We start from the raw sequence: 67,393 nt of genomic DNA, 5'->3' as shown, positions 1-67,393 counted from the left end.
CTGGTGTGCTCTACCCAGGCAGCAGGAATCAGGTGGCTAGCTGCTTGCTGACATTGGTGTGCTGGTCTAGTTTGTTCCATGGAAGTATGGGGATAGCAAGTCCCTGGTTGTGTGACCCCCCAAAGTAGGGACCTTTAAGTCAACTAAGAGCAGTGGAGCTGGTGGGCTCATTTGGGTTTTCCTGGGTGGCATTTAGGATGGGCATAGCCCAGTATGACTGGAGTCAGCACAAAAAGAGAAGGTTAGCATACAGGTACGTGCAGATGGGTGAGTCTGTTTGGACCCAGGGAGAAAATGAGGTTATAAATCAAGGAGAGTGGCCCCAGGGGTATGAATACACTCCTTCCATAACCACCCCAGACTGCTGAGCCATCTCTGATCTTGACCACGTGTTGGGTTGGTCCTACCAGGGAACTGGCCCGCTGGCATGTGGCAGTCACATGTGCTTCTGTTGTCTTACTGTTTTTGATGTATGTATGTGTTCATGTGTAATCTGCCCATCACTTCCCTATGTCCTTTAAGTGACTGTGCTATAGACTCCATTGATAAGCTCTAGAGGATTCCTTTTTTCTTCAAAATTCTCTGAGATTCTAGACATGATTGGGATTCTCTGCTCTCGGGAAGCAGGTAGAATCTATGATCTTACTTGGCCTGGATTTTTCTTTAGGGTGGTTTCTCCTGAGTCATGGTTTTTAATAGTTATAGTTTTAGATGCTATTTCTTCTGAAGCATGTGTCCTCCAAAATTTGGACTTTAAGTTGAGTGTCTCATTTTCTTTTAGCTGGGACAATGTGTCTGGCGTGCCTGGTAGAGTCAAGTTAAGGGAAGACAGAAAGATGTACTGTGGCTCATGGTGGGAAGGTGTGGTAGTGGGAGCTGAGGCAGCTGTTTGCACTGTGTCCACAATCAGGAAGCAGAGAGGGTGATGGTACCCAGCCTGTTTTCTTCTTTTGGGTACTTATTTTATTATCATTTTTATGTGTATGTTTTTTTCTGCATATATGTCTTTGTGCCACGTACATACCTGATGCCCAGAGAGGCCAGAAGATGGCATTGGATCCCTTGGATTGGAGTTCAGGATGGTTTCTGGCCACTATGTGGATGCTGGAGTTAAATCTGGATCTGCTGGTGGAGTGGCCTGCACTCTTAACTGCTGAGCCATCTTTCCAGCCCCTCCTTTCCTTTTTGTATTCAGTCTAGAGCCGCAGCCCACAGACTGGGGCAGTCCACACATGACTGTGTTGGTCAGGGATCTCAAGAGTAACAGAACTTACAGAATGAATCTCATCTAGAGAAACGACTTAGAGCCTGTGGTCCAGCTAATCCAACAGTGGACAGCGGTGAATGGAAAGTCCAAGAACCCAGGAGTTGCTCAGTCCACAAGGCTGGATGTCTCAGCTGGTCTTCAATAGATGCTAGAATCTGGAAGAAGTAGGCTCTAATGCCAGTGAAGGAATGGACGTGCCAGCAAGGTGAGGGCAAACAGGCAGAGAGCAAAAGCTTCTGTCTCCCATGCCTTTACGTAGGCTTCCAGCAAAAGGTGTGGCCCAGATTAAAGGTGTCTCTTCCTGCCTCAAGATCCAGACTAGAAATGGACTCACCCACTTCAAACCAAGCAGAAATCCCTCACAGATGTACCCTCCATTTTTTTTTATTCCAGCTAATTCCAAATGTAGTCAAGTTAATGACCAAGAATAGTCACAACAGTGGTCTCCCTTCCTAAGTTAAATTTCTCTGGAAATGGCCAGAGGTACAGCTCCTAGGTGATTCCAAATCCAGGTAACTGTGAAGATGAACCCTGCATCAAGTAAGAGCTGAAGAGATCTCACTTTTATTATCAGAGTTGTACATGGCTATTTCAGTTCATTTTCTGTAGCTGTAACTGAGCGTTGAGACACGAAATGACCCATTCCCTCATTGCTTTCTGGTGCTGTGATAAAACACTGACCAGAACCAACTTGGGAGAGAACGGATTTATATTTCACAAGTTGCTGTCCATTGTTGAGATGACTCAGTGTAGGCTGTCAAGGCAGGAGAGGTAGCAGAAACTGTGGAGGTACTGGCCTGCCTCCCTTGCTTGCTCACCTGAGCTTTCTCATGCAGCTCAGGCCCATCTTTCTAGGGTTGATGCTGCCCACTGTGGGCGGGGCCCTCCTATGTCAATTAGGAATTATGAAAATGCCTCACAGACACAGTCACAAGCCAGCCAGATTCTTCAGTCGAGGTTCCTTGAGGTTTCCTCTTCCCAAGCTGACTCTAGGGTTGTGTCAAGTTGGCACTAGCTAAATTCTAAAGAATAGAGGCTGGAAGTTCAAGACTATGATGCAGGCATCGGCTGAGGCCTTGTGCAGCATGGTAGCATGGGACAGGACATCACGTGGTGAGACAGAGCAAGCTGCTGGCTTCGGTCTCCCCTCTTGTAGGCCACCAGGACCATTAAAGGGCCCTGTCCTTGTGACTTCACTATTTACCCATTAGCCCTAATTACCTTCTCCTACCTCTAGATACCACAAACGTGGGAATTTGAGGAGTAGGTTCTAATGCATGGACACTGAGGTACCCATTTGACCATGACAATGGGATTCTTTTACGGCCAAATTGCAGTTGTTACTCTGAATCTGAAGTTACTCTCTGTCACCATTTGGGATCTATACCACTGGCTCCTGCCTTCCATTGCTCCCACTGGGAACTGTGCTATCACCATTACTGTTTTGTAGGCTATCCCCTACCTCAATGGTTTCTGAGCCGTATGAAGCTCAAGGCATAGGATGCATGTGGGATCCTGTTTCTGTGTGCTAGGTTCCCCCAGGGTTCCCATGATGATCCAGGGATTTGTTTCCTTTCCCCAGTGATCACAGAGACCCACAGGTCTTGATGTTTACCCAGCCCCATACTGGTTATTTCAAGAAGTCTTTCCTGTGTCACAGGTGAACTTAGAGCTCAGGGACACAAAACAACTGCCATTTATCGAGTTCACACTTTTTAGGAATGGGCTAAACTCTGCAGGGTGGTTTTTTTTGTTTTTTGTTTTTTTTCTGTGTCGAGCTAGAATCTCCATAGTGTAGGCTTTTACACCTCAGGAATGGATGGCTGTTGACCGAAGCCCAGGTGGGAGGACCACATGAACCTCATCACCTAGCGGGTTCACCCGAGCTTGTTCCCATGACAGGCAACACTAAAGAAAAGTGGGGGTGAGCTTTCCTTGTCCTTTCTTTAGTCAAAGTAAGCCAGGTTTAGAGGGCGGAGACTTCCATCTCTTAGTGTGACGGGGAGGGGGGTGCACGACCACATTTTAAGGAGGGTAGGAGTGGGGAAGGAAATTTTTGCAGGTGTCTTAGGTCGTTTTGTGTTGCTATAACTGAACACCGGAGACTGGATAATTTATGAAGAAGTTCCTTTGGCTTGCAGTTCTGGGGGTTGGCGTTCTAAGATTGTGGCTCTGGCATCTGCTGGTGTCTGCTGAGGCCTTATGCTGTGGTGTAATGTGTTGTAAGATGTCACAGCTTGAGACAGAGCTCCTCCTCTTCTTGTAAAGCCATTAATTCCATCAAGGGGTCCCACTCCCATGATCACACTAACCCCTACCCCTAAATACTATTAATTTGGGAATTCAAGTATTAAGTTTCCAAAGGGCGATCACAGGGGGCACATTTGAACCCCAGCACGGCATCCACTTTCTTCCTCTGCTGCCTGTGGCATTCGTTGCCATTGTGGTTACTCAAGGGCAGCCATTGGCCATCTGAACTAATTAGCTTATAGAGAGAGGCTCTCAGGCTCATGGCTTCAGGGCTTTTAGCTACGATTGCCCTCATTTGCTTTGAGCCTGCAGCAAAGCTGTGCAGCAAAGCAATGCTGTCACTTGAAGGCTAAGACACAAAAGAGAAAGAGGGAGAACTGGGGTGACTTCATGGTGTGCCTGGCCACGCCCTGAAGACCCTTCACAGGCCCCTCCTCGTAAAGGTCCCACTACTTCCAATAGCAAGAGGGGCTGGGACAAAGGTTTGGCAGTGTGGGATGTGGGAGACACTCCAGGTCTAAAGGACAGCAGTTGCCTGGGCAGAACAACCCAGAAAAGAGCAGGCATGTAAGCAGGCTGCTCTTCCGTTACTGCCATGTCTGGTTTCTTTGCAGCACACTAAATAAACCTATTTCCTTAAAATAAAAATTAGTATTTGGCAATTTAAGAGGCCGGAGGTTCATAATCAAGGCTGTCAAATTCAGCCCCCAGGTCCTCCCAGCATGCAGACAGCTGCCTTTTTGATGCACCCTTCTGTGGCTTTTCCTGTGTGCAGAAGAGCACTCTTAGGGATCGCTTTGTCATTTTATAAGGACACCTGTCCTAACAGATTAGGGCCCTCAAGTATGACCTCATTTACCGTAAATACTCTCTTAGAGGCTCCATGTCTTCATGGTCATGTGGGGCTCGTGATGACATCAGCAAATGGCTAGGGAGCTGGGGGGTGGGGGTGGGGCAGAGGATCCAGTCCATAATACCCTTCCTTTCATCATGTGACTAGTGACCCATGTTTGCATGACAGTATAGTTTGCGTAATGGCTGGGCTCCGAAGTGGTCATCAGCTCTATCCACTGGGCACTACTTTCAGTCATCTGTACTGGTTCCCTCAGTGGAGGGGATAATGGGGATGTGAATCAGTAGACATGGGCATGGTGCCTGCCATAGCCCGCTGAGGTGTGAATGTCCAGCATTTCCAGTTACCTAGAGATGCCCTCTAGTCCCACTCTTCTCTGTGTGTGCAAACAGATCCTTGGAAAGTCTTTTGCAGATGCAATCACCCGGCCAATGTTAACAAAGCCAGGCTGCAGCAGGAAGGTGAGGCCACATGATGGTGTGGCTGCTCTTGCCTGGTAGGTGGCAAGTACAGCATCTCACAGAGATCTGTGGCTGCAGAGCCACGGATGGGACAGCAGCATCCTGAGGTCATGGGTGTGGTGTTGGCAGTCTGGCTGACCACAGTGTCTAGAGCAACATTGTGGCAGTGAGCTCAGACAGCAGTGCAGCTGTAACCACAGCTGGAAGCCTCTTGTGGTGTCCAGTGTCTAGTGGTGCCAGGCAGGGGTGTAGAACTGAGTGTCATCCTGTCTCACATGTGACTGGGCCTTCCTGCTATCCCACTCCTTCCAGCTGTCTCCTTGATTCTTCAAGAGGCTTAACATCCTTCTGGTCAGCTGCTTCCGTGGTCATGTAGAGAGCCCCAGTGACTCTGGTTGTAACATCTGGGGAAACTGAGGCACAAAGATAGCCAAGGCCACAAGAATTCTCCTCCTCCATTGGCAGGCTTTTGACACACTCGGTGACCACAGTGCTGTCCTCTAGGTCATGTGGAATGGGAGAAGAAAGCTGTCTATCCCCGTGGCGCCCGCATTTCCGGGGCCAGTGCGGGAGCAGGTGCAGCTGCCAGGCGTGGCAGGAGTTTGGGTCAAGGCCAGCGCTTGGAATGCAGCAGGACGTGGCCCCTCCCTGAAGGGAAGAGCAAGTGCCAGGCGCCTGGGCTGGAGGATGTGGTCATGGCTACAACCCCCAACTGACTCCACACCGGCTGTCCTGAGCCAGTCCCCAGGGGCCTTCAATGTGTGGGTAGCATGAATGGAGCTCTATGGCCAGCAACTGTTCAGTGCCACACAGGTGATGCAGGGTAGAGGGTGAGGAACACGCAGAGCTCCTTCCTAGACCTTGTACCCTTCTCCCCAGCGAGAGACTGGAAAAACATTAAAATCAGCCCTATGAACCCTATCCATTGAAGGTTTGCCCTCCAGATTCCCTAGAGAGGCTGTGGCAAGAGCTCTCAAGTTGAACACCTCTCTGGAGTCCGTGCATGTGGGTCAGTCCTGGCCATGAGTCTTAGCTTCTCGGTATGGGGTAGACAGGAAGCGGCCTGAAGAGACTGTGCAGGATAGAGTGCAGGCCAGCACACACTGCGTGGACAGAATACAATTTGACACGTAGCCCCTTTCAACCTGGATCAGAGCTCCTTGGGGTTGCGGATCAGGATGGGCAAATGCGTAGGACTCCGTTGCTTGTCTGAGTTTATTTCGCTGGATACAGTGAGTTGCCAACTGTGGGTGTTCTCTGTTTCCTGGGATGCTAAGCCATGTGTCCGGAGAGCCTATGACATAGGCCTAACCAAACACTTCAGCTCCACAGTAACCTGGGTGCTCATAGAAAACTCAGCACAGGCCTGAAGCAACCTCAACCTGAGCAAGAGGCTGAGGTAGAGAAGTCCAGAGGCTCAGAGGGCATTTGGCTGGTCAGGGAGATACTAGGCAAGGCAGTTACCAGGCCCTCCGTGCTCTAAGGCTGGGGCAAGTTGGCCTTCAGAAGTGGGAGACCTGGGGCAGTGAGTTGGCATAGTGGGCCCTGGTCCTAGCAGCCAAGTCTGCTGTGCCAGGTAGTTGAATGAGAGGGACCACGACCTGGAGAATAGATATGCCCATTTCCTCTACCTGCCTGGGGAGTGGCCACCTCTGGCCATGGGGAAGGCCTAGGGACTGGGGAAGGTACTGGGCCTGGGCTGTTCTAGTTGGCCTGCTGTCAGGAGTACGTCGTGGCTCTAAGAGATGGGGGAAGGGCAGGTGCAAAAGATGAAGCCGTTGAAGTCAAACTAAAACTGGGACTGAGCAGACACGGGGCCACAAAGCCTTCTATGGGGTTGTCTTGGGACAATTTCCTTCCCTTTGGAAAACTGCCCCGTCTCAGTCTCTCCCCTCAGACTGAGTTTCATTCTCCAGAGTCTGCTTCAGGTGGTCTTAAGCAGTGGTCCCATGACCTGGCAGGAACAGTGCAGTCTGGCAGCCTGCTGAGGATAGAGGCTGCCCAAGGCCACTGCCACCTACTGGCTTGCACTTTGCTAGGGTCTTAAAGACCGAGGCCCCGGGGTGCCCCGCCCAGTCTCCCCCGCATCCAGGTCCCCGTGTCGCTGCGCCCCGCCCGCCGCGCCGGGCCCGCCCTCCTGGCGTAGACCAAGGCCCTCCCGGAGCTATTTTGAAAGTGACCCTGGGCTCGGGCGCCCAGGACGCGTGGAGAGGGCGCAGCGGGCGGCGGGAACCATGACAGAAGATGACCGAGGCAGCGCTGGTGGAGGGCCAGGTCAAGCTGCGGGACGGCAAGAAGGTTGGGGCGCCGCGGGGGCGCGGGGCGGGGGCGCGCTCGGTTTGGGGCAGGGGCGCGGGGCGGGCGCGCGCGGGCGGCTTCTCACGCTGTCCTGTCTCCGCAGTGGAAGAGTAGGTGGCTGGTGCTGCGCAAGCCATCGCCGGTGGCAGGTGAGCGGCCGGGCCGCGGGCGGGGCGGAGGGTGGCCGGTCTCGACGAGCCATCGGGACCCTGCCGGTCCTGCAACGCGTGGCTGAGGTGCCAGCTCGCCCGAAATAGCCCCGGGGGAGCCACTGAAACCCGGCCCCCCGGCGGTAATCGGAGAGTCGCAGCCGCTCCGGCGCCCGGACCCTGGGTCCTCGCCACCCGCAACACAGCCCTAACCTGTCCCTGAGTGTGGTGCTGGGGGGGGGGGGGCTTGTCCCAGCTATTGTGTGGGCCAACCCCTTTCCTGGACCAGCAGAAACCCAGAGGGGCTGCAGCCTTCCCAAGAAGGAGCAGGCAGAATGTGCCTCAGCGACATTGGTGTCCTGGTGAAAATGCTTCAGGAATTCCCAAGCCGCATCCCAGGCAGTGCCACCACCCATCCCCAACCCCACACTCTCAGGTAGGGAATAGGCGGGCTGCCAGGTAGGAAGAGTCCTACTTCTGTGTCCCGGGACTTTGTTTGGGGGAGACACACTTCTGGGAAAGGAAAGTGGTACCAGGGGCTGCTTCCCTCAGTATGGGGAGAGCCAGCAAGGAGTCAGGGCAGCTCTGCAGCTCCAGCCTGGGACTGCAGCTGTTTCAGGAGACAGGTGCCTTGGAGCTGGCCCAGGCACCCAGGGGTCTGTAGAGGAAGTTGGGTGGGGGCGTGTGTGGCAGCCTCACAAATGTGCAGGCAGCCACAGTGACTTCCAGGATGCCGGTGCCTGTCAGGAGGGGTGTCACAATTCACTAGCTGCTTTAGTGAACAGTTTCCTTTTGTTTAGGTCTCAGCTCACTCCCCAAGGGCCGCTGTGGCTCAAAGCCTGGGGGTCCTTGTGCTTGGCATTTCAGGATATCTGGAAGAGGATGATTGGAGACTGGGGAGGGAAAGGGACCTTGGACACTACCAGGCTTGGGGGCCGGATGGAGCAGTAGAGAAGTAAAGTCCACAGTGGATTTAAGTGGCTTTGATCAGCTGTGGTCCATGTGCACCAGTCTGGCTGGGGAAGACTACTGGGTTAAGTCTATCCCAGAGAGCATCCTGAAGTGTACTCACTGACTCTGCTGGGGTCTGAGAGCTTCCTGTATGCTGGATAGTGAGCAGGCCAGAGGTCCCAAGGGATGGGACTGGTAAAGGAACCTGGATTACAAGCTGTCCCCAGATGGGGCTCTGAAGTTGAGCTGGAATGTGTTAGGGGTAGGAGATGACTGAGTCAAGAGTAGAGGGTACGTCCCTGCCTCTCTGGGTCTGTCCATCCTGAACTGTTCACCATCCCAAGGCCTCTTCCTGATCTACACAGCCCATAGCCCCCACCCCCACTGTGGCTTTCTCCTCCCACCTGCCCATCTTAAACCATAGGAGACCAGTTCTTTCTACCCCACCCTCTCCCTCCCTCTAGACAGTAGTTGACATCTGTGTCCTTGAGGACCTGTGGTCTGGACTCTGTGGATCTGGTATGGAATCGAGAGCACAGCTCTGTTTTCTTGTCCTGAGAAACCAATGAGTCCTTGGCTTTAAAACTGTGACTTCCTTCGTGGAGGCTCATGGGAAACAGTTGAGAGGGAGCAGGAGCACAGAGCTCTCTGTCAGCATGCCTTCTCTCATGTGTGTGCCGCCAACATGGCAGCTGTCCTATAGGAAGGATTTAGCTGGCAGAAAAGGGGAAACACTTGGATCGGAGGTGTGTTCCACAGTGCTAGATTTCTGGTAGGCAGTACGAGCTCGTGGAAGGAAGAGGTTATTCAAAAAGTAAAGCGTCTCCCGCCCCAGCACAGCTGCTGAGCCATCGTGCCCCGAAGGGCCCGCTGGTGGGAAGTTCTTCCCGCCAGGCCTGTCTCAGCGTGGGATCTTAGAGTGGGACTGTGTCCTGGAGAAGGATGTATCTCTGGGTCCCCTCTCTGGGCAGACCTTCAGGAGACCGGTGCTCTGGTTCTGTCCTGGCCAGTGGCTCACTGAGAACTTTGGGTCTCAGTCTATCTTCTTTGTGGTGTGGTCTCTTGATGAGCGCTCCAGACAGCTCATGGAGGGTCCCCGGCAGTCGTTATGGACAGCTGGACTGTTTTTCAGCAGGCGCTAATCTGCTGCTTCCCATGTGGGCTTCATCTAGCTTGGGAAATCCACAAGGAGGGACCCACATTCTGAACCTGGCAGAGGAGCCTAGGTCTGGACACAGGGGTAAGGGAGGTATACCGTGTCTCTCTCCAGGGCCTCGCCCTTCATTCCTGAGGGCCAGGGATCCTTACCTCAGCACCATCTTTAGGCAGCCATGGTATGACTGTCCCAGAGAGGTGCAATGGCCCTACCTGCAGGAGAACACCCCACCCGATGCTCACGAGGACAGCAGAGGTCTCAAGCCCACACGTGGGGACAGGAGCCTTGAAGCTGGAGTCCCATTGCAGCCAGTGCTCAGTCCAAGTTAGGGTTCTGATAATGACAGGTGTATTTCACTAAGACTGAGACCCCATGGTCAGTGACCCAATACTTCGAGAGTTGGCACCTCTGGCTTTGGGTTATCTAGATCTCTGCCTCCTCAGCGACACCTCAGCCCAAGGCCGAGGACAGGTCAGGATGGCAACTAGACCTCTCTCTTCGTGGGAGTATCACAAGGAACAGGAATACCTGGTTCAAGGCTCGACTCAGCTTCTGTGCTGTGTGACCCGGGCAGCCACATCTTCCCTGAGTAACTGTACTTAGTCAGATGCTGTAGGTCGGTCCTTGCTTGTCTATTCCCACATCTGCCAGGAAGGTGACTGAAGAAGAAGACACAGGTCAACCCTGTCCTGCCTGAGTCTTAGCGCTGAGACCCGGCCACACACTCTTGGGCAAACCCATGTCTGTGACTCCCTCACTCGTAGGGAACAGTATACATGGTGTCTTTCCTAGATAAACTTTGGGGCTAAGGTCTCACACTCCATCTTGTCCCCGTGGGTCCCCAGGCTAAGGGTGATCTCAGGCTGCTGCCTGCTTTATCCACCGAACTTCTGAGGGTAGTTAGTGCCTCAAGGTCACTGTGACCTCCAGGGCTAAACCTGCCACACATCTGCTAAGGTTCTCTTCTACCTCCTTCCAACTCTACCCTCCCTGTCCCCCTCCAGGCCCCAATCACTCTGTCTTCCCTGTGGTGTGTCCCTCCACCCAGAGGCTTCAGCTCTGCCTGTCCCTCCTGCCCTCTGTGTGGCCCTGGGCCGTAGCTAAAAGGCCTCAGTGAGCTCATGACAACTCCATGGTTATTTTTACATCCTCAGATGCCTTCCAGCTGCCTGCCCACATGGCCATTCAGTGTCCAATGGGCTTCATAGCTCCGTCCATCTAGGAAAGACCCCAGTCTCAGCTGCATCCCTGACAGTCCTCCCCAGACATCCTCTTCCTGCCCCCATCCCAGAGCCACCCTTTGCTTTCACTGGCCCCTGCTAACCTATAGACACTCTAGTGGCTCCTTCCCAGACTGGGGCAGGGTCAGATAGTGGTGCCGAGGCTGTTCCTTCCCATGCTCCCCATCCAGCCCAGGCCCACAGTATCCCTTAATGGGACAGAACAGGACAGGAGTGTCTGAAGCCATCCTGTTCCTGGGATTCTGTTCTCTATCCAGTAGCCAAGGCCGGGCCAGCCTTCCGTACTCAATACTCTTAGAGCGAACTTCTCGGCACCAAGACTTCCTGGCTCACTTACCTGTGACTTGGTTCTCCTGTCCTCCTGGTCCCTAAGTCTGAAAATGGCCACCTTTCATCTCCTGTAGATGCAAGAAGGGATCACTGACTCTCACTGTCCCGAGGCACAGTTTTGTGTCCCTAGAGATAAGATAGATTGAGGGGTAGTGTCAGACCTTATCAGGGTTCAGGGTCAAATATGGGGTCCTTCCTGTGACTCTTTAAACCAGTCAAACATCAGGCTTAGCACGAGAAGTGAGCAAATTCTACCCTAGGGAAGACATGGACCAAACCGAGTCCACTGCCTGCTTCTGAGGTGTCACCGGAAGCCCCAACAGCCTCCCCATGCTGCACCGTGAGCTTCTGGGTTGAGTGGTTGTGGTAGAAGCTGCCACAAAGCTAAGGTTTTTACTGTTTGGTGTTCTAAGGAAAAGTTTAATGTCACCGTTCTTGATCCTATCATTGGGAATATTAACTTTCTGAATGAAGGGGTGACAATCTGCTGTCCCTGAAGCAGCAGGCTGATCCTGGATGAGTATCGGACTCTGCCATGCAAGCACACGTTGAGGTTGGGCCACCATTAGAGCTGAAGGAACTAGACAAGTGTGTAGATGCTGGCCTTGATAGCCATGCTGAAGGATGCTGGACTTGCAGAGGTGGAATTGGGATGTGAGGGGATGGTGGGGGACCCTAGCCTGAGGGCGGCCTGCTGGTGAGCATGGGGAGAGGTTGGGCAGTTCTCCAGGATGGTGATGCTGAGGACTGAAGGACAGGCAGGTTTATGGACCAGGCTGGGGTGGCCGTTGTGTCTGTTGGGTGGGTAGCCATGTCAGCCTCAACAGGCAGCAGCAGAAGCAGGACATTGGCTCAGATCCTATCGCTGTCGTGGTGGGTTCTCAGGGGAGGAAGGGCCTGGGACTTTTGAGTCCTGCCTGCTGGGGACTTGAGAGGTGAAAGGAGACAGGGCTATTTGGCCCCAGCGGGCCCAGTCATTGGTACTTCCCAACCACGCCTCACAAAGATCGGCAGACAGCCAGGTAGGCTGCAGCTGGAAGTGGTGTGAGAATGTGTGAGCACATGGTAGGCACACACATGTGGGGTCTTACACCTTCCCACATTCAGTTCTCAGGGCCCGGGGGTGCCTGTGTGACAGAGGAGGACACTGGAGCTGACCACCGGAGGGAGGGGTGTCCTCTGCCCCTGGCATCCTGATGCAGGGGACCTGACATTAGGGCCTTGACTATGCTCACCCCCTTGGTTCCCGTGATTTCCTTTGTGGGTCCCCCAAGTGTGTCTGTGGGGTTCTTATTTATCAGTTGACATCTTTGGGGATGCTTCTGAGGGACATTTTGGTTTTGTTACCTCACTGGATGCTTTTGTTGCCAGCTTCTTGCTTTGTGCCAGTGGGTCTGTCATTCAGGCCCTTCTCGCCATGTCTGAGAGAAACTGAGCCAGAATCCCCGTTTCCCCCCACCCCTGACTGAGAATGATTTCCCATTTTTTAAAAATGGTTATAAACAATGAGCAGGCTCCCAAACTGGGATTGAAGTCTCCCCCTACCCCCGTTTTTTATTTGTTTGTTGTTTTTGTACAAGGAAGTGTCTCTTTTGGGTTCACTGTTCCAGCCTGTCACCATCATGTGGGGAAGATGGCAGGCAGGCAGGCACGGTACCGGAGCAGAAGCTGAGAGCTCACAACTGCATCCACAGCAGAGGGCTAACTCAAAATGGCTGCAGGTGTCTTTTGAAACCGCAAAGCCCGCCCCCAGTGACGTATACTTTCTCCAGCAAGACCACGCCTCCTAACCAGAATGCAAATAGCTCCAGCAACTGGAGACCAAGTATGACATCATCTAGGCCATAGGGGAGGGGGGAGACGTTCTCACTCAAGCCACCATACCCCGCTCTCCGACCCCCACAGACTCGTGGCCATACTGTGATACAAAATGCATTTGGTCTGATCCAGGAGTCTCCACAGTCAGTCCCAACTGTTCAAAACTCCAAAGTCCAGCATCTCACTTGAGACTCAGCACAGTCTATCAACTGTACCCCCACTTTCAGAGGGATAAGAGTCCATCAATGTCATGGGGGGAGCATGGCAGGCAGGCAGGCATGGTGCTGGGAGCAGTGACTGAGGACTCGAGTTTGGTTCACAAACAGGAAACAGAGCCTAGCTTCTTTGGAAGATAAGGTCTCATGTAGTCTGTAGCTACTTGCAAGGTAGCCAAGGCTGGACTCCAGCTCCTGGCCCTCCTGCCTTCACCTCCCCTTGGTTTTGTACATGACACACAGATGGGCTTATTGGTGAACGTGCTACCTGGCTGCTTACCCACCCAGTTTGGCCCCAGAGGAAGAGTTTGTGGCCCCCAAACCTCTGACCTTCATGGAAAGCTTGCTGGCATCCACCTCCATGATCCTGGCTCTCAGGCTTTGGTTAGGGAAGGAAGGAAAACCACAGAGGCTTTGGGAGTCATGGCTGGGATTTGGGTCCTTGTGTAGGTTTGCTGATGCTGTTTGCAGGACGGTCTGGCTTTGCGCTGAGGTCCTTGTGGGGCTTTCTCCAGTCTTCCCTTGGTTTAGCACCACCCGCTATTTGGGGTTGCCCTGAATGAAAAGTGTTTAGGTGTTTGATTGGGTGCATGAGTCCTACCTCCTCCCCAACAGGTAGGCCCTGAGGTCCAAGTGCTGCAGGTGTGAAGGCCTGACTCTCAGGGTCCTTCTGACTAAGGCTGACGGTGTCTGGAGGGCCAGGAGGTTTGAGCATAGCTTGTCCTAGCCTACCTAGCTTCCCTAGCGGCACCCCTGGGGTGTAGTGCTGTGGCAGTGTTTACAACTCCAAGGCAGATGAGAAATGTGCTTTGGGTGAAATTCCCAGATACCTTTTCTCTGGAGGGCCTGGGAGTGAGTGAAGACTCAGTCCTCTCTGCTATAGCCAGATTAGACTCGAACATCACACTACACAGGCTGGGCAAAAGGCCAGAAGCATGGGGCTATGTGTGGGCCCAGTGACCTGATGGAATGGGCACCCGGTAAGCTCCACACGCCCAAGGCTCGTTCTTGTCCTGTGGGGTGGGTAAGTCATTTGTTCAGCCCTAGAAGGCAGTGATGAGGCCTTTTAGGAACAGTGATAAGGGCAGTGAGCAGGATGGGCAGCGTCCTGATGACCTCTTGCCTGTCTGAACAGACTGCCTGCTGATGCTGGTCTACAAGGACAGGTGTGAACGTTCAAAGGGCCTGCGGGAGCGCAGCAGCCTCACCCTGGAGGACATCTGTGGCCTGGAGCCTGCCCTGCCCTATGAGGGCCTGGCCCACACCCTGGCTATCATCTGCCTGTCTCAGGCCATCATGCTGGGCTTTGACAGCCACGAGGCCATGTGTGCCTGGGACACTCGTATCCGCTATGCATTGGGCGAGGGTGAGTGCCGCAAGGGTGGGGTTTGAGGTGAGGCCCCAGGGTCCGTCACCACTGTGAGCTGCAGAGATGAGTAAGGACCCAGGGAATCTTGTAGAAATGATGCACACGGGTAGATGTCTCAGAGTAAAAGCCAGGCAGGCCCTCATGGGTACTCAGGCCAGGGGTAGGCATGAACTCGGTGCAGAGGCTCTTTGAAGTCCCTAAAAGACCCTGTCAAAACTGGATCCCTTAGCTAACCAAGCTGGCCCAAGCCATTTAAGGAAGGGCACTCCCTAACCCCACCCTTTGGGTGGCACCTGTTCTGTACTATCCCAGAGCCCATGCTGAGGGACCCATGGGAGCCATGGGATTGACCTGCAGGGCCTCAGGGTAAAAGGAGAGAACCAACTTCAGAAAATTGTCCCCTGATCTCTACAGGCACACAGTGGCATGTGTGCATCTGCATTCCCACATGTCTCCCCCCTTCCCCCTCCCCTCCCCCTCCCCCTCACAGTGATGATACAATGATGTGTCAACAGTAGTGATAATTATGGTGATGGTGGTGATGGTGATGGTGATAAATGAACACATTGCCCGCTGCCTACCCATGCTGAGATTTAGGCAGCGGAGGAGGAAGCTTTGCTTTCATCCATACAAGAACAGCAGAGCCTGGTGGACCTTTATTTAGCCTAGAGTCGTGGTGTGGACAGTGCAGTGAAGGTACAGGGCAGGCAATATTTGCTAGAAGCTCTCATCTTTCTAGAGAGTTCTCTGGCGCTGGTTCATAGCGTGGTTGCACCCCCCACCCCCATTCAGGCAGGACAGGGGTCCTCCCAACAATGTGGTGGGCTTCCCAGGTCCCTCTGTAGATGTTAAGAGAAAGCTGATGTGGTTGGACAGACCCCTGTAGAAGGGTGGGCTTGCAGGACAAACCCAAGGCCACAGCTGAAAGAGGACAAGGTGACGTCATTGCTAGGGTCCTCTGGCTCTGGGGTCTGGATATGAAGTGGGCAGGAGGCTGGCACGTGGGTACTACAGGGAGAGGCTGCTGTGGTTCACAGGGAGAGACCTATGAAAGTGGGGTGCTCTAAGAGATGGGGGGAAAGGGAGGCTGGAATTCTGGCTGTGCTCCCTAAGGGCTTTCAGGCAAAGGGCTGCACTGACTGTAGACATAACTATGGCATCTAGCTGCCTCTGAGCCATGCTAGTCCCAGACAGACCTGCCAATCATTGCCTCCTAGTCTATACACAGGATGAAACATACTCCACTCCTGAACTTTGCTTTCCCATCTCTGAAATGGGAGCACATTGGCTGCCTTGATGGAAAGGGGCCACAAGGAGTGTCCTCAGAGCTGGGCAGTCTCCTCAGAGAACTTGCTTGTTTCTGGCTAGGGAAGATCCTGGAATATGGGTGGGATATAAGTGGGGCCCTCTGACAGCTTAGTACTTCCCGGCATATGTCCTTCATTCTTGGTTGAGTGGCCGTGAGAGCATGGCCCCTGCCTGATCATCTCCTCCCAGCTCATTCACCCCGGTAATGCCCTTTTCTCCGCTGTCTGGTCCTCAGTGCATCGGTTCCATGTGACGGTAGCTCCTGGCACCAAACTGGAGAGTGGTCCAGCCACTCTTCATCTCTGCAATGACATCCTGGTCCTGGCCAGAGACATCCCTCCAACTGTCACGGGGCAGTGGAAGTTGTCTGATCTCCGGCGTTATGGGGCTGTGCCAAATGGATTCATCTTTGAAGGCGGGACCAGGTGTGGGTACTGTAAGTATGCTGTGTGGGGGACACTGGGGACACTGGGGACACTTGAGCTGATTGGCCTACGCATGTTGGCTTGGGCACCTGACGGGAGGCTGTAGTCTGTTTCTCCAAGCAACAGGGCTGCAGTTGCTTAAGCCAGGCATTGACTTGCCCATTGGCTGTTTCTGGGGATGGGAGGGAGCTTGAGGGATCCTGGGAAACCCCAGAGAGCAGCTTCATGTCACTCTATGGCTTGTGTATGAGGTCAGTGTGGGGCATGACTGGGGTCCTGTGGATGCCACAGTTAGAGAAGTACATTCACTGACCCAAAAGTCCAACAGCCCAGTGGTTCCCAACCTTCCTAACGCTGAGACCCCTTAGTACAGTTCCTCCTGTGGTGGCGACTTCCTATCATAAAATTAATTTTGTTACTTCTTCATAGCTGTGATTTTGCTACTGTTATGGACCATAATGTAAATATCTGATATATAGGATATCTGATGTGCGACTCCTGTGAAAGGGTCATTCAATCCCCAACCAGGTCAAAATACTCAGATTGAGAAGCAGTGCCCTAGACAGACCAACTGCCATGACTGCTGTGCTGCCCAGAGCTGCCTGCATGTCAACAGCGAGGCAGGGTGGGAAGGGTGGATCTGACCTGGGAGGTGGAAAGGTCCTACCCCGAGTCCCCAGGGCCACACCATGCTTGTCTCCACTCACAGTGACCAGGGTGAGGTGAGTGCAGAGGTCGCCATGCAACAGCCACGATGGGCTGGCCTCTGGTAGCCAGGATGGGAGCTCGGCAGGTGGTTGGTGTTTGGAGGACAGGGAGGCCTTTCATACCAGAAGTGAGGTGCTCCAGTGACCTCCCCCTATGCTGCTCTCTATGGGGGCTGCGTACAATGTTGTGGAGTTCAGACTTGCAGTCACCGAAGGGTCAGAACCCTTTTCCTCTCCTGAGAGGCCAGCCGCACTACACAGTGTGCTGCTGTCTGAGGTGCCCATTCTCCTGGCAACCTGGCCAGGCCTGAGGTGCCTATGGGGAGTCGCTGTATCAAGGCCAGGGAGCCCCTGTTGGCTCAAGGCCCAGACCTTGCATAGTAAAATTCCTAGATCAGGCAGTGGAGACTCATGCAACCTGCCCATCCGTCCTCCCCTTGCCAGGGATACGCCCCTGACCTCTGCTGAGGTGCAAGAGGTAAGAGGTTGAGCTTAGCCCCTACATAGCATAGCCAGGCTCAGCATGGCCTGGTTGGATGTGTAGCACAGGCTCCTGGAGTGACATCCCCCTCTCCTTGGGATGGCATAGATATGGGTTGTGCTGGTCACTGGCTGCCTGGACCTCATGTTCTGCAAAGGGCTGTATGGGGGTGGATACCGTGCCTCAGTCTCTGCTGGATGCTGGGAGCCCACAGTGGGGCTCTGAGTGGGAGCTCCTTTGAGGAGACAAGGTGTGGTTTATAAAGATGCTTAGTGAGGGGATACATGGGGAGATGAGGCAGGACAACATTCCTCCCCAGACAGAGGCAGCGTGACGTCATGGCGCTGGGGCAAGCACAGCCATTTCCCACGGTGCTGAGCCTTCTTCCTTGGCGGGTCTCAAGAGCAGAGGATTCCAGCATGGCCTGCGGCTGTGGTGGTGGGATAGCCAGTTGGTCCCCTCTGTCATTTGATATTTGGGAACCTCAGACCAGTCAATCGTACAGTGGCTTCTCCTTCCTGGGAGCCTCTCGATTTGGGAGTTCCTAGAATCGCTCTGATGGAGCAGGGCAGAATCCTTGCTTCAAGATCTGTGGGATTCCTGGGCACAGGTTAGGGGTGGTGCTGGCCCACATGCTTTCCAGCCCCCAGGTGGGCCGGGCCGGGGGACCCATTTCCAAGGAGGCCTGTTCTCTGTGTCTAGGCACCAGGGTATTAGGGCCTGACACACATTTCTCTCCTGGGGCCTCTGAGTTCACAGCGCGGCCTCTTGGTATCAGTGGGCTCTGTTCTGCACATCACCATCCTGGGCCTTGCAGCATGTTAGCTCTGCTGAGAAGCGAGCACCTGACCTAGGCTGTGGTGTTTTCCTTGAGGCTTCTGAGCAAGGTCCTGAATTAGCTCGTCAACTGCAGGAGGCTGCCTGGAACCACTGTGCTTGGAGCCGGCTAGTCTGGGTCCTGCTTCACAGCCCTGGCACTAACACTGCTGGCAATCCTCTCTCTCCAGCTCAAATCCTACTTGGCCCAAATCCTACAGTGGCCTACAGGTCACTGGTTGCTGGAAAAGGCTGTGTGGTGACCATGGTTAGGTGCTGCATTTGGGGACAGGGAGCCCCAGTTGTCTAGAGGCCTGGACCTTGAGCAGTGGAATTCCTAGGACAGGCGGCCGAGACTCCTACAACCTGCCCCCCCCCTGCCTCCTTCCCTTCTCAGGAGTGTACCCCTGACCTGTGCTGGGGTGTGAGAAGGATGTAAGATATAAGAGGGTGAGGCTTAGCCCCTGCAGAATGTAGTCAGGCTCAGAGTGACCTGATTGGAGGTGTAGCTGCAGGATTTCGGGAGGGAGGCCTCCCTCTCTCTGGGAAGGCATATGGAGAGACTGACTAGGCAAGCCTACCTCTGTCCCTGACAGTACCCCAAGGCGCTGTTTTCTGATAGGGGTGGATACACTTGGCTCTGCTCCAGCTGGTCTGAGAACTGCTGCAACTCCGAGCACAAGGCAGGTGGGCAGAAGGGGTGATGGAGCCCATGCATCTGCAGGCATGGAAAGGAGCTGCAGCCTTCTGAGGCTCAGGGAGCCACAGGCATCTGGAGTCACCACAACCGAACAGGGTTGTTAAGGCAACAGAAATGGGGTCCTTCAGTTTGGGGCCAACAGTCCCCAACGAGAGGGTCAGTATGGCCTTCCTCTAGGGCCCTTGGGATTATGTCTGATTTCCTCATTAACTGAACTCCTGGTCTTCCAGTGGGTGTCTCCTCTGGGTCTGATGAGGACTGTCACCAGCTGTAGGGCCACCTGGGTTAGCCAGGAGAGTGTTGTGTTTACAATCTAACCCAACCCATCTTCAAAGACCCTTCTACATACACACGAGGTCAGGTCTTTTGGGAGTCAACGTTTAACCATGATGGTTATAAAATTTGAGTCATGGTGCTTGGAGGTCTATCTTGGAGGACAGATGGCTGGTGGGACGTACCAGAAGGCCTTAGAAGATCTCAAGTATATAGAATTAACATCTTCCTTCCCCAAGGACAGACCCCGGCCTGCCCCTATCCCCCTCCAGAGCCACACCCCATGGCTCTGCCCTAGCCTGCTCCCCAGACAGTATGGAGATGACTCCTTCCCAAGATTGCTTTTCATCTACTAGAATTTGTTGGTTTAGTTGGATGTCAGGGGCCTTGTGGGGAAGAGAAGTGCTGGGCCCATTTGCTTTGAGACAGGTTCAGTGGCAACCCAGAAAGGCAACCCAGGAGATGGTAGACCAAGAGAGGAAGGCCTCGAGGAGCCTAGAACCTAGCAGGTTCTGGTTTTTCTCCAGACAAGGACAGGAAGCCTTAGCTATGCCGCAGCTGTGGCAGCATGGTCAGTGGTTTCCGGGAGTGCCCTCTGGATGGAGATTGACTGTGGGAGAGGCGGGGCCCCATGCTGAGGTGGGGCAGCGGGATCAGGGCAGGGGCAGAACGAGTGCTCCGAGTGCTCCCGGGCTCTATGGAGCTAGCTCCGTGCCTTTCTCATGCCTTGTTCATGGGCCTCAGGGACAGTGATGCAGACGTCCCAGACATGTAGTACAAAGCCCTTTGACTCAGTGGAGTCATGGAGTGACATTCAAGAGATGTGGCCATTTGTGGGAACTTCTCTGTGGCCTCCAGAGGAGATCCTGCAGTCAGCAGCAGGTAATGAGTCAGGCCCCTGGCTGTCACCGTTCTCCAGGCCTGTGGTCTCAGCTCTGTTGGCTTTGCGGGTTCTGCCAGTCTGGATTGGAGAGGACTCCTCCCCCTTATGTAGTCATCTAGTGACATCTGCATTCGGTGTGGGTCCAGGCCCCATCAGTGTGGAACCTGTTGTCACACAAGGCCCAGGTTGGCCACAGTAAGCTTCTTGAGAGCTACCCTACTGGACACAGAGAGGGATGCGTCTAAGTGCTCGAGTGCCCTAGCTCTTGAGATCTCACCGCCTGGGGCTGTCACCCTAGCTCTATTTTGAAGAAGAGACTGAGGCACGAGCTGCCATGGCTGCCGGTGGCCAGGTGGGGACAGTGGCAGGAATGGCCCAGTTCATGTACTGCAGTTTGTCTAGGCACCTGTTCCTGAGGCAGGGTGGGGCTGGCTGCTTACCCCAGGCCTCCATCCGGCACGTGCCAGCCCTTCTTCCTCTTGAGGAACAAAAGGCTTTCTTGGGCAGAGTGGGCACCAAGCAGGGAGCCAGGGCGCAGGACCAGCTGCTAGGTGACTCAGACCCTGCCAGCTGTCAACACCTACCATCTGTGTCCTCCGGGGCTGATTTGCTGCAAGCCGTTAGTTCGAGACAGAAGAGGGAGAGGAAAGGCATAGTGTCCTCTGACCTCTGAGACAGGGTCACGTGACCTCCTGGGGTACATGGCGTCTTTGTGCCTCAGCTCGGGCCGCTACATAAGAGAAAGCAGGTTCCCAGACTGAAACCTCACTGGGAATGTCAGTGCTACTGTGTGATTGACTGCAGTTCTTCAGAATGATTGTGATGGAGCCCAACGCCTTGGCTTCCTCGTTGGTACAGGAGAGCGTCACCTCTCACCATGCCACTCCCTCCTGAGGTGACCTGTGCACCTGCAGTGTGCCTGAGGTTGGGCTTGGGGGTTCCCTTCTCTGGGGCTTGGCTGCTCACTCTCTTCCTGAGGACCAGGACCTCAGCTTGGTCTTCAAGAAACTAGAGTCAGGACCTAGGAGGAGGCCGGTACTGGTGTAGGCTGTGTGGATGAGCAGGAACCCCGAGAGCAGAGGCAGGCAGGGGAACGAAGGAGTGGTTTCATCTGGGTCTGTGAAAAGGGTTCTATGGGTCTATAAAGGTGCTCTCGAGGGTGCCCAGGAACAAGCTGACAGGGTCTTTGGCTAATGTCTCAGTACTCCACTCAAGAAGTGCTGGTCCTTGCTGGGCCAAGCCTGAGACATTTGGAAGAGTGCATATATCTAGAGATCATTGTAATAGCAATTTCAAGGACACGTTCTGGTAGAAAAAAAAACTCGGTAGATCCTCGGAGTTTCCAGCACCCCACCTTTGGGTCCTTGTAGTAAACACCCCAATTCCAGCATCTGTTCTGCTGCTTATAGTTCTGGATCAGAGTTCTGAGGTGGTCCATCTCTGTCCCACGAGGCACAGACTAGGTCACTCAAACAGTGGAAGCCAGACTGATGGCGGAGGCTGTGGTTGGTGTGGAGGTCACAATCATCGCTCTTCTAGCAGCACAGTCGGGCTGTTCTGCATGGTGGGCAGTCCCAAGGGGACATGAGTGGGTGGCTCCAGGCTCCTTCAGTGACCAAATCCCAGAGTTGGAGAAGCAGATTGTCATCTCAGCCACTTTATCCTATTCCAAGGAGGCTCAGGCTGGCCAGAGGTAAGGAAATAGGACCTAGCCTCATGGGTGGGCAGGGGACCTGGGCTCCACCCTTTCTTGGAACATACAAGCTAGCAAGCAGCAAAGAACCTTGTAGGTGTCTTTTTATTCTTATCTAAGGGACCTGGCATCAGGCCCCGGGAGGTCACTGGGGTCATATGGTGTTTGGTCTGGGGTCTAGTGCGGCAGACAGCTAATGGGATGTAAGGCAGAGTAAGCATCACAAGGACTGTGGCAGAGGTGAAAACAACTCAGTGGGCATCTGGCTTCCTGGAATGGGGGTAAAGATCAGAGTTTGGAACTAATAAAAGGTGATATCACAGTGTTTCTCAATCTGTGGGTCACGACCCTTTTGGGAGTGTTACCTAAGACCATTATAAAACACAGACATTTACATTACAATTAATAACAGTAGCAAAGTTACAGCTATGAAGTAGTAACAAAATAATTTTATGGTTGGGGGTTACCAGAACATGAGGAACTGTATTAAAGGGTCACAGCGTTAAGAAAGTTGAGAAGCACTGTGATGCTGTTTTAAAGGTCATTGCTACATGCCGAGGAGTGTGGATGGGCATCTCCCATGTAGAGGCATGCCAGGTGGGGCAGCCATGTTTAGGGAGCCCTGGGTGATTCTAAGAACTTTGGGCAGGTAGGGGGGACAGAGGGGACAGGATAGGAGATAGAAATGTATCGTGGGGAGGCCTTATCCCTGGATTCTGAGGGTCCAGGTTGATGGGACCTGGAAGAGGTATATCCTTCGGTCGGTGGGGATGCCACATGGGCATTTGGGGCCCAGGTTGGTAGCTGCTAGGTTCCTGGGCCTTGTCTGGCTGGTTGCATTTCCGGGGGAGCCTGATACTCTGTAGATGCAGCCGTGGTGGAATGCAGGGCCCGCTCCACTCCCTTCGGTAATGTGGTTTTTTATAGTCGGGGGACTGATTGTCCTGCGGTTTCTGCCAGCTGCCTGTAAGCTCAGGATTAGAGGATTGGCCTTCCATGAGAGCTGGGGCCAGACTGACTGAGCCCTGCAGTGGGTGGGGTGGTGGATGGGGACAGAAGCAAGCACGGGATGCTTTGTGTGAGCTGTCCAGCAGATGTTGGCCAGCATACTTCACTTAGCCAAGGCCCAGCACGGTCTTGGCTTGCAGAGCCCACCCACCAGATCCACCAAGGGCCTTTCGGAGCCAGTGAGCTCTGGAGGTGGCCTCCTGGGTGGGCATCAGGGTAGCGGTTCACTTCTGCTCTATGTCTCTCTTGGTCCGCAGCACCCGGTTCTGTGGTGCTGGGCAGTATCCCAGTGGCCTCTACCCTAGGCTTGAGTCCGTCTCTGGCTTGCTGTGGGTTCCATCTGCTTATCTCTAAGACAAGAATGGTCTAAGACATCACAGAACTTTAGTAGCCACAGATGCTGTCACTGGGGTGGCCATGCAGGGGCAGACACAGCAGCCTGTGTGTCTCGGGATTAGCTGAGCCCCTGGCATCCAGAGCCTCATGTTCAGCGAAGACGGAGTGTGACCTGGGTGCAGGACTTTCAGCGAGGGGACTTCTCAGCTCTTACCCAGCGGTACAGAGCTATCCCTGCCTTCTGTTCCTGAGAGTCCTCCTGCATGGACCCTGCCTGACTTTCTTTGGGCAATGGCAGAGGCCGGGAGCAGAGAGAGATTCTTGTGTGGTGACACACCACCGAGTGTCTAGGCCCATGGCCTTGGCTCAGCAGGTGGGTGCAGCCAGCCTGGCTAGGCGCTCATTCACCCAGCCAGGGGCGGACTTCATTCACCCTTGGTGGAGGCAGGGCCCAGCGGGAGGGCCGGCCTGGTGCCTGATGGCAGACAGCCTGGGGGTGTCCTCCATGCTGACTCATTGCTCTGGGCTTCTCTGGGCACAGAGCTCTGAGCACCTATGTGGTCCCTCTGCCCAAGTGACCCTAGGCTGATTGCATGCTATTCCTTCCTTCCGCTGAGTGGACAGGGGGAGCAGAGTTAGCCCTGGGACATATGTGCTACCTCAGGGGTTCATCTTTACCCTTTGACCTCCAGAAAGGGGATAGGTCACTCAGTGTCGGGGATACTGCTCAGAATGAGAGCTGATCATTTGTGAGGTGGGCACCCCACACTGTGCCACAATGGGACAGCCATCCACAGGTGACTTGGCACAGCCCTGAGTGAGGGCCAGAGTCAGTGATGGTGACAGGCTGGGGAGCTGGAGACACAAGGAGAACTCCCAGAAGTGCCTCCCTTGTCATTAGCATGGGCTGGGGGAAGACTCTCAGGAAGTCTGCAGGGAGCCTGGAGGTCAGAGGGTGTCCTGGCCTGAGCATCTCCCCACAGGAGGCAGTGGGTTGGTCAACATCCCTTTAGAGAGCAGTCCTGGCAAGTCAGGACAGGACAGCTTATGAGGTGTGGGACCACTGCTTGGGCCATGCAGCGCTGTCTGGGAAGGACACCCAGCTGGCATTTTGGCGCAAGTTTTCCAGCCAATCTCTAGGCATCATTAGAGAGACAGCACCCACCTCAGCACCCTGGGCACAGATTGCTTCAGGTATAGAAGATTGCTGCCCTGGCCCAGTTCCAGGCAGGCTAGGATGCTATGGACCTGGTGCCCAAGGCTGGTTCTGTGTTTCCACATTGCATTGATGGGCTCACTAAGCAGCAGTAGAGATGCAAGGGCTCTGGGGGTATGGGGTTCTGGGGCTCTGGGTGTGTGGGGCTCTGGGGCTCTGAGGTTCTGGGGCTCTGGGGCTCTGAGACTCTGGGACTCTGGGGCTCTGGTGCTCTGGGGCTCTGGGGGTGTGGGGCTGTGGGGCTCTGGGACTCGGGTTCTGGGGCTCTGGGGCTCTGGGACTCGGGTTCTGGAGCTCTGGGGCTCTGGGACTCTGGGACTCGGGTTCTGGAGCTCTGGGGTGTGGGGCTGTGGGGCTCTGGGACTCTGGGTGTGTGGGGCTCTGGGGCTCTGAGGTTCTGGGGCTCTGGGGCTCTGGGGCTCTGGGGCTCTGGGGCTCTGGAGCTCTGGGCGTGTGGGGCTCTGGGGCCCTGGGGAATGTGGCTTCATGAAGTTGTATTAGTCATTTGGATTTGGGCTGAGGATTTCGCAGGTTTCATGTACCCATACCAGATGGCCAGGCCTACTCTGGGTCTCTCTCCCAACCCCGCTGGAGCTGGCTGACCTCCCTCCCCCCTCATGTCTCTCTGTTCTTCCTCTGCAGGGGCTGGAGTCTTCTTCTTGTCCTCAGCTGAGGGAGAGCAGATCAGCTTCCTGTTTGACTGCATTGTCCGAGGCATCTCCCCAACCAAAGGCCCATTTGGGCTTCGGCCAGTTCTCCCAGGTGTGTGTGGGAATGTGGCGGGGAAGGTACACTTGCTGGTCCAGAGATGGGTAACCTGCTCCATCAGCCTAGTGAGTTAGTGTGTCCTTTCTATCCACGACTGAGAATTCTAGAGGCCACTGGGCTGGGACCTTAACACTGCAGCCTAAGGGGGCAGCTGGCAGGTCTCAGGCCTGGCTCTCCTGGACATGAACCACGAGGACACTAGAGGTAGACACTGCAGCCTTCTGGTTGGTCCAAGGGAGCCACAGATGCAGTGGCTGGGCAGTAAGAGGTCCAAGACCTTGGACAGAGCAGAGAGCCTGGTCCTAGGTCACTGGCGTGTGGGCAGCTGGTCTGTTTCTGCAACTAGGGGTCAGGACCAGGGTGTCTGAGCCTGGCATTTGGCACAGGAGGTACTCTGTGAGGTAATCTGGTGTGTGTGTGTGTGTGTGTGTGTGTGTGTGTGTGTGTGTGTGTGTGTGTGTGTGTGTGTGTTTCAAGGTGTATTTGTTAGGGGCTCCATGGAACATGCTTTTTTTTTTCTCTTTTTCTTTCTTTCTTTTCTTTTTTTTTTTTTTTCGGAGCTGGGGACGGAACCCAGGGCCTTGCGCTTGCTAGGCAAGCACTCTACCACTGAGCTAAATCCCCAACTCCGGAACATGCTTCTTGCCCTAACCCTAATCCCTGCAGTGGCCAATGGCATCTTAGCCAGGTATACTGCTAGAGATAAAGGGCTCATGGCCCTGACACTGAGGGACCCAGGGCAGAATGGGCTTCCCCAGATTCTGACAGGCCCTGAGTTGGTGGGTCTCATGTGGACGATTCTCAATAAGGACAGTGACCAGGTGTGGTCACACACTGATGGTCATAGCTCATCTCCTGTGTCCTTACATCCTGCCAGGGCAGGGATACAGTTTCAAATGCTGGGACAGGTCCATGGGCACCAGACCCTCCATATCCGGCTGCCCATCCCTGGAGCAGCTCATGAGATAGTGGCTAGAAAATCTGAAGTCTTCCCTGAGGTCTGAGCTCTCCTGCTGCCCAGCAGTCCAGGCAATGTGACATTGCCCCCTTCTGGTAGCTTTTCACATTGCAGTTGCAGATGTACAATGTGAAGGGGCTATGCTAGTGGGTCACCAGAATGTCGGGGGGGGGGGGGGGGGACTGTGCTTTTTCTCCCAGAGGCACACAGTTTTAGAGATTCCCTGAAGCATATTCACTCCACAACTCACCGTGGCATATGTGCCACTGCCGAGGTGCCAGGAAGCAGGACTTGGATTTTCGGGGAACCCACTCTCCTTCCTGTTTTATAAATGGTTCTGGGTGAAGGGAGTATTGGACGCAGCACTGGGCAGAGGAAGGCATAGATGGCTCATCTTGAAAGTGAGCTGTACCCCAATACATGTAGGGGGCGAGCTGTGCCCAGATAGGGACATTGGTGACTGTTGGTGCATTTCAGACTTGCTCCACAACTGCCCCTGTCATATCAGCTGGGACTGCTCAAAAAATGCCTCTGCTGGGGCCTGAGTCTGCAGGAGTTGTACCTAGATGTCCTGCCTCGGTATATGGGGCCTAGGGTCACCCCGGCATGCTGACTGTGTGGATTATGGTCATCGTCAAGCTAGGGCAAGTGTGGAGCCCTACAGGGTTGGCCCCATGCAGGGTGGGTGTTGTGAGAGGACAGGGGTTCTGGGGATGGTGTGACACTAATGTCCCACAGCTGTGAGAGGCTCCTAGGATGCACACTTTTGAGCAGCGCCCCACGGCCTAGGTTTGCGGGTGCGCTTTTGTGTGGACTCTCTGTGGTCAGACCCACCGAGGCCTCAGTCTTCCACACGAGGACCCAGAGCCTAGAGGGGGCAGGCGGGAAGGGAAGAATCAAGGTTTCTGGAAACTCCTGCTCTGCGGACAGCATTCTGATGTTCTAGTGGCCCTTTTTGACTGGAGGAAGGAGTTGGGGGAGGGCTACTGCCGGAGGCTTGGCATTCAGAGCTCAGGAAGTCCATGGCAGCGAATGCCAACCATAGAGGCCTCCCCGAGGCCACCTGTGCTCCAAGGTAGGAAGGAGGGAGGTTACTGTGAGCTAGAAGGGTGTGGCCAGAGGGGCAGGCCCCCACCGCATGCATCCTGGCTGCCTTTCAGCCAAATGTTGGCATTGTCAAGGATAGACAGTGTGGATATGGGCAAGGAAGATCTCACAGGAGCACCCCAACAGAGACACAGGGTGCATGGGGAAGACAGGGGAACAATCTTTTCGCTGTCACTTATGGTGGGATGACTCAGGTGAGGGGCCAGGAAAAGGTCCCACCTAGCCTGGCAGCCACAGGCAGTGATAGAGATATGGAAGCACTTTATTCAGACCAAAGTGGGGCTCTTGAGGAGCGGTGTGTCGAGCCAGGGCCAAGCAAACCTCTCCTGGATCAGGGGGAGGAATTCCCACTGTGGGATTGAGGGATTCCCTTGCCCTGCTGAGGGTGGGGAAGAACGATCTAGTTGTCTTAGTGGAGGTTGTCACAGGGACAGGGACCTAGGCTGGGCAGTCCACAGGAGCAAGAACATGGGCTGGGCAAACATGGAGACCTGGGCTTGGTATCTAGGGGGCCAGAGTGGCTGGTTTAGGCATCCTGTATTTGATGCCTAGCTGCTGGGTGAAGGCATGGGACAGGACTGGGCCAGCTAGAGGGTGGCTCAGGATGCTTGACTCTGAAGGTTCTGTTCTTATCAGGTGTCCTGGTGGTGCAGGGGGGACATGCAGGGGGGACATGCAGGGGGGACATGCAGGAGGGACATGCAGGGGTAACATGCAGGGGTAACATGCAGGGGTAACATGCAGGGGGGACATGCAGGGGTGACAGGCAGGGGGGACATTCAGGGGTGGCATGCAGGGGTGATTGTTACCTCACGGATCCTTTTCTCTGCACAGACCCAAGTTCTGGGGGACCCTCAGCCTCAGAAGAGCGTGTTGCCCAGGAAGCACTGGAGGCCCTGCAGCTAGAGAAGAGGCTCAGCCTGCTTTCACACTCTGGCCGGCCAGGCAGTGGAGGTAGAGTCAGTGGTTGGTCTTGTCTGGGCTGCAGCCCCCCTTCACTCTGGGCTGTACAGCAATCTGTCTGCATGGACTGTTGGGGTCCCCTTGTGTCCACACTCATGACCCTTCTGTGAGGGTAGCTGCTTCCATCTCAGGCATGCCTTTTGCATCTTGTTCACTTATTCTTCATCCACCCATGCACCCATCCATCCATGCATCCATACATGAATCTATCCATCATCCATCATCCACTCATCCACCCATCATCCATCCATCCACCCATCATCCATCCATGCATCCATGCATCCATGTATCCATCCATCCATGCATGCATCCATCCATCCATGTATCCATCCATCCATCATCCATCATCAATCCACTCATCCATGCATCCATGCACCATCCATCCATCCATCCACGCATCCATGCATCCATTCATCCATCCATTATCCATCATCAATCCACTCATCCATGCATCCATGCATCCATGCATCCACTCATCCATCCATCCATGCATCCATTCATCCATCCATCTATCCATCATCCATCCATCATCCATCATCAATCCACTCATCTATCCATCCATGCATCCATTCATCCATCCATCATCCATCATCAATCCACTCATCCATGCATCCATGCATCCATGCATCCATGCATCCATCCATCCACTCATCCATCCATCTATCCATCATCCATCCATCATCCATCATCAATCCACTCATCCATCCATCCATGCATCCATTCATCCATCCATCATCCATCATCAATCCACTCATCCATCCATCCATGCATCCATTCATCCATCATCCATCATCAATCCACTCATCCACCCATCCATGCATCCATTCATGCATCCATGCATCCATGAATCCATCCATCCATCCATGCATCCATCCATGCATCCATCCATGCATCCATGCATCCATCCATCCATGCATCCATCCATCCACCCATCCATGCATCATCCATCATCCATCCATCATCCATCCATCATCCATCATCAATCCACTCATCCATCCATCCATGCATCCATCCATCCACTCATCCATCCATCCATTCATCCATCCATCCATCCATCATCCATCATCAATCCACTCATCCATCCATCCATCCATCCATCCATCCATCCATCATCCATCATCCATCCACTCATCCATCCATCCATGTATCCATCCATCCATCATCCATCCACTCATCCATGCATCCATGCACCATCCATCCATTCATCCATCATCAATCCACCCATCCATGCATCCATGAATCCATCCATTCATGCATCCATGCATCCATCCATCCATGCATCCATGAATCCATCCATTCATGCATCCATGCATCCATCCATCCATGCATCCATGAATCCATCCATCCATGCATCCATGAATCCATCCATCCATGCATCATCCATCCATCCATCTTTCCTCCTGCTCATTCATCCATTTTGTCACCCATCCAATTAGCCACTCATTGTTCCTGTCCCTTCTCTTTCTTTCTTCTCCCTCCTATTCATTCATTTATTTTCCCTTCATTCATTCATATACTAGCCATGTTGCCTAGGCAAGCCCCAAGCCTTCTGCAATTTAGTTTTACTGTTTTTCTGACAAACTAGCTGCTCAGGGGCCAACGGAGCTGACTCCCCAGGAGCAGAGGCCCTTCTACAGCTACCGTCAGTGGGGACATGGATGGAAGCCCAGCCAGGAGCAACCGTGGCTGAGGGATGGGGGCTGGCTTGGCAGATGGACTGTACCAGGTCTTCCTAGGCCAGAGACGCACCGTCTGGTGCCTGTCCTCATTCCCAGGGCTGCACAGTGGACAGCGGCCCTCTCCCCTCCCAACCCCTCCCTCTAGAAGAAGGGGTTTTCAAGTCTGCAATAAGCTTTCTTATCTCCTTGGAAGGTTTGCTTCTGGTGCCTTGCTCAGGAAGACCTTCAAGCTAGGCCAGGGAGGCTAAGAGGAAAAGCAATGGTGCCATGTTTTTTTTTTTTTTTTTTTTTTTTTTCCCATGCATGCAGGGTGAGGCAAGGCAGTCCTGGCAGGAGGGGAGGGTGGTGGACAGGATCTGATCCCAGGCATGTTCTTGACCTCAAAGACCCATAGTCCTCATGAAAGGAGGCAGTGATGGGGTCAGAGGGAAGGCTGGCTGGCTGGGGCAGTCTGGCATGTGAACATACTGGGATGATGAAGTAGGGTGAGTAGCCCCAGGCCTTGTCTGTGCTAGATGGTGGCCAGGACGGTAGTCACCATAGTTAGGCTACGAGAAGAGGGGAGAACCCAGGAGCTGGGTCACAGATCCACAGCTTGAAGGGGTTTGTAAGCAGGTACCTGCCTCAGGGGGACTGAAGAGGAGATGGGAGTTCAGATGGAAAGACTCAGAAGGGGACCAAGGAAGTGGCTGTCGGGAGGGATTAGAGGTTCTAAAAGGGCTGGCATTGAAAGTGGCAGGGGCTGGATGAGGAACGGTCTATCCTGTGAACTCTCATCTGCCGGTCCAGCTTCCAGGAGTAGGGACTAGGGAGAAGTGACTGCCATAACATACTAACTAGAGACCACTCCTCGCCTGCTTGGACCCCACAGCAGCCTCAGTTTCTGCTTTGTCTCAGGGGATGATCGAAGTCTATCCAGTTCCTCTTCTGAGGCCAGCCACTCAGACATCAGCGCCAGCAGCCGGCTCACTGCATGGCCAGAGCAGTCCTCGTCCTCAGCCAGCACATCGCAAGAAGGACCAGGGCTGGTGGCTGCCCAGGGCCCAGGGGAAGCCATGCTGGGAGCCTCAAGGCCACCCCTCAAGCCACTGCGGCCTCGGCAGTTACAGGAGGTTGGCCGCCAGAGCTCCTCTGACAGTGGCATTGCCACAGGCAGCCACTCCTCCTACTCTGGCAGCTTCTCATCCTATGCGGGCAGCAACCTGGACGTGTGGCGGGCTGGCGAGGAATTCGGTTCTCTGCTCAGCCTGCCCCCTGGAGCCAGCGCACCTGAGCCCAGACTGTGCGCCTGCCCACCTGGGGCGGCCGAGTACCAGGTGCCCACTTCATTGCGACACCACTACGACACACCTCGAAGCCTACGCCAGGCCCCCAGAGACCCAAGCCCCGCCTCTCAGGGCGGCTCTGACCACAGTTCAGCTACAGACTCGGGTGGTCAGGCACCCACGGGGTCTCCCTCCAGTTGTCTGGGAGCTCGAAGACGGGGGCAGGCAACGGAAGGCCCAGGCAGTGAAGCTGTGCTGCCCAGTCCATCCCCTGGCGAGTCCTGGGAAGCAGGCAGCCCTCATACTGGGCCACCTCCAGCTTTCTTTTTGTCTTGTTCAATCTGTGGCGGACTCAAGGTAAAGCCCCCTCCCTGAGATAGCAGGCTGTCCGCTGCTGCCAAGAACTGGATACGCCCTTCCACGGAGGGGAGGAGGGACCCCATAGCCTCTTTGCAGAGGAGGTGCCCTGTGCTGATTTGAGAAGCCACCAGTCCTGTAGCAAGGGCCTCAGGGGCAGGGTGACAAACACAGGGCTGTCCTCCCCTAGGTGGGTGCTATGGCTGCTGGAGGCAGGTCAGGTTGAGGTCAGAAGAGCTCCTGACCCAGTCTTTCCAGGATCATCTCACCCCCTGGATCAGGCAGAAGGAAGCCATGCTCATAGGCTATCTATTGCACTGTTGGGGGCTGTGCCCACCCCATTGGGTCAGGTCTCAGTGACTAGGCTTGTCCTGGCCACAGTCCTCTTCCTGGATAACTGGCCCTCTGGATAACTGGTCATTTCTGCAGTGTGCAGACACACTTCCTATCCAAAGTCAAACCTACCACGGCTCCTCTAGACATCCTAGTCTGCGAGCCAGCAGCTCTGTGTGTGCAGCCCATAGCCTGGGCACAGTCTATATGCGATCTGCTTGACACATCACCCTGCGGCACCCACAGGTGGGATCGGTGTCCCATCCCACGAGGAGGAAACTGACGCTCAGGAGGCTCCATGACTTTCGGGGTCTCTGACACTGACCTCCCCCCACTCCACACACACTCACACTGCAGATCAGTCTGCTCCTGGGCCCCTGGAGGGCTCTGAGAAGTGGGCTGCCTGACAGGGGTGTGCCTCGCCCCCAGAAGCTGAGTTTGCCCAGGGTCCTGAGATCAGTTTGCTGGAGGGCCTCTTGCAGAGCCTTCCAAAAGCGTTCCCTGTGTGCCTCCTTGCTGGGACCAGGAAGCTGGTGGCCAGGACCAGGTGGAAGAAATAAGGAGGGCTCTGGCCCTGCCCACAGGTCACCCTGGCTCTGTGCTTGGGCTGTCTACCTCCCCAGGCTGCGTGCTCCCTTGCACAGAACAGAGGTGCTCCACTTCCCCACGTCAGAGGGGCAGTGTGGCTGTGCCCACCCCTTAGGCGTCCCTCCATTGCCACCTACAGTTCCGACTGGCAGGCCAACCCACCTGTAAAAGCCTCGATCTGTACCTGCATTGCGGCCAATCGTGTTGCTCTACTGCGTTTCAAAAATCTGTTTGTAATACATTCTCAGACTGGAAATAAAGTTATCTTTTCTTATTGCCTCGCCTTGTTCCATTTGGCCCTCCCCACCAGGCCTGGGACTGAGGAAACTCCAGGGGCCTGACCCTCAGCGTGAGGTCTGGGTGTTGTGGATGTGGGAAAGAGGACAGGTAGCTTTGGATAGCCCCGGGGCTGGAGACATGGTGTGTGTGTGGGGGGGGGGGGCAAATAGCCATGTAGTGTTTTATCTTCCCATGCAGGGCTTGCTCTGAGCTCAGACTCATCCAGCCCCTAACCCAACCCAACCTGTTGCATTTTCCCTGTGCAGAGAGAGTGAGTGCTCCAGGGAGCAGCCCCTCCCTCCCTCCCTCCCCTCTCCCTGCCTGGTTCGCTCTTGCTGGCAGCCCTGCTGGAAGTTGGGAGCCTGGCTCCCCCAAGCTTCTGTGTAGGGAAGAACAGGGTTTGGGGATTGGCCACATTCCCTACCCACTGACTGGGTGGCCCTGCAAGTCCCCATACCTCTGGGAGCCTCAGTTTCCTCCTCGGTTGATGGGTAGTCATCTCACCTCATGGGCTGGCCTGAGGGTCTGGTGGGACTCCTATATAAGCATCCAGCTGATGTGTGTTTACCAGAGGGAGCCAAGTATGCGAGAGGTCTGAGATTGCAGATCCTGGGACCAGGGAGCCAGCGGGTTGGTCAGCCAGAGGGGTAGGCACTGCTCTGCCTTTGTTCTCTATACTTAGCTCTCTGTACTCCCCAAAGGTCCTTCCTTCTGCAGGAAGAGGGGCAGCCAGGTGGGCAGTTCTGGTAAAATCGAATCCTTGCTGTCACAGCTTGGATGTCCACCTGCTACCTGAGAAAAGTTGACCTAGGCCTGAACCTGGGTGGATGGGGATCGGCGCGCGGGGGGGCGGGGGGGGCGGGCAAGAAGTCTTCACTTCAGGAAGAAAGGAAGCACCATGACACCTTGAGAAAAGGTGGAAAGTCCCCAGAGGAAGGCCATTCTAGGCCCTTCTGTCCAGTCCATCCCTCGAGACATATAAATAAGTCCCAGCAGTTTGCAAAGACATTAGGGCTCCACGTGGAACCCCGGGTCGCCAGTCATGACCCCCCCTCTTCATGAGATGGGGCGGGGCTTTCCCTCAGGTCAGGGGTCTGCAGATGGCTCGACACTGGTCTCAGACCTCCCTCCTCACACACAGCCCACCAGAGGTCTAAGCTAATCATGTTTTCTTGTCCCATTGTGATTCACCCACCTCTTGGGTCTAGCATTGATCCTGTAGCCATGGCCCTCCCTGAGCAGATGCCCTGTGTGGGGACTGTTGAGGATTTGGCCTTTTGCTTAGTGACAAAGTACACCCCTCAGAGACTTTATGTGGTTGGCTCTAGGGTGTCTAACTCTCATGCTGGGGACTCTTACACCTCTTTGAGTCCCCAAGGCTGCACAGGACTATTAGAAATGGTGATGCAGTTAGATCTGTGTGTTCTGCTCAGGGATATCCATGCCTGTATCCTGGGCAGGTGACCATCCTTCTTGACACCTGAACAGTGCTGGCTGTCAAGTTCACTCTTCTTTTCCGCCATCATGAGTCCCACTACCAAGTAACTCCTTCAGAGTCACTAGGATTGAGTGACTGTGGTTACCTGCTCTGACAGGTCCTTTCATAGCAGGTACCTGGGATGTTTGGAGCCGTGGGCATTCAGCCTCTACCTTCCCCCAGCTGGAGAGGGGAGGTCTGTGCACGAGAGGGTGAATGTGCCCAGCTGTGGCCTTTATCACCCCCCCCCATCCTCCCGTGCAGCTACTCTAAGCTGTTTCCTCTCATGTTCTGTCTACTCCCAGTCAGGCTGTGCCTGAAGCAGAGGCCTGGGACTCATTCTGGACTTGGGGGCTGTTTATATCACAGGGCTCCCAGGAGGGCTCTGTAGGGCATGAGACAGCAGGCCAGGGACAGAAAGTGAATATTGTGGTCACCGTGGGCCATGTGGCCATGTTGTTCCACAGGCGCGTGCTACTCAGGTGAGAGGCTTTGGGGTCTCGCTGAACCATGAGAGCCTGGGGACCCTTGTTTGTAAACTTCCTCAGAAGACCCCTGGCCTCAGCTGTCTCCTAGACTGTCAGGGCTATGGGGGTCTAAGAACAAAGGGCTCTGGGTAATGACGCTGTGTCCCTCCGGGTTACAGGTGGTCCAGATTGTCAGACCTATGTCATTTTTGGGAGTTACCATTTCATTTCTTGGGTCTCAGGGGGTGGGGCAAAGGGTGAGTGGGATGTACACACTGACCCTCTTGTCTTTGGTCTAGGTCACGGCTACTTCATCCACTGGACTCACTGTGACGCATCCAGGTAGGCACCTACCTGGCTTTGGACCCTGGTATTCAGTGTAGGGATGAAGGGTTTAAGGGGGATATCCCTGTTGGATGGGCAAGGGTGTAAGTAGTGGGGTGACAGTGGCATTTGGGGAGCCTAGAAGAGGTGAGCAGGGGGAGGTGGTGAGCTGAGGACAGATGAATGGCTCTGGGGCATGACTGGGTCAATAGGAGTGGACAGTAGACAGCCGGCTCAGGGTCTGTAGTTCAGGAGTGATTTGAAGGGTTAAGTCCAAGCCCTAAGTGTGTACCAGATAGCAAAGAACACAGGACAAAGAAACTGGCCCAGGGGTTCCAGCTTTTCAGGACGGGTTTGCAGAAGAGGTGAGAATGTCAGAGGACTCAACCAGGACTGGAGAATCCTTGGATGAATCCTGACTGCCAGCAGAGGAAAGCTGGAGGGTGTGGCCCTGACAAGGGCAATCCCGGAGGATTGGGAGAGGCTATAGGTCCTGGGTAGCTGGCCTTGGGTCAGATGGCTGGAGGCCAGAGATACCCCTGGCCTTGTGGGCTGCAGATCCCTGGGTCTCTTTTTCAGAGTTGAGTGTTGCCTTTGGAAGGTCAAGCCCTATAGGTAAGATAGAGCCCAATCAGACCCAAGAAAGCAATGTGGTAGGTAGGAAGCAGTGAGTGGGGCCACAGGCAGGCAGGGTCAGTACACTGGCCAACAGGAGGGTCCCAGTCCCATCCACAGCTGGGGTTTTATATCTTGATTGCTCAGCCTGAATTCTGGGTCCATGTGGTGTCCTTGGCCCAGAGTTCTCCCCGACATCATGGAGTAGCATGGCTGGCCTCACTGTTCAGGCATCTACCTCTGCTTACCACGTGTCTAAGGCTGCCAGTATTTGCCTTTGATATGGTGGGGACTCCACCCCAGGATCAAAGGGGCAGAGATGGAGGAGACACCACTTGAGCACAGGGCCCTCTCCCTCTGAGGGCAAGGGCAGGGTCACATGAGAGGTAGGACCTTGACTCTGATGAGGGGCATGTGAGTTTGCCCTGCACCAGACTAGGACCAGAGATGTGCCAGGTTACAGCAGGCGATCAGCCTGCAGCTGCAGTAAGGTCAGACAATAACATCCCGCTGTCTGTTGTGTTCTTCTTAAGTATGTGAGTCTTAAAACGATACTGGCCAAAGCTAAAACTGAATTAAAGTACCAGGAAGGACATGGGGCATAGGAGACCCACGCCTTCCTGAGCAGCTGGCTGTGCTCCTTGGGGAGAGAGTGATTTTGGCACCTCATGGAGCCCAAACAGCTCCCCTCTGGCCTATGACTTTGGATGTCAGTTGGTTCTGAACCTTCCAGCTATCTCCCTGAGTTTAGGCTTCAGGTTCCTCCTGCTTCTCCTTGTTCCTCTCCAACTCACCTGTCCAGAGAATTGTGGAAAAAGAAGATTCGATCCGAAGTGCCTAGACTCTGGAAACATGTTTACGCCCACTGAGGCATGGGAACTGGCCCAGCGCTCCCTCTTCTGCCTACACAGGCTCCATGCTGAGGCCTGGCCTCTCAGTCTCACTCTTAGACACTGGGGCTCCACCCAGACCCCAGCCAGATCTTACCTGCCCTGCCCTCTTCTCCTTCCCTCAGCCATGCCCCTTATCCAGCCTGCCAACCCAGTCCTGGGAGCACTTCCTTGCAGCCTGACAGGCAGTGCGGGGTGGTACTAGCTCTCCCTCCACCCTGCTGGCTGAACCTCCCTGGGGAGGTTTTCTTCTGTTGTGATGGATTCTCTGGGCTACAAATGCACCAGATTCTCAGAAATCCTTTGCCTCAGATCATAGATTTCCTGGGGATTGAAAATGCTGAGCCTGCTTTTGCTTGCCAAGGTCTAAGACAGGACGTTCTGTGAGCAGGCAAAGCCAGCTCCCTGACTTGAGGCCAGGAAATGGATGCCCCATGTGGCCCTGTGCAGTAGATGAACCTCACCACAGTTTGGATAGCACATAACTTTAAGATCTCCGAGGATGCACACTGTGTAGTAGGGAGTCTGCCCTGGAGTCCTCGAGGCTGGGGAATTGGGACGGAACTGTTCACTTGCTTCAGTCAGAGCATGCACCCCCACAACCCTGGGGTCTCGTCTAGCTGTACTGGCTGATGGATATGTGACTTGGGAATTTGGGGCCTCTCTGCATAGGTCTCTCTGTGAAGAGCAAACCTACTACCACCGCCATGCTGGCAGCAGGGATGGGGAGGAAGTTGGGAGGTCCTGACTGAAATCTTCAGGCAGAGCTGTGTCAGAGTGGTCATGGCAGGGTGGTCAGGATCCGTGGGACAGACAGGCAGAGCCAGGCCTCTCTCTGAATGTGGGGTGCAGAAACAAGTTTACCTGAGGGGATCTCAATGTCCCCAATCTGAGCCCGGGGCTCTGCAGTTCTATGGGGCAGGGATTTGACCAGCCTCTCTGTGTCTAGGCCGTGTTCTAGTACTTGGAACGGAGGACAAAGGAGTGACTGCTCTTACCTAGATCTCTGCAATGGCACTTTGCGCCTCATTCTTTATGGTTGTCCCCACCCCATAGGGACAGAATTACAAGAGTGTCACCAGAGAAAGGTCTTGGCTTTGCCAACAGTGTGCAGGGTCCCCTGGCCTTGAAGGGAAGGGGTTGGGGCCCATCGAAACAGTTCACTTAGCAGGGAGTCTACCATGAGCCCCACCTGGTGGGCATGGAGGGTCCCTTGCTCCTTGGACTATGCACACACTGCCCATCATTTGCAAGGATATGGGACAGGGGTAGGGGTGGATTCTTAAAAGAGAGTTCAAACAGCTGAGGTATCCTGGAGGGAGGGGGTGTTCATTTTGCTGGGCTCACAGATGGAGATGTTGGCTATGCTCCACCCACAGATGGGTCCTGGTGGGAATTACCCAATCTACTGGGAGTTCCTCCAGCAGCAGCCTGCAGCAGGGCAGAGAAGAGCGTCAGGCAGAGACAGCAGGGATATGCTAGCCCTGGAGAGGCAGGAGAAGAGACATTGCACTGAAAGGGTGCCTGGGAGGATGGATGTAAGATGAGGTTTGAAGGGACAGAGAACAGGCCTTGTGGGGTCCATAGGTGTGGGTGCCTGGACCAGGTGGGGGCAGTGTTTGGGTCCTAAGATCCCAGTGGGAATGGGGGATCTGGGGAGGGTCTCCAAGGTGAGAAGGTGGGATGTGGGAGGAGGGCACTGGCCCGTGAGGGGTGGGGAAGCTCTGTTGAGCGGCCTTTGGGGGTACTTTATACCTCCAAGCTATATCTCGGGCATCTTCTCTCCACAGGATCCCCAGGGGTGGCTGCTGACAGCCCTGGGCCTGAACGACCACACGGCGAGACGCCCACGTATGTGAATATCCCCATCAGCCCCACCTCCAGACTGCAGCTGCATTACATGGACCTAGAGCTCTCGGGAGCCAGTGGGGGTGTGCGAGGTGGGTCTCACCAGGGGCCTCACAGGCTAGCTGTGACCTTAGTGTTGGACCTGAGCCCCAGGTGCCTCAGCCCTGGCTAGAGAGCCCTTTCTCAGAGCCTGCAAGTGACCTTACAGTCAAGACCTTCAGCTCCGGCCCCTCACTCCCTGAGAGCTGCTGCCCAAGTTCTGACAGGATTGCTGGGGTGGGAATGGCGATGGATCAGAGCCCCCGCTAGCTCCATTACCTGAGGCACCTGAAGAGAGGAGGGACCACAGGCTGGAGCAGGGGCAGCTGGGCCGGGGGGGGGACATTCTCGCTGGGTCCACTCACTGTGGGCTGCTTTTCAGGGGTCAGCGCCTCCCGCTATGCACAGATTGACATCACAGCTACGGAGACGGCACATCGCGTAGGGGTCCAGCACGCGCAGAACCGGGAGGAACGATTGCCAGAGTTGGAGCAGCGGAAGAAGGGACCCTGAGCTGAGGCTGCAGCTCAGGCTGGGACTGGCCAGCCGGACTGTCCAACAGAGACAGAAAGGCTGTGGTTGGCCTTTGTGCATCGTTGGAATGAGTGGTCGTAGGTTCTGGGCCCACACCATATCAGTTCATTCCAATGTGTGAAAGCCGTGTAGCAGCCTCCTCTTTGCCAGCAGGGGCTCTTGCCTTACTGGTGCCTAAGACTTGACCTGAACAAGTTCTCCTAGGCCACGGGGCCACCAACAGACCCATCTCCCTGTTTTGGTAGCCTCAGTGTCAGCCAAACAGCACTGCTAAGCCACCCAGTGGGACTGGGAAGTCCCCCAGGCCTGGAATGCAAGCTGCACTACCCATCCCGGACGGAAGAGGTGACCATGGTGACAGCAGAGCACTCTAAAGCCGGTTCTGTATCCAGAGGGACCTGTGACTTGCCACTGATGAGCCACTGAGTGGCTCTGCTGCTGGGACACTGCAGCAGCCTTCCCTACCTTCTCCTGCAGTGTCTCCCTTGAGCTAGGCCCTGTGCCTTAGGATGAAGGCCACGGTGGGGACAGGACTGTTCCCTCTTGTCATCATGTTGGGACCTACTCCAGTAGCTGGGTAAATTGTCTTAAATCCCTACTGTTATATTTTTAACAATTTATATTATTTTCCAAAGCTGTGAGGTTTTTCACGTGTGGTTTGGGCCCCGGACTGAATGGGAACAACATCTCGCTGCTGAGCCCAGGGGTTGAGGGACGGGCATGTCTGATAGTGCCAGGTTGGAATGTCCTAAACCAGGCTGCGACCATGTTTTACTATTGGTGAGTCTCTTCTCCAAGCTTCTGAACTACCCCAGTCAAGAGCTGTTAGCCGCCATTGGTAGGCATCACAGCCTTCAGGCACCTCTCCTGGGCTGGGTCCCATGTTTTCTCGACTTAAGCCTTCATCTTCAGGCGCATCGGCAGCTGAAGAAACGGTGCGTGCCTGATGCTTTAGCACCCATCTCTAGAGATGAATTCTGTCTTGCATTCGGCTGTGTTAATTCAGCCCAGTGCTGAGATTCACACATTTAGATACTGTCCCGGCACGCAAGCGCGCCATACGTTATGCTCTAACGTGTCTGCTCAGTCGGGTTGCTCACAGCTAGGACAGCTAGGAATGAACTTGCTGATAATTCTTGTCTTAGGACACACATACGTGATAGTGCCAGTGTGGTTTCACCACTGCACACCCCACCGCATGTGTGCATGTGCACGTGCACGAACACACACACACACACACACACACACACACACACACACACACACACGCATACATAATCACTCACGGCTGCAGGACTCCATACTCAGCCATCTCAGGGGAGCGGTATCTAGCATCTCACTAGAAGAATCTGGACTTCCCCACCACTCACACAAGCCAGCTGTCCCTTCTCACACCGCTGGCCATGTGGGTGTCCTCACTGGTGAAGAGTCTATGTGTGACCCTTTTGCTCTTTAAAAAGAACTGGCTGGACAATTCTCTATGCAGTTCGGGTCAGCCATTTCTGATGTACCACAGATATTTCCTTTGTGGACAAAGATCTCACGTGCTCAGGGTAACTTGAACGTCTGATCCTCCTGCCTCCACTTCCCCAGTGCTGAGATTACAGGTGTGTACACCACACCCAGTTCATGAGGTGCTGGGGACCAACTGCAGGGCTCTGCATGCTCAACAGGTCTCCAGCAACTGAGCCCTAGCTGACTGTCTCAGTGGAAACTTCACTGAGAGGATCTCAACTTCTGACGAAGTCCAACAAACTTTTCCCAAGTAACCATTCAGCTCATTTAAGGGCGTGGCCTAACTTTAGGAAAACCATTTTCCTGGCCTGTCATGGTACGGTTTTTGTTGTTGCAGATAGGTTTTCTGGAACTCCTTCTATAGACCAGGCTGGCCTTGAACTCAGGCTGCCTCTGCCTCTTGAGTGCTGGGATCAAAGGCACTCCCCCCCCCCCCCCCACACACACACATCATGTTCTAGTTTGTTTTTTAAAAGATTTGTTTTTATTTGTTCTATATGAGTACACTGTAGCTGTCTTCAGACACACCAGAAGAGGGCATCAGATCTCATTACAGATGGTTGTGAGTCACCATGTGGTTGCTGGGATTTGAACTCAGGACCTCTAGAACTGCTAAGCCATCTCTCCAGCCCCATGTTCTAGTTCTTATCAGTATGGTTTGCACTTAGCCTATGACCCATTTTGCATTGTGCCTGATGCAAGGGGACCTTAATCGCCCCCCAGTGAGCCAAGTGGCTCCAGTTCCTTTTACTATGAAGACACTCTTTTCTCAACCTTGATGCCACCGAGATCCCTGCGTCTCTTGTCTCTCTCACCACAGGTCATCCAGTATCAATGCCATCTACCCACCAACCTGCTGGCTCCTTTCTGATGTCAAATTTTCCCATCCTGGGCTCATTGGACCTTACCTTTGGGTTGGAAAAATAGAACACAGGTCATTTCCCCAGAAAGAATGCTTTAGAAGACATTTTATTTCATTGTGTGAACTCGCGTGCTGCAGCACACGTGGTCAGAGGACAGCTGCGTAAACCTGTCCTCCTTCACCATATGGATTGAAGTTAGGCTTAAGCAAAGACCTTGACCTGCCAACCTGAGGACCTTGTCACCTTTGCTAGGTGACTAGCCAGAACCTCATCTAGGTTTGTAGCTTGAGGTTCCCTTGCCGTAGAAGTCACACTCACCCAGGGAAGTTTGCAGGGTCAGGGTGGCCCTCATGACTGAGGTCAGCCCCAGCAGGCAGCTCCTACACAGGTCACACCCGCTCCCTAACTCAGCTGTGGGCTCTATGTCATTCACACTGAGAGGGTTCGCTGGGCTGTGTACTGCCACAAACACATTTTACGTCAACATGTCTATTTCTAAGCCCTAGAATGCAGTCATGGCCTCTGGCTCTAAGGACGCACACATTGGTGAAGATGCACCGATAGCCAGGCGCTCCTCCTGCACTTGACTCTGAGTCTGATGTCTAGGGCCCAGTGGTGAGCCCAGTCCCCTGGGCTGGATGGCGCAGGAGGCCTTGGTGGGTACCCGAGTATATGTGTTGGGTGAACCAGAAAGGCAGAGCCGAGATCCTAGCAACAAGAATTTCTCTGGGCCTCAGACACTGCTGAGGGCTCTGGGAAGATACTTAGATATCCCAGCTGGCCTGATAGTGGCAGACAGGGTGGGTGAGGGAACCACACTGCCTGCTGCTCTATGCTGCTGCTGTCCTTAACCCACGGGCTTCTTGCATGATGTCCTGGGGGTTTTGCCCATATATGAGTGTGTGTGTGTTCCCTTGTGTATAGGTATACATACATGTTAGTGTGTGCACACATCACAATGATGTGCCTTCTCCCGTCATGCTCCACTTTTGCTTATTGGGCTGGGATAGCTACCCAGCTTGCCCTGCTGTCTTTCCTCTAAGTGCTGGGACTACAGGTAAGTAATCACAGCAAGGCATTTACACGGCTCTGCAGATCTCAACTGGAGACCTAATGCTGGGTGAGCAGTTGTTCACTGAGCGTCTTTGCAGCTTTGCTATTCTTACAGACATGGCTGACTGTGTACTCCTCATAGGCAGAGTTTTGAGCCGAGATCCAGCAGCTAATAAACGCCATGATCTTAAAGGATCAGTTGCTGGGGTCGAATGAACTTTTGGCTACTCTGTGTGAGGGATCAGATACTTAAACCAGAATATGGAAACCAACTGGGGTCTTTGGGGAGGCAGAAAATGTTTGCCCGACAAGACTTGAAGGCTTTCACCTCTGCCATCTTTGTCCTGAAATCTCTTGATTTAAAACTATCTGGGATCAGATCCCTGGGGAGAGAGGGGGTAAGTGAAGTGGGGGGAGGGCAATGCTTCCAGGGGGTAGACCAGTCATCTATATCAATTACAAGGGGTAGTTCCGCCTTTCATCTATAAATCTATAACTTAATTTGCCATGGTGCCACCTTTGGCTCAAGTGGACCCATCTCTCGAGATACCAGGCAAGGACTAGATGGCTCAAAACCCTGCCATGTATTTAAGGACTCTGTACATAACATTTCCAGTGACAGATTTATATAATTTCAATGTAAACTTTTGCTGCAGCATGGAGACCGGTCATATCTCATTGGTAGATGTACCCAAAGCCCTCAACCAGGGCGGTGACAGCTACACTTGCTTGAAAGAAAATTAGTCCTTGCCAGCCGCAGCAGGATCAGATCGGTATTTCTCCTTGCCACTGTGGACAGCCACACCAGTATGACAAGTTGACAGTTCCCAGTGTCTTCAAGAGCCTCTCTAGGCTACTGCCAGTGGCTTCTGGTCTCAGAGCTCATTGTGCCGAGCCCTTGAGACCCTGCTGGACAGGTCCTGCAGATGCTTCTTCACCTGGATAAGGGGACACCTGTCAGTGGGGGACACCATGGCAAGCCTGCTGTCAAGAGATCACAGGAGACAGCTGAAAACTAGTTGGAAACACTCTGGCTCATCTTTCACTACACAGCCATCCAGGACATGTCATAATTAAGGACATCTCAGTGCAGACTCAAAAACTGAAGGGATACTACAAAATACACAGCCAGAAGCAGATCACCCCAAAAGACACTGTGGAGACCCATGGTGGCCTGTGGAAACGGTGATTCTTCCTCACAGTGGTGGATGCCCACAGTGGGTCACAGAGAACCCCAGTTCTGACCCCTTAATACCACAAGGGTACAAAGAACCATATGGGACCCTACCAGACGCGGATCAGGCTTGATCTGCGGTTTTTATGAGTTCTCACAAAGTAACAGCTGCTAGCACGACCCTTCATATGAGACCCGTGGTTTGGCGTCAGTCGCTGGCAGGTCTCAGAGCATACCACGTGGTCCTGGCTCCCTCGTTTATTGACCAGATTCACAGGGCCCTTCTTTGCAACAAGTCTCTTGGTGGCCAGGGGCAGCCACAAATGTGCTTGAATTTCAGCCCTGTGAAAACCCCCAAATCCTATGGTAACCACATCAATGGCCTTTGAGCCCCAGGGATTTAGGCTCCTGCTGTTCTATGTTCTACTCCACTTCTCAGAGTTCACTTATTTTTGCATCGTTTACACCCTGTGCTCAAACTTAGGAAGGTATAGGAGGGAATCTCCCATGCTGGCCACAGCCCCAGATCCTTCCAGAGGGAAGGTGTGCTGGGTCCTCGGGGCTTCCCGGCTCTGTGGGCACTGGTCACAGCTGGTGTGCCTTTGCTTGTCCGAATTGGTCTGCTTCAGCTAAGCAAGAGGTTATTCCCTAGAGGGCTCCTGGTGACCCCAGTGCCTCTGCAGGCCACCTGTGCCACATCCCAGTGTGGGATGCAAGCCCACACCTCAGCAGGCCAGGAAACAGCTCCCTGTCCAGAGGCTCCCTGGATGCCACAATGCTTGCTGCCTTTCATGCCTACAGGCATGTACATCTTGCATGTTGTCTACAGGCATGATGTGTGCTGGCAGTGCCAGCATCTCCCATGCCCAGTACCCCATGCTCAGTACCCGGCCACTCGCAGTTCCAATGGACTGCATTTGTGTTTCCTTGAGTCAGGAAGTCATGTGTCTAAGGCCCAAGCGTAAACTGAACAGGAGTGCAAGGACAGAGGGTAAGGACGGCATGCCCCACCTTGTAGCCCAGCTCCTTTGTCTTCTCCTCCAGCAGGACGTACTTCTCCTTGTTGCGGCTGATGTGCTCGGGGTCACCGATGCTCTCCACGTGCTTCAGCTTCTGGTGGGAAATCTCCAGCTGCTTCTGGTAGTGGTTGTGCTTTTCGATTTTGGCCTCGAAGTGCTTAAGCTCCTCCTAGAAGGCATCCGGAACTTAGTCTCCCCCAGCACAGAGCCCTGAGGTGCCTGTCTCTCATCCAGAGATGGTATTGACCGCTGCTGGCAGCTCCCAGGCTGCACACTGAGAACTGGCACATACTTACTGCTAAGAGTCTCTAAACGGGAACGCTCCACCAGAACCTGGTAGCAGCAGGGAGCTCTGAACTCCCATCCCTAGATACCTTCTTTCCCATTGACTCCAGGTGGTTACACCATTTTCACCGTCAGGAGATCACAACTGAGGCAATCTGGATTTGGGGCTCTAAGGTCTCTTCCCAAGGCCACAAAGGCTAAATCTCCATGAGGATGGCCTCATGTCTACCTCACTGCCCCTGCCGTTAGGACTCCTTTGCTTCTCACAGGCTGTCTGCTGCTGGAACCTTCCCTGCCTGCTCCCTTTTACCTCATGGGGCCAGTGATCACTGGGAGGTCAGTGGTAACCTCCAGAAACGCCACCTCTGGAGCTCCTTGGGCACAGACACACAGGAGAAGCCTTGGATGACTTGGGAACCTCAAACCATATGGGTCTCAAGCATGTCCTATCCTACCCTAAATAGCAAGTAACTCAACAATCCTTTTCAGAAGATATTCCACCTATCATCCACTCATCAGCTTCCTGGAGCTCTGCCCGCATGGCACACCCTGGCCAGGTGTATGGTCACATATCCCTCTCAGTACCTCACAGCACAGAACTGGGCAGATCACCCCACCATGCTACTACACACAGGAGGCCCTGAGGCCGCTGGCGTGAGTGGCATGTGCCCACCTGCTACCACTTGACTGACAGGATAACAAGGACTGCAGAGGCCAGGGTGGGAAGGAAAAGAGTCAGGACAAAAGCACAAAGGCATTGTGGGATGAGGAAAAGGAACAGAGAACCCGATCCCATTGGAAATACAATAGAAGGTGATACAGCTCTGCCTCCCAATTTCCTTACCCTGAACGACTCCAGTTCCTTCTCAGTGAAGTTGGCAGACTGAGCCAGGTCCCACAGATCTATCACTCGGGGCTCTTCAAACTCTGCAAGAGAGCAAGGGCTGTCTGTCTGGATAGGTAGCATGGCTCAGGCAGGCCAATAGGAGAAGCCAAGGGACTGTTTGGATGTAACTCCCCAGGAGATGGCCATGGAGGGCAGGAGGGTGGTTAGAGAAAGAGGTGACAGCCAACACATGGACCATGGCCAGACTCCTTTGTCTAGCCCCATTAACCCAACAACAGTGATTCGTCAGAGCTGGCTTGTATGATAGATTGGTCGTCTCCATAGCAAGCAGTCTCTGGAGAGGGAGCAATGACTTTCCAGCAGTCCTGGAATCCAGCCCCTGCAAGAGCACGCCATGCCTGCAAGGCCTTGCAGGCGCCCCATAGAAGGGGGTTCTGCCTGGGCCCATGCTGTATAAGGCTGTGCATGTAGGACTTTGTCCAGCATGCTGGACACAAAACTAGGTACCACCACCCCCAAGCTGCCGATGGACAGTGAACTTGGCCCTATCGCTTGGAGCAGAAGCTGATACAAGGGCCACGGGCCAGCATGGGATCAGTGGCAAAGCTAGCCTCCACTGGCAAGAGGATTCAGAGACAGTTCTATATGAGATTACCAGGGCTGAGAAGACAGCCTGGACGGAGGGCCACTCTGCAACTACTTCGAAATAATTTTGGTGACGGGACTGATTAGCCAGCCCAGAGCATCTTTTTAAAAATTAACCTTTACTTTATGTGCATGAACGTTTTGCCAGCAGGTATGTGTACCACAGGCATACAATGCCCACCAAGGCCATTAGAGGGCACTGGATCACTTGGGACTGGAGCTAGTGATAGCTGTGAGCTGCTATGTATGGGGGTATTGGGGATAGAACCGGGGTTGCCTGCAATAGACCAGTATTCTGAATCACTGAGCCATCTCTCCAGCTCCTGGCCCAGATATTGCAGCTCAGGAAGTGGGGCCCAGGACAGTGACTGAGTGTGACAGGTCTCCTAGGTACTCCTGGGTCCATGCACCTGTCCCCAGGGCTTACCAGTGGCGGGGCCGTAGCCCTGGTGGCTGACCTTCCTCAGGCGGTCTAGGCCCTGGTTGATACTACGCAGTCTGTCCTTCAGTTCACTGTGCTTGCTGGCCAGGGTGTCACTCTTGATGTGGGTCATGTCAGAGGGGCTGAGAAGGTTCTCATAACCTTCTGTGGGACAAGACACAGAATGTTTGACAAGAACCGCCATCCCAGTGGCCACCCACAGGCCTCTGCAGCCCTCAGAGATAGCGGATGGCTGTGCTTTCTCAAACAAACACCTAAGTGTGGATGTCTCAGTGTCTGTACCCAAAGGCCTGCCCAGGGGTCCTCCATGGTCCCTAATGGCTCCAACTTTCTCAGGTCCCCTACTTTGCAAGGTCACACTAGTCAGAACTCAGGGTGGCTGGCTTATGTTAGAGGGGTGGCCTGCTCCATCAGGGGACCTCAGTCACCTCAGAGGTAATCTATAGCTGTACTGACATCACATTGGATACAGAACCCATATGCATTCACGAACATGGGTAGAAACACAAGAAGTGTCCCCCTTGCCTCCCCACAACCCTAGGCAACCGTGCTCCACTGTGCCCAGAGCACACGGGCGTGGACGGACCTTCAGCTCTGCTCAGTGTATCTAGCAGTACATTGTACTCGTGGATCTTCTCTTTGTAGTGCAGAAACTCTCGCCACAGCTTGTCCAGTTCTTCACTGGAGAATTTCCCTGATGTCTTTGCCTAAGAGGAAACAGCCTGGGCTGACCATGTCTGTCCCGTCATCAGCACACCCCAAGGAGTTCAGACGCCTATCAGCTGCATCCTTGCTCCAGGGCAAAGAGCTTGGGGCTGTTCTCCTGCAAGTCTTGTGACCCTCTGCTAGGTGTGTGCACCAGGAAAAGAAAAATCAATTTGGAAGCTCCTAATGGGCAGTGTCTCTTTTCCTTGATGTCCCCAGATTTGGCAGTGCTGGCCAGAGAAGAAAAGGGAAGGACTCTGAGGAAGGTGCCTACATCTGTATAACTCTTCCGTATCTGCTGTGTAGATATTGAGAACAGCAGGGTCATCTTGATGGTCCAGCAGGGACCGGATCAGTGTAAGACAGGCTATCCCAGGAGCTGGACCAAGGAAGCCTGTGGTACTGAACCACTGCCATTCAATGCCCACCCCACACCTGTGCTCTCTGCTTAGGCTCTCACCACAGAGCAAAGATGGGCCAGACCCAGTCCTGCCCACTTTCCTAATCACAGTATCAAGAAGTCCACGCCAACATCTGCACACAGCTGATGGCCCTTTCCCAAGTCTAGAGGCAGGACCACAGGCCAGACAAAGAAAACACAGCTACCTGACCTGACACCTGTGTGACAGCCACACACGGTGAAGAGCACATCTAAGACTGAAGTCCTGACAGCTGGGAGCAGCTCTGCTGAGCAAGAGCAACCAACCAGGACAGCTTGGGCTTCACGGGAAGGACAATATGCACACAGATCATGTCTCAGCCAGCAGCCTGAGCTGATGCAGGAGAGGCAGCAAGGTTGACAGCAGAGACAGAGCACTCCCAGTCCCACACTGTAGCTCTCCACAGGTCAACACAAGTTTCAGGAGGGGGAAAATGGCAAGTGGTACCTTGTGCCACAGCTTTTCCAACCTGGGGTCCCCCAGCTCATCCTGGGTGTCTTCATTGAGGGCGTTGCTGTGCACTGTCTGGGTGTCCTTCCTCCCATCCAGTCCGTACCTGGCCAGGATGACTAGAGAGGGGACATTGATTTTTATTGGATGCTGTCTCCTGCCACAGGAGCCTGCGAGTCTGCTTCTCATTGTCTAGAAGATTCCTTTCAGCCCTCTCATGAGTGGCTACTCAAAACCTGGAAGGACATGCAGCAGCTTAGGTGCTCAAGGCCAGGGGCTTGCAAGGCATCCTGGGACCTTCCACAGACGCTCCCTGCTTGAGTCCCCCTGAATAAGGAGCTCATGGGCAGTGAGGGTGTGGGTTGATGTGTGGACTGTATCTTGATGCTCCCACTTCTGGCATATGCCAAACCCCAGTAGAAAACAAAAAAAAAAAAAAAACAAAAAACAAAAAAAAAAACAAACAAACAAACAAAAAAAACCCCACATCAAACCAAACCAACATCAACAAACAGGACTGAACAGTCTCTTGGGTGTCAGGGGATGGCTAGGAGAGGCCTAGCCTCTGAGGTGTCCAGGCTCTATGCCCACAGCCCTTCCACTCTGGAGGTCTTGGCACCTTTTGTCACCAACACATCATGGGCAAACCTGCCAGTTGACTTCAAAAGTGACTGGTCTGTAACTTCCATGCCCCTGCCAGGCAGGCTACCTTGAAACTTGTATGCCACCTGCAGCCACCCATGCCTGCTTGGTGAGAGGGCTTGCTTGATCCCTGCTCTTAAGGGCATTGAGTCTCCTAGGCCTAACTTCTGCTTATCTGCTAGGAACCTGTCCCTCACCTGTGACACTGTCCTCTCTAGAAAGGGTACAGAACTTCTGTTGTGTTACTTTGTCACATCCAGGCTCTGACCCTCTGTTCTGCAGCCTTTTCTTGGGGCCTTCATCCAACAACTCTCATTGGGCAGTTCCACATGGCACTGCAGTCTCCATGCCCTAGATCAGGGGCTGCTCAGCTCACAATGAAGCCTCCCCACACCGTTCCTTCTGGTGGGCTCTGCTTTCAGTCATAGCTAACCCTGCAAGTGTCCCTGCTGCTTAGTTTGCACCTGTCTTTAGGGGATGGCTACCCTTTTCTCCTGCCTAAGAACGATGTGCCTCATTCTCCCTGGAAGCTTGAACACCCCTCTATCCCCAGAGTTGGGATAATGTGCTGTGAGGCATGCATTCTACTGCCCCACACGTGTTCCCAGACTGGGCTGTAGCATTCCTGATGACCATAGAAAGCCACTTCTACTGACAGATCAGGAGGTGTCTGTGGGCAGGCAGCATGGGGGCACACACTGTGACTTGATCTGGACTCCATTAGATCTAATTTAGATCTTACAAAGCTATTTTAAAAGCGGGCAGCGGCTTGAGCCAATAATCTATGATCCTTGGGAGGCTTAAGCAGGAGGAACGCTTGAGTCTTGGAGTTTGGGAGCAGCCCGGGCAACACGGTAAAACCAGTTTGCTGGCGCTGCCTCTGCAGCTTTCCTGCTCAGCCTAGGCCTGCTCATTGCTTGCTACCAAGGAAAAGGGCTATCACTGTCACCCCCAACCTGGGCAGCCCAATGCCTGAGCTGGGTCGGGGTAGGAGGAGAGCTTTGGAAGAAGAGAATACAAATTCCATCAGACTTGGGCCCATAGGCAAATGGTTCAAGACTGTTCAGTTAAGACTAAGCAAGACTCTGGATCCTGGAGTGCTAATCACTGTATGAAATAGAATCCCAGAGAGCTCAACATCTCACATAGTTCCCTGCAGTATCCAGGCCCAGCCCCAGGAGCGAGGTAGCCCTGAGGATGACAGTAGGCATGTCCCTGAACAGCTGCCCCATAGGACTGAATCCATGAGGGGTTTTGCACAGGAACTGTCTAGTTGAGGCACCTCCCATGAGACTAGGCTTTAAGGATCTGGCCTGGCCTGGGACAGAGCTGGTATAGCTAGGGGCCCAATCCTTCATATGATTACCAGCAGCATCAGTTTCTTACACCCACGTTCTGGGTCTGGACTCTGAATTTTGGTTCCCCAGATGTAGGGCCAGTATTGACAATGCCTTGAGCAGTGAAGGGAGGGCCCACAGGGACCACACCCAGAAGGTGGCCAGCATCAGCAAGCATCCATCTCCAGCAGCAAGAGCTCCACCAAGTGCTCAGAAGAGTCAACGTCATGTGTCAGCTCCTAATCCTGTTAGGTCTGCTGCAGGGCCATCAGCACCGGTGAGGAGGAAGCATCACTCAAACAGAAAACCTTGCTCTATGCGGGCCAGACCTTGTCAAGCTGGAAGAAGCTAAAGTCCACCTAAAACACTGGCTAGTCAGAGGATGGTGGTCACTAGTTCTCTTCCTGGCCTCCTCTCCTGGGGGGCCAGCTCCACATTCAGCACCAAGCCTGAGGAAGGGTCTCTATAAAGGGCGACTCCTGTCACAGCACTGAGGACTAGTTCTGAGGAAGCTTCCTGGATGAACCCTGGCTACAGTTCAGTTGCTTATACCAGCATTAACTCCCATCACCCACCCTGTATGCCAGTGGTACCTCATGGGGGGCACGACACTCAGTTTGGAACTACCACGAGAGGCAGGGCGTGCCCATGTCATGTGGAAAGCAACGTGTTAGCACAAGGAGTGGAGGTAAGCGGGTGACGGGGGGAGGGGGGGGTCAAACATGCCACTGGTCAGCCAGTGGGTGGCAGAGCTGGGATAGAACCCCACTGCCCAGGGCATGCAGAAGGGTTGGTGGTCAATTTATGGGCTATGTCCTGAATGCCACAGGGTGGTGGCACCTGATGCCTGACTGTGGGCTGAGGGTGTGAGGAGGACGGGAGGAGAATCCAAGTGGAGCACACACCCATCCTCTAGACCTGAGGATCCATGTGTGCACTGAGCGTGTGCAATGCATAGAGCATGTGAGACTCTGCCCATCTTCAGTGTCCACATAAGGAAATGCTCACAACCTGCCTTGCCAGCACAGTCCGTTCATTCTGAGATCGGACCTACTCCCCTCATCTGGCCGACAGCATCCTAGGTCTCCTTCCTGGCCAAACAGCTCAGAGCCTTTGGCTGCCTAGGCACCAATGTACCAAGTCCTTAGCCCTGACTCCCTCCCAACATTCATAAAGCAGCACAGGAACTTTGAGCGCAACCCAGGGCACCTGTCCTTAGGTGAACCACCTCACAGGCTCCCCCGCTCCCCCAACTTGGCCTGGGGACTGGTGGCTGCACCCGACATGAGAATAAGAAGGTACCATTGAGATTGTGGACCAGTTTTGCTTCTTTCTCCCCATCCCCGTCTAGGCCTTCCACCTTCAGCTTCTTCCAGTTGAGTTCATCCCTTTCTTGTATCTTCAGGTCAGAATGCAGCTCGGCCAGCCTCACAGGAGACAGATGCAGCTGCCCGAGGAGAAAGGAGCGGACATGGGATAAGCCACTGTGTGACAGATCATGGGCGACAAGTCTGACCTGGGGGAGGGGGAACTTGGAGTTCAGAGTGGACAGGGCTGGAAGTCACTCACAAGACACACGAGGACTGCAAAGACTGACGTCCTATGTCAGGAGCCTAGCTTGAGACACAGCTGAGGCAAGGTCTGGAAATCCCAGGCCCAGGAGGAAGCCCAGGGCTGTCAGTAGCTCTTACACCTTTCCGACTCTGACGCCCAGAGCTGCGGACCAGGTAAAGGATACACCAGCGAAGGGCTGGACTCGGTGAGGAAAGGAGTAACTTTCACAAGAAGTAGGAGAAGAAAAAAAAAAATTATCCATAGTAGAAGATTAAATCTACAAAACTTGCCAATCTAATCTTACATTTTTTCCCCTGAGGTACTAGGACCAGATCCAGGGCCTTGTGCATACATAGTAGGCATTCTACCACAGAGAGATCCTATCTCAAATTCAATCCATCATCAGTCAGAAGGACGTGCTCCCAGGGAACCAGAGAAGCCAGCTCCTGCATCCCGAAGATGCTCTGTCCAAGGGGATGAAACTGGGTCTCAGAGAGTATGTGGTAACCTGCAGAGGTTTCCCCACCCCAACTCCGAGAGTCCTTTGCTCCCCACATTGATCAGGAGTCTTCATCTTGCAACACACTAGGCGTGTCAAATCGCTGAGTCAAGTTCCCCACTGAATGGCTCACAACTCATTGTCTTAAGCATGGCTATGAAACGGGAACTGGGTAATCCCAGAGTAAGGGCATGAAGGGTTAGATGGGTGTGGAAGCAATGTCCCCTCCCCCCAATCTCAAATTGCCCAATCTCACTGATGGAGGTGGGTTCCATGCCTTTGCAGAGCTCTCCCATACTGACTGTGATACTCTGCTCCCTGGAGTATCAAGACAGACCTCAGTTCTTCTAAAGGTGGATTGGGAACTGGGCAAGGCAAATGGTCCCCCACCCCCAACTCATACCTGATAACCTACATTCCATTCACTGTGGTGTTTGTGTTTGGAAAACAAAGAAACAGATTGTTTAAAGGATAAAGCCTACCCTGGATGGTGAAGGAAGGACACTGAGGCCTAGGTAAGCACCTTATCTACCTGAAGCAGTAGGGGTGGGAGCCGATTCCGCTGATAGCAGCCTCACCCAGAGGGATAGAAGGCCCATCCCGCAAGTTTACTTGTTTACACGAAAGATAAGAACTTGGTGCTCTCCCCCTGAGCTGAGGTGACTTAGCAGGTAGGACCTAGCTGGAAGCCTCCATGTCTAGAAGGAAAAGTAGCAAAACTCAACCTGTGACTTCAAGGACGAGGCTCAGTGGAAATGAGTATAAGGGAAGCCACTGGAAGAACGTCCCCCTCCGTTCAGCAGAAAAAGTGACCACACATCCCTTGCAGAACTTTAGGGCTAGAGGCTGGAAGGACATGCAGCCCAAGGCTTAGACAGGATGAGAGCCGCCACCCTAACAGTGACACGGAACCATGGACGATCTGATGATGCCACAGATCAGTGGATATGGCAGAGGACCCAGGGACCACGAAGGCACAGAGTGAGGACTGGTGACCTGCCACAGTAGGTCTGAGAAAGTCACTTGAACATGCGTGTGAAGGTCTTGGGGCCACCTTCTGAGCAAAAGGGATCTCAGGATCTATGGACACCAGACTATGTTTCCTCAACAGTCTTTGACAATATCTGCTAATGTCGTCCTGGCCCTATTCTCATCTTATTGGGTAATCCCAGGGGAGGCACACTCATCACAGTGGGTACCTGGAAACAGCGGTCAGGGACAGCAAGCCTTTTACTCTAGATGGTTCCCACCGCTCTGATGCGCTTCATACATCCACTCCCGGCTGTGCTCTTGGCCCCTTTCTCCAGAAAACTGAGGCTGGACACTGCACACTGTCCCCCTCTTGCAGCAGCCTCTCAAAGATACTGGGTGGGCACTAAACTGTGGGGCTGTCTGTGAGCCACCACTCCCCTTTCCTAGAAGCCAACTTCTCAACTACCTCTCCATCCTAGTCCTCCAGGGTCAAAGTTCTCCACCTTTTTTTTTTTTTTTTAAAGCTCACTCTTAGTTTGCAAATTATTTACTCTCCTCCCAAACTCAGGAATGTTTAAGCTGGAGGGCTAAAGGGTGACCCTCTTTAATCTAGCCAGGAAGATACTGTGGCTCTGACAGTCTGTTTATGAGTAAATACCTAAACAAAAGCCCAAGTACTGGTCTACCATTGTAATTAGGAAAGGGACTCAAGTTCCAGGCCAGCCCTCAGACTCTGGATATCTCTTTCCAAAAGGAAGAGAGATTAGCATGGCTGCTAAATCAGACTTCGGCATTCCACAGGTCTTGTGTAGGGTCTACCTGTACTAAGGAATTCCAACCCCCTTGGGAAATGCTTTACCTAATTAACCAGTTCCACTAGCCACTGGGGCTTCTGTAGTCTCTGCATTGTCTCATCTCAGGTCACCTGCTTTTCTTCTTTCATGGGGGCAAATACAGATAAAAGACTTGCAAGCCAGGCCCCCACATAGAGAGCACCCAGCTATCTTCACCTGAATAACTGGCTCTTTGGAAAATTGGATTTTTGGGTAAAGGTGTGCACAGCTAGGAAGGGTGGATATCACTCATTCTTTGGGGTCCCCAACTGCACTAAAGGCACCACAGCCCCTTACAACCAGCACCAAGTTCCTTTTAGGTTTCTGGATCTCTTATTACAAGTAAGGTCAAGATGGTCCAACTGACACTTAAAGGGAGGCAGTACAAAGGGTAGGCTGTCCCCCGTCCCAGCCGCTTCTTGATCAGGGGCCTGCTTTCCTTCGCAACTCCTCACCCCAATCCCCGCGCATCTCCCCGGCACCGCTCACCCGCTTGGCCTTCTCCCATAGCTGGTTCAGCTTCTCCATGCGGAACTCCTCCCCGGACTCACGCTTGGCGGCCATCTCGGGCTCATTCTTCTCCCGCGAGTACTTGCCGCCATGACCTGCGATGGGCTGGGGCACAAGCAGCAGCGGCAGCAACAACAGCACTAGCAGTTGGAGCCGGGGCAGCGTAGAGACCCTGTCTCTAAGAGGCGCCATCTTCCTCTGCAGAGCTAGCAGACTGACAGGCCTGGATCCTGTAGGCCCGCCTACCTGCAGCCCCGCCCACCAAATAGGCCCCCTCCAGGCCTCGCATCCCTTCTTCGTCCGATCCCGCCCACCGCAGGCCCCGCCCATATGACGGCTCATTTTTCGGTCTCTGGCTCCGCCTTGCCCACCTCCGGCAGAGAGCAATGATCCCAAGGCATTTTCACTTTGGGGCTGCAACCTTTAGAGCTCACCAGTCGGGCTCCTGGGCTCCTCTAAGGAGACGAAGCTGGGAAAGCCGGGACCTGCGGCCGAACTGGAGCTACTCCGTCTCATCTGCGCACTTACGCACCGCCCCACTCTTAAAATCACGCAAGAAGCGCGGTGGGAGATGGTTTTTGCCATTAAAGACGGGAGCAGCTATCTCAGCTCCGTCTTTGGGACACATCCCAGACACTTCCCCTCCGCGCGGTTTCTGTTCGGAAGTCTTTGTGCACCTGCCTAGTCTCTTTCCACCTGCAGCCCTAGAGAGAATGCAATGGACAGAATGAGGCACAGCCCGCCTGTTGGGGGCGTGGCCTGACCTGGAGACAGCCTGGTGCTCCAGGAACCTAGGGTTTTGATACAAGCACCAGCACAGTTTGGGCCTAGGAAGGACAGGCAGAAGAGTCATCTGGTGAGGATGGCCCGAAAGTGTCTCCAACGGGGAAGGACATGGAGGACAAGAGTAGGGAACATTTGGGGGAGTCAGTGCTTTTTGTCTGTTGTTTGTTTGTTTTAAGCTGTATCTTGGGTTAACACAGAAAGGGTTCAGGTTTGGAACTCTGGTCCTGTGCAGATGTTAGCATCTGTTTTCTGAGATTTTTTTTAGGGGGGTGGGGATTGGTTTGGTGATTTTCGGACAAAGTATCACAGTGTAGCTCTGGTTATCCTGGAACTCACTTTATAGACCAAATTAGCCTCAAATTCATAGAGATATGTATGCCTCTGCCTCCCAGGTACTGGGATTAAAGGTGTGCTCCCTTATGCCTGGTCTAAAATGTCTCCCTTTCAGATAGGAGAGGGGTTTTGTTGTTGTTTGTTTGTTTTTCCGGTTTCTTGTTATGGTTTTAGGCTTTGTTTGTTTGTTTAGATGAAACAGGATCTTACTCAGTAGCTCTGGAATTCAACTGTGTGGACCAGGCTTGCCTTGAACTTTCAGAGATCCACCTGCTGTTATCTCCCAATTGTCTGAGATCTTAAGGGCAGTTGTTGTTTCAGATAGGAGTGTGGAAGCCAGTCCCCAGCCGTCTGTCTTCTCCAGAAGCACAGGCTCCCAGCTGTGTGACTGTTAATGTTTAATGCTCTAGCCTTGCTCATTTGCTCAGATTAGTGTAACTGTGACAAGCCTCAAAATGCATGCAGGCCCCAGAGGACAGAGGTTCATCTTGACCGTCCTCCAGTCTTAAGGCAGATGCACTGCAGGTGTGGGCTGAAGCCTCACAAGACTGCCTCCCACAGGCCGAGGGAGGTGTTTGAAAGGCTAGCCTGTTACCTCTGCTCAGCATTCACTGCCTGCATCCTTCTCAGGAGTGCTGTAGGCTGGGATGCTATAGCAGCTCTGAAGGGAGAGGGTGTGAAAGGATGGAGGGCTGCGAGTCCTTTTCTTAGTCTGAAGAGAACCCACAGTGAAATGGGTACCATGGAAGTAGTTTCCTGTCAGTCTCTACACTCCTTACCATGTGCCATCAGATAAGGATTCCCAAACCCAAGGGATGCTCCTGGTGGGAAAGAGAGAAACAGACAGCTGCAGAGAAGCAACTGGGAGAAAACAGCAAGGATGTAAGACTGTGGCAAGGTCAAAGTCGGGGGCTTGCATGCCTGGGTTTTTGTCCTCTGCGATACAAGCAAACACAAGAGTAAATAGGAACTAAAATACACATGGTGAGAGAAAATGGCAAGAGATGGTATCCTTACAGAGACAACAGAAACTGTTAGACTGTAGATTGAATCCACAGACATAGTCACAGGCATAGTCAAGGGCACATATAACACACAATGATGTGAAACATACAAACATGGTAGGAAGCAAAAAGAGCTATCTACCCACAACCCTAAGCAATGATAAGATGATTGAAGAAAACTCTGAGAAGGTGGGGTGAAGTTTCAAGGAGATGGTCAGCAGAAAGGGAAAGGATGATCTCTAACCCAAGAGACCTGGTATTTGATTACTAGAAGTTTCAGACAGCACAGAGGTGAGAGGGCTCAGGAGGTAAGGGTGCTTGCTGCCAAGCCAGACTACCCGAGTTCAAACCCACCATGGGATCCACATGGTGAGAGGAGGGATCTAGCCATACATTGTCCTCTGATGGCCATCTGTGTGCCCTCTAAAGTGTTTGCACCTACCTACCCCCCAAGAAGGCACAGGGGAAGTGGAAACTAGTATATTACAAAATTAATAATTTAAGACAATTTCTACACCCAAAAGGGATGAACAAATTGTCAGAAGAATCCATGGAGCGACTCTTAGAATGAATGAAAATAAACCTTACAGCCACCCACATTACTGTAAAAGTATGTAATGCAGGATCCAAAAAGATTTTGAAAGATACTTTTAAAGGAGAAAGATAAATAACAGAAAGGTCGTAAACTGTCTTTGGGCTTCCCAACAACCATACTTAAAATAGACAGTGGGTGAGAGGCAGGGGCTTAGCTGTTAAGGTGCTTGCCTGGCATGCACCAAGGCATGCAGAATCTGTAATCTCAGCACTTGAGGGTTACAGACAAGAGGATCATTAATTCAGGGATATCCTCAGCTACATAGTGAGTTTGAGGAGAGCCAGGGCAACATGAGACTTTGCCTTTAAAATAAAATGAAAGAAAGATGACCAGAACATCAGTTTTATATTAGAAGGAAAATGACTTCTGACCTAGAATTCTATACCCAGCCAAACTATTGAGAAAATGGGAGAGAACATCATGAGAGAAGGTTAATAAACTGGAGGCACACGTGCTCATCCAAAGTAGGAAAATAAACCAAAAAAGAAACAGGCAAGTACAGGACCAGTGTAGAAAGGACTGAAGAGACGGGTAGAAGGAATCCTTTAGAGGGTAGTAGTGGGAGGGTGGCCCAATAGAGAGCTGACTCAAAAGACAAACAGAACAAATACTGGCATCGCCACTAGGCTGTATTCCTAAACCTGCAGAAAGAATACCCAAGTTAGCCTCTAGCTCCTTACTGCAAAGCCCATTTCTCCCCAAGAAGAAAGTGGGGGTGGGGTGGGGGGGTAAGGGAGAGAGAGTACTGAAGAAAGAAAGAGAGGGAGGAGTGAGGATGTGTGGAAGTAAAAAGGACTTCAGATTCCCTCCAGGTTGTGACCCACCCAGCTTCAGTCTAATCAAATAAGAGCGCAGGAGACTCAAATCCACTCCCCACTTCCCCACCTCAAGGCCAGGCTGTTAGGTATTTTATGTTGCTGCTCCACTGGCTTATGGGGAAGGATTAGACATTGGCCAAGGTTTCCCCAGAGGGACAGCTGTGAGCAGCTGGGGATAGGGACTCTGGCTGACAGAAGTATCCAGAGCCGTCTCCACCCTCTGGAGACATGCAGGACTCACGTCTTGACTACCCACTTTCCAGCTTCCATCCTTCTACCAAGACCCCAGAGCATCCTTGAAATAAGGCTATCCTCCCTTGACCTCCCTCATGGACAACCTGGGACCCTCACTGCTTCTCACCACTTAGCATTACAGACTATCCTAGAACATTTCTCCCTCTGTATGTCAAGTAAAGTTCCTCAAGGTTACCCCCGCCCATCTCACATAGCTCTGAATGTCTCTCTTTTTTTTTAAATAAAGACTTATTTATTTTATTTATATGAGAACACTGTAGCTGTCTTCAGACACACCAGACGAGGACATCAGATCCCATTACAGATAGTTGTGAGCCACCATGTGGTTGCTGGGATTTGAACTCAGGACCTCTGGAAGAGTGGCCAATGCTCTTAACCACTGAGCCATCTCTCCAGCCCTGTATGTCTCTTTTGACCGCTGACCATCGCACCGCAGGTGGACATCATAGGCCGCTTTATAATAACATATGACATTGTGGTATTCTATAATTTCCACACTCTTCATGACCAGCCATGATCTCCTATATCCTCAATAATTGGGCCCCCCCCTTGACCCTGTTATACCTGGATATTGGTACTGTCTTATCTCTTAAAGACAAGCTATGGGTAGAGACGCCATCTGTAACTGTAACCCCAGCTCTTGGGTTAGGTTTGTGATTTTGAGGCCAGCCTGGACACTACAGAGTGAGTTTCAGACTGGTCTGGGCTATAGAGTCAAACTATGACTCAAAGAAACTAAAATCAAAACAAAACCAACAATAACAACAAAAGCCCCTAAACAACCTAAAACCTAAATACAGAAGACAGTGTCACTCTCTCTAGCACTGTTATGACCCTTGATTTCAAGTCTCACCTGGGTGATGCCTCTAAAACCCTCATCTGCTCTCCTTTGATGAGTTTGAACTGAAAGCTACTCAGTTCTCTCCAACAGCCACACAGTAGACTTAGTGGTCCTCGTTATGTATCTTCCTCTGTGGGTTCTGTCTGTGTCTTCTTCCTCCTAGCTTGTGTGTTCTCTGACAGCATCCCATGGATTATGTTTCTATAGATGTTTCCTGCTGTTCAGAAAGGGATATGAGGCATAGATGAGTGGGTGAATGGACAGATGGATGAGTAGATAAGTGAGTACAGAAATGGAGAGCTGGTTGAGAGACGAGTTGAAAGATGAATGCATGGGTAGATGGGTGGATGGATGGATGGGTGGGTGGGTGGATAGATGAGTAGTGGATAAATGCATGCATGGATGGATGGATCAATGGATGGATGCATGGGTGAATGGATAGATGGATGGGTAGGTGGGTGGATGGATGGGTGGGTGGGTAGATAGATGAGTAGGTGGATAAATGCATGGGTGGATTCATGGGTGAATGGATGCATGGACGAGTAGGCAGATGGTGAGTGGATGGATGGGTGAATGGGTAGTGGATAGTAGGTAGGTTGACTGGTTGATGAATAGATATGTAGTTGAATAAATAAAAGGATAAATAATAGATGAATAGATAGTGGATACATAGATGGATACATAGATGAGGGGGTGGGTAAGTAGATGGGTGGGTGGGTGGGTGGATAGATAGGTAGATGGAGAGATGGCAGGACAGACGATCCATTTCTCTCTTGTTCCCACTTCTGTCACAGAGTTTGCTGCCTTTCCTCAAAAATAACTTGCCATGCTGGGCATGGTGGTACACACCTCTAACACCAGCACTCCAGAGGCAGAGGGAAGTGATTTCTGTGAACTTGAGGCCAGCCTGATCTACACAGTAAGCTCGTAGACCACCAGAGCCACATAGTGAGACCCAGTCTCAAAAACAAAACAAACAAACAACAACAACAAAAAAGAAACAAACCCACAGACAGCCAACCCTCCTCCCCCCAGTTCTGAGGCTGAAGAGGTGACTTAGTGGTCAAAAGCATTGGCTGCTCTTGAAAAGGACCTGGGTTCGATTCCCAGCATCTATGCGGTAGCTTACAACCATCTGTAACTCAGGTTCCAGGACATCCAATGACCTCTCTGACTTCTTTGAGTACCAGGCAAGTATACATACATGCATGCAAGCAAAACATTTATACATGGGGCTGGGGATTTAGCTCAGTGGTAGAGCGCTTACCTAGGAAGCGCAAGGCCCTGGGTTCCGTCCCCAGCTCCGAAAAAAAGAACCAAAAAAAAAAAAAAAAAAAACCAAACAAAAACCATTTATACACATAAATAAATCTCAGCAAAGTAAAACAAAATCCCAGAGCCCCCAGTGACAGTAAGAGAAGACAAGTGTCTCCTTTAACCATCAGAGGTCACCCAGCCATGGGGTTGAGGTCAGGGAGAGAAGTCCCCTCCAGGCCTCTCAGAACAGATAGCCCTCCCCCTCTAGTATGCTGTAGACACGACATGACATGGCCGACCTGAAGGGACTGGTGTGCGCTGCATCCTCCACTTGTGGTGAGTAGCTGCCCTCAGAGCCCTTGCCTCCTCTGCCCCACACAGGCACCTCCCCCTGCCCAGAGCCTCCTGTCTTAGCAGACCCAGGAGGCACCTCACCTGGGCATGGGGATCAGGGATCAGTGCTGAGCATCTCACCCCTACACAGGGGTGATTATCTTGTCTGTTAGGAACACCTACTTAGTAATTCTGACAGGAAACTCCCACCAGGCTGAAACTTGACACAGAACAGCAATTACTGAAAACATATTTTTAAAAAAGTTGACGTTTCTGTGAGAGCTCGCCCTCCTCCGTTCCCAGCCTCCCCCAGGAGGCTGCTATTTAGGTCTTCTCTGTGTGAGTCTGACTTCCAAAGTTGCAGTTACATCGGCTCTGGCTGTTGCTTCTTGACAGGGCCTCGGGGTGGGTGGGGGCCAGTTACTCCCCACTGCTCCCTTGGGGAATTTGTTCTCCACCAGAGCTGCCTTCTCGTCCCAAGCAGCCAGAGTTCAGCAAAGAAAGGATCTCATTGTGATACCACTAGGGAAGATGGACATTGCAAACTCTCGTTCAGATGACAAATGTCATTTTATAAGGCCCTAGGAGGGTCACACTATAGTGGATAATGACAGGGGCCTGCTGCTTGCACAGGTGGGGCTGCAAAAGCTCAAAGAGGCAGCAGTGTGGGGTGCTCGGCTCAGAACCTTGAGTTTGCCCTCAACCCATTTTACAGATTTACAGATGGGAAATAGAGGGGAGGCCACTCCTCCAGGGTCAGGCAGGATTTGAACCCATACCAGCAGATCTTTTCTAGGCTAGAGGCTGAATACCCTATAGGTTCTCTCATCCCTTCCTGCCTTCCTCCCTGTCTCCTGTTCCTACCTGGATCCCCACCCTCCTTTTTTGCCCCCCTTTTGGATAGCAACGCTTACCCAAACTGGCCTAGACTTCTCCATGTAGCCCAAGATGACCTTGAACTTCTGGAATGCTGGGATCATAAGCACATATCCCCTTGTCTTATGTGGTCCTGGACATGGGACCCAGGGCTTCATCTGTGCAGGTCCAGCACTCTATCAGCTGAGCTACATCCCAGCTCGAGATCCCCATTTCTTTTAGCTTTTAATTTATATTTTTTTATTATTATTATCTGTGCATGTGCATGATGTGCATGTGTGGGCCTCTGTGAGCCAGGCTGCCCCTGTACAGGCCAGAGGATAACTTAGTGTGGTTATCCATGGACTCCAGGGGTTGGACAAAGGTCACCAGGCTCGCCCTGCAAAGCACTTCACAGCTGTGCCAAGCTCTCCATTTCTGAGGCCCCTCTATGGTTCATTGCTTTGGATTAGACAAACATTCCTGTGTGTCAGGCAGTAACCTGGGAGGACAGTCATGTGCTAGGCACGCTCATTTGCCAAAGTCAGAGTATGGAAATATAAAAAGCGTCGGCTGAGGGGCTGGCATAGGCGTGGACCATTGTATCTGCTTCTCTTTGGGGGATCCCGCATCGGGCATTGGAAGTGCTGTTCCAATAGCGCACATCTCACACCTCACTTCTCACATGGGTGGACCTGCCTCCCAGCTGGGCTCTGAGGTCACCTTTAGGTCTGTGGTCATCTACAAGTCATGGATGTGAAAGCAGCTTACAGACAGTGCTGGGCATGTGGGTATGACTTGGCTGTGGATTGAGCCTGCATCCACACAACACTGCACAGGCAGGACTGTAAGAAAAGGCTCCCGGAGGGGGCGGGGAATGAGAAGACACAATAGAACATTAACAGAATGTACTTCCAGGGTGGTTCACAGCAAGAATTAGGGGCCCTAAATGCTGAGGTACAGTGGGACATAGGTCATTGGCCAGACTCCCTTTGGCCTATGTGGCCTGTCTGGGACTCTCATGCATAGCAGCCATCTTTAGGCAGGAGTGTGGTGAGATATCTGGCTGGGGAGTTGAGCAGGCGGCCACTTAGAGGGTCAGGTTTGAGAATGGGAAGCAACTACCAAGAGGTCTGAGACTGAGTCTTCTTCCTGTCTCAGGGTGCACAAGACATGTTGGGATGGGGTCTCCTCAGAGAGACCTGGGCTTGACATTCAGAGAGTTACTTCCACATCTGGGCAGTTGTATAGCAAAGGCTGGGTGGGATAGTGCACCCAAGGGCCTCCTATCGGGCGGCAGAGGTAGCTCATGTGAAAAAAAAGCTGGCACAAGAGCAGCCCTGGCAGGTTTCCTCACAGGCAACGATAAGCCGCTTTCCCTGCCTAGGCCCAGCCCTCCATCTATCATTCACTCACCTAACAAGGGCAAGGGGTGCACACATCATCCTCCAGGTCCCAAACCAGTCTCTTCTAGTTTAAGATCAGATGTAGGGCACTGGAGAGGTGACCTAGCTCCTGGACCGAAGGACTAACTCAGAACAGACATGTCCAGGACATGGAAAGCATGTAGAAGAAAATCTGACACATGAGGGAAGCGTGTAACCCATGTACAAACAGTTGGGTCACTAGGGCGTGTGCCCATTATTGGTGGCCTGGGACAACTCCCCGACCACACTCCCTCCCTTCCCCTTAGCACCAATCACTCCCTTCATCTCTGGACCCTTTAGCTGTTGTCACCAGTGCTCCAAGGACAGTCGTGCACTCTGGAGGAGTTTGCATTCCTCCAGAGTGTTTGTTGACTTAGGAATGGAATTTCTGGGTCATGAGTTTGCATTTCCTCAGCCTGGAGGAAGCTGTCTTCCAGCAGGGTATAGGGGGCATGGGTGACCTGTTATCCTCCCATTGTTGGCTGACTGTCTCTGCTGGGCAATCTAAGTCACCCTCCTGCAGGTCTAATCTGTAGCTGCTGATTTTCAAATTGACCATGACAGTCATGTAGCCCTGTTGTGTGTCAGCCGCTTAGGTTGCTGGCTGGAGAGGCTCCTGCCTCTTGTCTTTGACTCAGGGAAGTTCTGCTCTTGGTAGATTCTGGTGTTGGTGCAGTTTTATTTGTTGCAAATATCTACTCCTATCCCAGAGGAGGCTCACTTGAATCATGATTCTCTTGGATACATAGACAAACCCCTTTGTCTGTCTGTCTGTCTGTCTGTCTGTCTGTCTGTCTGTCTGTCTGTTTCTCACTCTCTGCCATGCAGCAGATTGGGCCCTGAGCCCCGAATAAGTGAGGGTCTTTACCCTCAGCCTAGATATTTTAATACACTTGATGTTATCAGCAATTTCCCCTCGAGTTATTCCTATTCCTTGAATTTATTTATTTATTTATTTAATTTTTTTTGATTTATGGTTTTTTTTGAGTCAGGTTCTCTCTAAATAACCCTGGCTGTTCTAGAATTCACTATGTAAACTAGGCTGACCTTGAACTCTCAGACATTCACCTGCCTCTGCCTCCTGAGTTCTGGAATTAAAGGCCTGTATCATGGTACCCAGCTCTTGCACCTTTAAGAAATCTCTGTGGGTTCAAGGTCATGAGTGTGTTTTCTGTAGTTCTCTGTCTTCTAAACACACTATGGTTCTGCCTTTCGTGTGAGTTTTAATGTCCCTGACGTTGGCTTCTGAGGACAGAGAACAACTTCACGCTCCCCTCACACAGCGGCCTGCTGTCCACCATCACTCGCCGTAGAGTCCATTCTTTCCCATCCCGAGCCTGCTGAGTTGTCACCCTCACAGGAGCAGGGATGAGCTCCTCCTCCTTTCGCAGGCTTCTCCATCCAGTTCCACATTGTCCTCACGATGAAGGGTTTGTAAATACACCCTGCTATCTGACAGAGCACACCCCTCCTTTATTGCTTCTAGAACATCTTAGGAGCTCTCCGGTCTCCTAAATGTGACCTTCAATGAGGCCTCCCTGTTTATCAGCTCATTCTGGAAACGCCCCACCCTGCCCATATCTCCAAAGTATTTACTGCAGTAGAATATTAACAAAACTGCTTGTTTTTCCAAAGTATTTATCGCCTTCTGCGATACAGGGTGCTTCACTTATTTTTTTCTCATTAAAATTTTTTACTTATTTGTTTATTTACACACTGTCTTCTCTATGCTCACTAAGCTGGCCTCAAGCTCAGTTATATGCTTGCCTCTGCCTCTGAATGCTGGGATTAAATGTGTGCCCCACTGAGCCCAGAATAGGGTGTTGTTCCTTAGGATCACCTCGTTTTTTGAGACAGAGTCTCTCATTTATAAAGTAGGGTGTCTGGGGTGGCTAGTGAGACCCACGACCTGCCTTTGTCTCCTTTTATTCGGGTTCTGGGGTTCAAACTCAAGTCCTCAACCCTTGTGAGGCACCCGCTTTGCTAACGGAGCCATCTCTGCAGCTGGAGATTCCAAAATGTCACTTTTCTAACGTTGTCGCTAATATTAGAGTGGTGAAAAAAAATCAAGCACATGGATTTTAAAGCCAATAGGTTTGCTAAAACTCTTAATGAATTTTCACCCCAACCCTCAGCAAACACACCTCTTCCCTTGATAACAAAGCTTTATTCATCCTTGAGGGACGAAGAACCTCACCCCCCCCCCACCCCGATCTCCCTCAACCCTACCCCTATCCCCTGTGCGCATGCGCTTCCTTCTGTGGCATCATCTCTGGCTTCTGACAGCGCTCTCTCAATCTTCCGGTCCACCCTGCATCTTCTTTCTCTGTTTTTGCCAGGGGTTTTCAGGTAACTGCACTGCTGGACTCCCCATACCCTCTGGTCCTCCTGAGGAGTAGGGTAGAGTCCCAGCCAGCGAAGCATGATGAGCAGAGAGAACCAATCACATTTCCTTGTCTATGACCTTAGCACTGGAACCCCTGTTAGTCTCTCCTGGATTCCTTAGGGTCTTTTGCTGTCACAGCCACACGGGCTTTGAATAAAGGGCTTTTTGTTGCTGTTTTACAGGCTCTCCCCGGCTCACTCCCTGAGCTGTGAGCCACATCCGACCAGGCTTACATTGGGCGGCGGTGGAGTCAGACATCTTTCCTTGCCAACCTCACCCCTTGAGCTTTCAGCACCTACTCATTAGCTGTGATTACTGCTGTGGCTTTTACCAGATAGACTTTATCAGAGGGACAGTGAGTCTGTTTCTTTCTGAATGGCTAAGACTTTTTCAACAAAACCTGAGTTTTATCAACTTCTCTCCTTATCCACTGAGATAGCCACATGAGCTGACTGCCAGAGTCCTTGAGGCTTTGGTAGAGCACAGTCAACCTGTGGGACAGGGACAAAGACAGAGGGCCAGAATTCCACTGGCAGACTCCACGGGACACAGTTCAGAGACCTGCCCTCAAACACCCCTAGAAGCTGGGCAAGAAAAGGAGTGAGCTGGGCCCTTCTCACCCGTTAGAACCTGTCTCTTTCCTCTAGCTGTCTTTCTTTGGGTGTTGCATCTGCTGGAACTTGAGTTACAGAGTTAACCACCCTGTGGCTGCTGGGAATCAAATCCAGGTCCTATCTCTCCAGCTCCCTTACCTGTGTTTCTTCACACTTCTGAATCTCTCGACTTGGTGTCTGTAAATCGCAGGGCTGAGCTGTAGTTCAAGAGGTCCATGCCTTTCCTGGGTATGGACACCAGGTGTATCTCAGGAAACCCCGATCTGGAATCTGCACCCCCCCCTCCATCCCTTCTGGTGCTTTGGGACTGCCAGCCAGCATCTTGTCATCAAGGATTTCCTGAGTGGCTACTCTGGAAATGAGCTGGGAACTGTTGTCGTCCTTGGAGGGACTCAGTGTGGTGTGCCAGCTGGACTCAAGCCCTAGCATCTTCCACTCAGTAAGTACAAGTCCACTCCTTGGGACCTGGTGGGTAGGGCTTCAGACATCTACCCACACCAGCACCCTTTACCCAAGGCCTCAGGTGTTAGACCTCAAGCTCCTTCTCTGGCCTTAGAACCATCCCGGGAGAGGAAGAGAAGAAAGGGCTGTGAGCTTATCCAGCTGGCCTGGAAAAGCCAGCCTGCAGGCAGGGAGGATGCCTGGTTCATCTAAGGTCTGTGACTCTAGAGGTGTGGGGTCCTAAAGGTATAAGGGCCATAGGGTTCTATGCAAGAGAGACCCAACAGGTCCCTCAACATTACTTCTCTGAGGATGATATATGGAGATGGGGGTCAAGAGAGTCTGGAAGTCAAATGTGGTTGGGGGGAGTGTCTTTGGTTGGAACTGGGGCTGTGTGCTGGCTGCTGTAGGTCCTTACCCACCACCATGTTACTGGTGTCTGGAACTGAGCCTGTTTGCAGGGGTTTGTGTTCTTAGTCAAAGAATTGGAGCAAAAGCTCATACAGACTGCAAAGTAACAAGAAAACTTTATTCACAGAAAAGCAATATAGATCAGAAATTTCCAGTTGTGGTAGCACATGCTGGTAGGATTTGCTGAAGGAGGCAGAGGCAGGAGGAACACGAGTTTGAGGCCAGCCTGTGCTACACAGTTTTTGGGCTGGAGGTATGGTTCAGTGGTTAAGAGCACTGATTGCTCTTCCAGAGGTCCTGACTTCAAGTCCCAGCAACCACATGGTGGCTCACAACCATCTAAAGTGTCATCTGATGCCCTCTTCTGGTGTGACTGACTGAAGAAAGCAAGTGTACTCACATAAAATAAATAAATTGATTAAATGCACACACACATATACACACACCGCACCCCAGATGAAAATCCTTAAGGAAAAGCTGAGTGAAATGGCTATATTCAGAATTCTTGGGCTAAAGAGCTGATACAGTGTCTTGCAGAGGACAGAGGTCTAAATTCC

The 67,393-nt window shown here is 52.9% G+C and overlaps 2 protein-coding genes across 8 annotated transcripts; one reads left to right on the top strand and one right to left on the bottom strand.

The window, feature by feature from the left end:
• The first annotated feature begins 7,000 nt into the window (after nucleotides 1–7,000).
• Nucleotides 7,001–39,334, top strand: Dok7 (docking protein 7). Of its 6 annotated transcripts, none has more exon segments than NM_001130062.2 (10): nucleotides 7,001–7,129; nucleotides 7,233–7,278; nucleotides 14,125–14,355; nucleotides 15,902–16,102; nucleotides 24,847–24,966; nucleotides 27,872–27,991; nucleotides 30,577–31,301; nucleotides 34,745–34,787; nucleotides 38,065–38,214; nucleotides 38,544–39,333. In NM_001130062.2, coding segments are annotated over 10 exon segments (1,821 nt in total). In that variant the 5' UTR covers nucleotides 7,001–7,075; the 3' UTR covers nucleotides 38,675–39,333.
• A 3,361-nt stretch (nucleotides 39,335–42,695) lies between these two features.
• Nucleotides 42,696–54,705, bottom strand: Lrpap1 (LDL receptor related protein associated protein 1). 2 transcript variants are annotated; one of them, XM_087582125.1, is made up of 8 exons: nucleotides 54,460–54,680; nucleotides 51,415–51,559; nucleotides 48,131–48,252; nucleotides 47,125–47,245; nucleotides 46,524–46,682; nucleotides 45,449–45,531; nucleotides 44,312–44,488; nucleotides 42,696–43,080 (listed from the first exon to the last, which is right to left on the bottom strand). In XM_087582125.1, the coding sequence occupies exons 1-8, from the start codon at nucleotides 54,670–54,672 to the stop codon at nucleotides 43,009–43,011; spliced, it is 1,092 nt and encodes a 363-aa protein (XP_087438251.1). In that variant the 5' UTR covers nucleotides 54,673–54,680; the 3' UTR covers nucleotides 42,696–43,008.
• Between the last annotated feature and the right edge of the window lie 12,688 nt (nucleotides 54,706–67,393).

This window comes from Rattus norvegicus, chromosome 14 (assembly GCF_021556685.1).
Source record: "Rattus norvegicus strain SHRSP/BbbUtx chromosome 14, alternate assembly SHRSP_T2T, whole genome shotgun sequence".
Lineage (NCBI taxonomy): Eukaryota > Metazoa > Chordata > Mammalia > Rodentia > Muridae > Rattus > Rattus norvegicus.
This window is presented reverse-complemented; position numbering and strand designations above follow the sequence as displayed.

Excerpts from the sequence above, each read along its gene's own strand:
- Lrpap1 (XM_087582125.1), bottom strand. The coding sequence starts at position 54,672 with ATGGCGCCTCTTAGAGACAGGGTCTCTACGCTGCCCCGGCTCCAACTG. Across the intron at positions 48,253-51,414 it reads ACTGGTCCACAATCTCAATG|TCATCCTGGCCAGGTACGGA; the intron begins GTACCTTCTTAT and ends TCCCCTCTCTAG. Across the intron at positions 47,246-48,130 it reads TGGAAAAGCTGTGGCACAAG|GCAAAGACATCAGGGAAATT; the intron begins GTACCACTTGCC and ends GTTTCCTCTTAG.
- Dok7 (XM_087583185.1), top strand. The coding sequence starts at position 7,076 with ATGACCGAGGCAGCGCTGGTGGAGGGCCAG. Across the intron at positions 24,967-27,871 it reads GCTTCGGCCAGTTCTCCCAG|ACCCAAGTTCTGGGGGACCC; the intron begins GTGTGTGTGGGA and ends TTCTCTGCACAG. Across the intron at positions 38,215-38,543 it reads AGCCAGTGGGGGTGTGCGAG|GGGTCAGCGCCTCCCGCTAT; the intron begins GTGGGTCTCACC and ends GCTGCTTTTCAG.